This window comes from Rutidosis leptorrhynchoides, chromosome 3 (genome assembly GCF_046630445.1).
Source record: "Rutidosis leptorrhynchoides isolate AG116_Rl617_1_P2 chromosome 3, CSIRO_AGI_Rlap_v1, whole genome shotgun sequence".
NCBI classification, from domain to species: domain Eukaryota; kingdom Viridiplantae; phylum Streptophyta; class Magnoliopsida; order Asterales; family Asteraceae; genus Rutidosis; species Rutidosis leptorrhynchoides.
In genome coordinates, this window is record NC_092335.1 from 377,580,395 (window position 1) to 377,652,483 (window position 72,089).

General features: G+C 34.4%; 4 protein-coding genes across 5 annotated transcripts in view; 2 read left to right on the forward strand and 2 right to left on the reverse strand.

Moving 5' to 3' along the window:
* The window catches only part of LOC139897647 (E3 ubiquitin-protein ligase BOI-like), a 3,831-nt gene extending 788 nt beyond the window's left edge, over positions 1 to 3,043 (forward strand). Inside the window, exons 2-4 of the mRNA XM_071880342.1 lie at positions 178 to 304; positions 1,154 to 1,515; positions 2,410 to 3,043. Coding sequence (XP_071736443.1) covers positions 208 to 304; positions 1,154 to 1,515; positions 2,410 to 2,937 — 987 coding nt within the window. The 5' untranslated portion in view covers positions 178 to 207 and the 3' untranslated portion in view covers positions 2,938 to 3,043. The remainder of the gene's footprint in view (positions 1 to 177; positions 305 to 1,153; positions 1,516 to 2,409) is intronic.
* A 1,141-nt stretch (positions 3,044 to 4,184) lies between these two features.
* On the forward strand, positions 4,185 to 8,933 carry LOC139897649 (type 2 DNA topoisomerase 6 subunit B-like). The gene is made up of 12 exons (XM_071880343.1): positions 4,185 to 4,333; positions 4,433 to 4,541; positions 5,013 to 5,096; positions 5,558 to 5,584; positions 5,947 to 6,055; positions 6,138 to 6,213; positions 6,348 to 6,368; positions 6,542 to 6,735; positions 6,939 to 7,080; positions 7,186 to 7,377; positions 7,640 to 7,768; positions 8,456 to 8,933. Exons 1-12 carry the CDS (start codon positions 4,298 to 4,300, stop codon positions 8,756 to 8,758), a joined length of 1,422 nt encoding a protein of 473 aa, XP_071736444.1. The 5' UTR covers positions 4,185 to 4,297; the 3' UTR covers positions 8,759 to 8,933.
* A 1,279-nt stretch (positions 8,934 to 10,212) lies between these two features.
* On the reverse strand, positions 10,213 to 14,111 carry LOC139897650 (ADP-ribosylation factor 2). 2 transcript variants are annotated; one of them, XM_071880345.1, is made up of 7 exons: positions 13,983 to 14,111; positions 12,720 to 12,887; positions 12,369 to 12,439; positions 11,861 to 11,980; positions 11,510 to 11,628; positions 11,054 to 11,135; positions 10,213 to 10,507 (listed from the first exon to the last, which is right to left on the reverse strand). In XM_071880345.1, exons 2-7 carry the CDS (start codon positions 12,865 to 12,867, stop codon positions 10,502 to 10,504), a joined length of 546 nt encoding a protein of 181 aa, XP_071736446.1. In that variant the 5' UTR covers positions 12,868 to 12,887; positions 13,983 to 14,111; the 3' UTR covers positions 10,213 to 10,501. The 2 variants fall into 2 exon arrangements, with proteins under 2 accessions (XP_071736446.1, XP_071736445.1); XM_071880344.1 differs by lacking the exon at positions 10,213 to 10,507 and having other exon boundaries at positions 11,042 to 11,135.
* Positions 14,112 to 16,761: 2,650 nt separating this feature from the next.
* LOC139901295 (uncharacterized) lies at positions 16,762 to 17,362 on the reverse strand. Its single transcript, XM_071884024.1, has 2 exons — positions 17,182 to 17,362; positions 16,762 to 17,132 (listed from the first exon to the last, which is right to left on the reverse strand). Exons 1-2 carry the CDS (start codon positions 17,360 to 17,362, stop codon positions 16,762 to 16,764), a joined length of 552 nt encoding a protein of 183 aa, XP_071740125.1.
* Between the last annotated feature and the right edge of the window lie 54,727 nt (positions 17,363 to 72,089).

Here is a 72,089-nt window from a genome sequence, read left to right on the forward strand (position 1 = left end):
TCTTCAATTTTTAGACTGAAATCTATTTTCAAATTCTTGGAGTCTATGTATGCGTCTTTGATATATTATTGCTGCTCTCCTCGGTACATAAACTGTTTAATGGATAAAGGCATCAGTTTTAGCTTTAGCAGTTAGTGGCTAGTGAAATTTTATTCGATTCTCGTTATTCTATTGTAGGTACATTGTCGGTGTACTCTTCAGTAGAAGATGTTGGGAGGAAATAACACCAATTCCTTAGTCCCTGTCTATCTTGACGAGAACCTGTTCCAGTATCCTTCAAATCAATTGCAGCTATTTGGTAATGGTGAGTTATTTATTTATTTATTTATGTTTTTAAAAATCCAGATTCACCCAAATGAATGTACATATGTTGTACCATTGTTTGTGGTATTGTGAAGATGCATCACATATGTTGTACATATCTTTTTCTTTTAACAATCCCATATATGTGTTAACCTTTTTACATATGAGGTTTCCATAGCTATCTTCTGAGTATTTTATCTGATGATTTGATTTGTTTTTACAGTGCCTAATACTTTATTTGCTCCATTTAGTGATCAGAACACGAGCCTCAAATTTAAACTTTATATTGCAAGCATTAGATTCTTGTACATGGATTTGGATTCAGAACAACATGAGCATTGTTGTCATATTCTTAATCCTAACTTGATTATATTTGATCACTACTATGTTGATCATATAAATTAGCACATGGATCATATAAATTACTATGCCCTATTAAATTAGCTCATTGCAACTCTTACTGTCTCATGTTTATTAGCACATGGATCATATTAATTGCTTATTACAATCTGAATGCACATGCTCTATCCTATTTAACTACAGACATGATGGGTGTTAGATCTGATGAGACTTGAACTAGGGTTTGTCTAGTTAGGTTGTATCTTAAAATCATAAAGTTGTAAATATTAAATAAAAAAACATTTATTTATCCTTCCTGTCACATCATGATCACATATCATTGTCAGGATCAGCCATTTAAAATCATAAAGCTATGATGCTGTTTGTTTTAAAAAAAAAAATTGCATTGCTACTGTGTGTTTCTAACATAGCCATTAATAGATGAGATTCTTTATTTGTTTGAAATACTGTTTCTGATTGTTGATTTTTCGTGTTGACATTTATATAACAGTACCCGTCACCCATAATGTTGATCCAGTAAATTGTTCTGGTAGAGAGCAAAATAACCCTGCCATTCAGTTAAATAAACGATCAAGGGAATCCGAGGCTAATGTAATGCAAAAGAAGCTTCAGATATCATTCAACCACAACTTTTATAACGAAGAGTCTGATCGACCATCAAACATTCCAAACCCACACCATGTATCTACTGGTTTGAAATTGTCCTATGATGATGAGGAACGCAATTCTTCAATTACTTCAGCAAGTGGAAGCATGTCAGCTGCACCGTCGCTGATGTCATCTTTTGGTGATAGTGTTGCAACTGAACTTGATAGACAGAATGAAGAACTTGAAAGATACATTATGCTTCAGGTACTATTTGCACTTTCTGTTGCTCATATAAAAATCTAGTTTTTTTTTTTGTTGCAGTAACAGTCTTTCATCGTATCCATCTTTCAGGATTATGCTGCAAGTATTTACACTGTGCTACACTCTTTACTGATATTAAATCTTCACTTGTGTACCATTTTGTGCAATATACTTATTGTTCCTGCCACGATATGTTTTTTGTAATCACTAATCAGTTGATGTAACTTAAGTACCATTATTTTGGAACCCAAAAGTCTAGTTGGTGGGATAATTTGGGCATTTTTTACCACTGTTGTAAAAGTCATCGGCAGACGTGTGGAACTAGCCCGTCTCGAGTCGCCCAAAAATGCCTTAAAGGTTGTAACGTTAAAAAGTCGGGTTAAAGTCAGCTAGTCAGTCAAAGTCAGCCAGTCGGTCAAAGTCAAAGTTAGGTTAAAAAAAATAGTTCTAAGATATAAATTTGGTGTCATATTTACGTTTGAAATATTTTGTTATTTATGTTATATATATTTATGTGCAAGATATATTTGATTAATTTTTTGTAATACTAAAAATCATCGTTGGTCAACGACTAACTCGTCCCCGACTCTTCCCCTCTAACGTCCCGACCGACGCGCGACTTTTTCAACCTTGTTTTATTTTATACCCATTTAATGCCCGCAGGTTTGTTGCTTTTGGTAAAAAATGGCAACTTTTCAAAGAAAAGTTAGTTGCATATGTCGGTAAACACAGTGAATGGTATTTTGCATTTTGTGCAGTCTCCTCTAAACATAGATTTAGTTCGATTCAAGATCTTTTAGTTATGACACTATGGTGTTATATTTTTATGTATGTTACATTCTTTAGGTAAAGTTGAAACGGTATGATAACTTATATTATGTATACTGATAATAACAGGGAGAAAATATGTTTAAAGGGGTGAAGGATATAAGACAGAGATACATGGCTTCATTTCTGGCATCTATTGGAAAAGGTATAGACAACAAGATACGTGAAAAAGATCTCGAGATAGAAACAATAAACCGTAAAAACCAGGAACTAGTGGAAAGAATAAAGCAGGTGGCAAACGAAGCCCAAAATTGGCACTACAGAGCAAAATACAGCGAGTCAGTTGTCAATATGCTAAAAGCAAACCTACAGCAGGCACTCGCACAGGGAAACGAGCAAATTAAAGAAGGGTTTGGTGATACAGATCTTGAACGTGATGTCGTATCATCTATAAACCCTAACAATTACCTTGGCTTGGGTAACGAAATGAATATTGATAGAATGATATGCAGAGTGTGCAATGTGAAGGAGGTCTCGATTCTTGTGATGGCGTGTAGACACTTGAGTCTGTGTAAAGATTGTGATAATAGAGGTGTGAATGTTTGTCCGGTTTGTCACGGTGTGAAAACTGTTGGCGTTGAAGTGTACATGTCGTAAATTATCAGCGTCAAGGGTTTTAGTGTGGCGTTCAAAGTTCAACTTGTGAAATCAAGAAATCATGATATTTTGCTTGCAGATACATATAAATTTCTAATCGTTGTGGCGATTGTGCAACATGACTTGCTTGTCTTTTACCTTTTTCGTTACATTGCATCTAACCAATGAGCTAATAGCTCGGTGGTATCCGTTGCGGCCCTCCATATAGAACCCTCTGTCAAAATGAGTGCGTGTTCGAGTCCCACTTTTGGCAATGATTTACAACTCATGACAAAGTGGGATGATGTCTGCCACACGTGAGGGGTATTTTACATGACTCTTACGGTGAGTTTCGAAAGAAAACACGGAATTTTTTGTGTTCGTTTCGATCTACACCTTTTATCAAAATACATTGCATGTTTGCGTTAGAGAGGCGTGAAACGGTTCAGAACTGGAACGAATTGGAGCGTTAACTGGGACTCTACTTTAGAGTTAGTGATATAAGCCTTTTTCTAACATTAGGATTAACTGCTCTATGCCCCACTTAAAAAACGTAAAGAAGGTTTAGTTTATAGCAATAAGATCTAATAATGGACGTGGTCGGGTACTCAACTGCACCTAGCAATTGTGGTGTTATTAATAGAAGTGACTACTTTTTTTTTCTGCAAAAAACTGTAAAATATTCTAAAACTCCGAGGACATTCATCGAAAAGATGAAGTCTCGAATTATTTACACGGCATCAAAGGCCAAACACAAGAAAACAACACCGAGAGGCACTAACTAGAAACAAAGAACCGAAAAAAGGGGAAACAAAAGAGACCATCTACATAACAAAAGCTAAAAAGTTAGCCCGTGCCACCAAAAAACGCTCACACCAATTTCATATCTCCTCGACATTAAAATTTCTCAATTGCTCCCCCATTAACCTTGTGGACCTTAGTTTTCTTGTTCTTTTGCTTGTGTTGAACCCGCTCCCGAGCCAATCTTCTTCCCTTCAATCCGACAAATGTTGAGATCTTTGCTAGCTTCCTCAAAAAAATTTATTCAAGGACGACATGAGTAATTTTTTTTTTTTTTTTTAAAAAAAATCGGTACATTATTAGATATTCATTTTTGAATAAAAAAATATTACAGTATCAACTGGTTTTGTACGATTCAATACCGGTATAGTAACCCTCCCTAAATGAAATAGTAAAGATATATTCATAGTAAAATTACAAAATGCTACGAGTATATATATAGTGTGTATACTCTTTTGGGCGGCAACTTATTCATCCCATTTATATTTTCACTTAGTTTCTTCACCATTTCCGTACACAATTCGTCAATTGAATTGTGCATCTGCAAAGTGAAACCAATATCCAGCTTTGTTAGGGTTCTATGGACGTTTCGTCTGTTAGAAATCTCTGTCGACATGTAAGTTATTTAATCGCTCGGAATTTCAATCTCATTCTCCTATATTAACGATATATGTAGTTATAATTTATAGTTTTATGTATTCACGAATTGTCTCAGTTGATTTCGTCTGCGATTCAGCGGTGCCGAAACTCCGGCGAACTTTGCCGATTAACCGTCAGTCTGAAATCGTCTCCGATGATTAATCCTCATGTTCTTCGTGTATCAAGTAATTTGCAATCTCTATTTGCATATCAGTATTTATATTTAGGTTTAATGCATTGATATGATTGATGCCAGTAACATAATCGAAACTTCCAATAGCTAGATACTTAGATCTGTAACTAATTGATCATGTTTAATTATCGTATTTTCAAGTGTAATTCATATGATGATATAAGGAATATTTATTCTTTTATAGTATTATATTTTTGTGTGGAGATTGTTATATTGTGTGTGAAGGAGCATTTGAAATGTATATTAATCTAAAATCATTGTGTAACTTAGTAAAATGATTCAAATCCTCTAGGCTGGGCTATAAATCGGTTTAACTTCGTCTACCATTGACGTTTAGTTTAATTGCAAAAGAATGAGAATGGATCAGCTGTTTTTGTAATTGTTTACATTTTATATTTCTGTTTATAACAATGAGCTATATAATATAATTTTAGCAGTTTGTTTGACTTCGTGATATGACCAGTTTCTGACACTGGAGTTGGAAGCTGCTTGGATGAGTTTCAGGAAGTGAAGTATTTAAATGATTCGACTGTAAATGAGATACAAGGTAAGATCTCGTAGTACAAGTATATTTGCTCTCTAAACTTGCTCTGTGTGTATGAACAGGATGGATAGTTTGTATGAACAGGATGGATAGTTAACTGATCGATACTTAAATGGTCACTTAATACTATTAATCAGACCTTGTTATAAACTCTATTGCGGTTATGATGTTTGTTCATAAGCATAACATGCATTTTAATATAAATGAGGCGGATGTTAGGTCCTTCTATTCGACTTTTATTGTCATCAGGTTTATGACAACTTCAGAGTACACTTATATTAGAAATAATCAGGGAAGTATCAAAGTTTTTGTCTAAGTAATATAACTAATTACTTCCATGTCGTTTCAAATGCACAAGTATCTCCGAGCTCCCAATTACATGCTACATTTTTTGAAAATATAACTGTATGTTTTAATTATATATACACTAACCAACTGATGAGATGCTTTACTATGCTATGCAGATGGAATTATATCAATTGCAACAACTAGTAAGCATCGATCTTATTCACTTAACTCTATTGACTTTAGAAGGCTTGGATTTTTTCATTTCTTGTTAGGCTTAGTTGTTCTTTACATCAACATATGATCTGCATTTGAAGCTTAAGAAATATCAATGCAATATGGCTTCTTGACATATTTCATGTTATGAAAATTTTTTGGTTACTATATCAACATAAATTAAGTGATTTACCTTAAATGAAGTATTTTGTAGCATCTTTATTATATATAATGATGATTAGGGGTGATGATTGATACTTTTTTCAGTATCAAGTTACGAATTAACCAACTGAAACATGTACTATCACTAATTTATTTACTTAATCAATGTCTTGTTTTTCTAACTTTGCAGGCATTGGTGATCACGATATATATCACTACAATATAGATCTTAAACAGAAAGTTCGCCTGAATAGACTAGCAAATTTACCCTTAATCTCCAAGAATGGTGCAGCATTCAGGCATGCTATTAACTAGACGTCTTATATAACTGATTTCAATAACTTTATGGAAAACATTAATTTGTTAATTGCTTTTTTCCAGTGGGACTGAAGTATCATTCTCAACAAGTCACCGTGTTGATGATTTACTGGCAGATATTACATGCTTTTTCCGAAAGGTTAGATGTTGTATATAAACAATGTTATGTCCTAAAACCTTCTATTGTTTTTCAAGCAGTCTCTAGTATGTTGTATTCATGTTTGCATTATCTGATATTATCCTTTATTTTGTCTTTATGATTCAACTCTGCAGATACTCATTATGAAGGTTCCTGTAAGCATCAATTTTAACTCACAACCATTGCTTGTTCATATTTCCATTACGAATGCTATATTTGATTTATGGACCCATTTTATTCTTAACATCTTAATATTATAATTATGTTGTTCCTAGTCGATCATTTGTGTCATTATTACTTGCATAATTCAATTTTTTTGTCTTATCAGAAGGTTGGAATTGAGCTTATTATTGATAAGGGCGAAAATCCCGAGCAAAATCATGTAAATTCTATAGTAGTAAATGAGTGCATTAATCTATCACCAGAAGAAAACGTTGAATGTCTCAAATCAGGCCTTGTGGATTATGTCTTTAAACATGGGAATCAAAAAGAGACTACATGCCACTCTTGTTTTCCAATTGGGTAAGTTCGCTTTGTTTTAAGACCAAACAATCATAGAATTTGATGAAAATGTTTTTGTATGCATACATACGTTTTTATCTTCTTTTTTAACTCTTAAGCAAATGAACTTTATCTAGCAGAAAGTTATTATTATTTGTATATATTCAGTGAAGATAAGGAAAATAACAATATGATTCTGAAAAATGTATTATTAATTTTGTAAGGGAACGCCTAAAAACTGGAAGTGGGACCGTTTGCAAAGCTAGCAGGAATATTGAAAGAACGATAGAAGCTGTGGTTATAGTTAGTGAATTATCAGAGATATTGAATCCATCCTGTTTCAGGGTGTGTGGTAACAAAACAGAGGTCAATTTTCTTTTCTAATTCTATTTAATTATTATTATTATTATTTTATTTAGTGTTAGATATAAAAGTTTTTGTAGTATTAAGTGACTACTACATGTGTTTCAGGTTTTATACTTCAATGACTTCTTACCTGGCTTAATTTCTGAATCATCACTACTTGCACTGAAAAAAACTGATTGGAAAAGCTATGGATTAAGCATAAAATGCATCTCAAATGTTGATGGTTGTGCATTTATTGAATGGGAGGATTTGCCACCTGGTTCTCATATTGACATTGCCATTCACTGTCACCACAAGAAATATCCATTATTTACTTTTCATCCATCTATATCCGGTATAAGTTTATATCAAAATAGGTTGCTTTGCATCGCTCGGGTTAGGTCGCAAAAATGTGCTTTCAAAAATGTTACTGCTTGCTAATTTTCATATTGTTAGCTTGTTAATTTTGGTTAAGAATATTGCATAACTTTAGTAATAATTTCGTTACTTTACTACTTGATGACAGAATGTATATCCCCTTTTGTATGTTATTTTTCTGCATTTACTTAACGTATATACCAAGCTCGATATGCTTCCAGCAAAGGCAAGTACTGGTGATCGAAATCTTATTAAGAAAGCTGTGAAGGTTGCTCTGAATGACTTAAAGGAGAAAAATGATGGAGTTCTTCTTAGTGCACATGCCGCTAAGGTACATCCAAACCCTTATACATACAGCCTTTTTTGTGTTTTAATTAATAATTAATAATATAATTATTAAGTACATCGATTAATTAATAGTCAACAAATTTAAGAAAATGCAACTTGTGAAATTTAAATGTAAACTTAAGAAAACATTCTCTTTAAAGCTGTATAGCAGAACTCGGAGAGTACTCGGTTTTGGCAGCTCGGGAGTACTTGGTCAAACTTTGTCAAAGTCAGTCAAAGTTGGACAAAACTCGGTCATACTCGGCCAAAGCTTGGGATTACTCGGAAAATCGGTCAAAACTCGGCTAAAATCGGTCAAAGTCAAACTTAATTAACATCCGAGTACTCCTCAAGTTGCCAAGGACTCCCTAAAAAGTCCCGACTGAGTACTCCTTGCTCAAGTAGTTCGGGGAGTACTCGGTCAAACTCAATCAAACTTGGTCAAACTCTGCCAAAACTCGGCATCTCTTGGAAAATCGGTCAAAACTCAGACAATCGGTCAAAATTGGTTAAAACTCGACCAAAATTGGTCAAAGTCAAAGTTAGCCAACATCCAAGTACTTTTCAAGTTTCCAAGTACTCCCTAAAAAGTCCCGAACGAGTACTCCTCGAGTAGTGATTTTTGCAACTTTGTTTAAAAGGTATTGACACACAAATGTTTATTTAAACTGACGAGATATTATTAATTTAGATTCGCAGTTATGCACCAGACCTCGCGAAAACAATTGCAGGCCTGATTTCAACTTCTAACGACTTGAAATTTAGAGATGAATGTGCTTCACTTCTTGGTCTACGCTCCTACGATGCAGAATCTGTTGAAGATAACATTAAACAGAGGCTTATTTCAGTTATAGACCACAATGATAGAGAGCCTCAGACGAAGAGAGTCAGAGAAGGTGCACTTCTTTTCAGTGATGAATGCTTCGAAGAACCAGACTATGTGGACGACGAATATGATGATGTTGAGGTTAACTTTTCTCCTTTTGATTTATAAATAAATTTAAGTTGTGAATTTGAGATGTGAAGCATAGCATAGCATTGTTACGGATCTGTAACAGATAACGTCATAAGCATTAGATAAGTTATCATATTCATAGGCTGTTCTTAGCTGCTCCAGACTGATGTGCATTTTGAAACGGTTATTACTATAAACAATTAAGTCTTCATTGTTTGGGTAATTTGCTTGAGAGTCCAAAAATCAGTTTGCTAAATTAGATTGATACTGGCTACAACAAAAATGATCATCAAATGAGAAAGTGAAACTAGTTATTTCGTCTATTAGCATTTATGATTTGTCAAATACTCAACACAATCGAAAGTGATTAATCTAACTTCAAGTAGCTCAATTGCAGCCATATATTATCTCCTGTTTCATTTTGCATGGTTAATGACAAATGACAATTTGAATATTTGAATCTGATTATTTCATATGAATCGGTCGCTTTCAAATTGCATGCAAAACTGCATGATTGTAGTTAGCTTGATCCTTGGTAGTTGGTACAATAGATGTATTGTAGGCCTGGGTTGCCATCTGCAACTAGATCTTGAACGTGACCTCTCAGAATGCCTGTGGAAGACATCTAAGGCGTACTACTAAAATAGTCATAAAGCTCATATGTTTTTATCAAAATAACTTAACTATATAATTAAGGGTTAAAAGATCATATACTTTCATTTTTGTTTTGTTGTAGACTATACTCAAAAAAATATTAGTGTAGGCTATGAACTTGTTATTTATGTGTCATCAACATATACAAAGTTTTGACATGATAAATAAGATATTTATTAAAGAAAAAATTAAGTGATTGGTCCCTAACATTTGTCTCATATTTCACAATTACCACTTATGTTTATTTCGACTCGGTGGGTCGCACAAGTATCACAAAATTACTCGGTTGGTCGCGCAAGTATCACAAAATAAGTCCTAGATTTGTGTTTGTAGAAGTTTCATGACGAAGACTAGTCAGTTGAAACCTTAAAGGGACTAGTCATTCGAGTTAGAAACTAGTTGGGCATTGACCAACGTTTGACTCTTAAACATAAATGTAAACATATAATTATTTAAGAAAACAAAGCAGTAATTATTTGAGAAAACAGAGCAGCCACAACTCAAACGCACAAAACCCATATTTCAAAACAAATTAAAATCTTGACCCAACTTTGACAAGCTTTGATCATTTTACTTGACAAAATTTGACGATTTTACTAGCTTTGACCAGACTTTTGACTGATTTACCAACATTTTACCATTGGCTGATTTAAACGTTTTATGTGAATCGGGTGAGACTAGTCACCAGGTCGGCTGTCTTAGCCGTTTTTTACAGCACCATCTGTGACCACAGCAGCAATGAAATATGACCATTGATACAGTCAACAATTTAATAAGGTGCAGGAGCAAAGAGATGCCAAAAACTTGTAAGAAAAAAGTGTGCATCAGTTAAGTAAGAAAATAATATAAACAACGGACATTAAGCTCTCTCAAAACTTTAGTCTCTCTCTATATATATATATCAAAAACCTACAAACAGTATAAGCATATACCTTTAAAACACTTGCAATCCAACCAAGCATTGTATCATACATGTTCTATGTTATCACATGCAAAAAAGCTTTTTTAACGAACATAGTTTCCATATAACGCACTCGCACTACTTCTAGAGAAGAAAGTGAGCTCACCATATGAAAAGCAAAACTTTTCTCTAGCATTTAGCTCTTGCAATACAAATCTATAATTGCCTCAAGCCTGATACAAATATAACAAACAACATAATTAGACCAATATAATACAATTATATATTATATAAGAAAAAGTGAACATCATTTAGCAGAGGTGGCAATTTTAATCATTTAAATATGGATAGGTCAATTTGGATTAGATTTAAACCACCAGATCAAACGAATACGTTTACAAAATAACTTGTAAATAATGATGTGGCATAATAGGTGAGTTCGGGCTCACCAGTTCCGATTTGACTAAATGATTACCTGTTTTTGAATTATTTACCAAACCGGTCCACTTTGCCATTTGACATCTAAACCGACACAAACTTATAACAAGCTAACAGTAGTTCTAGATAAGCAAAAAACCACCATGGTTTACAAACCATCAACACATTTCAATAATCTGTGGCAATATAAATGCAGAATATTCACTACTGCAATTCAAAATCCAGACCATAACCCTTCATTTTGGTAAATCTGAGTTTTTTTTCTTTTTCCAGTAAAAATTGGTTGAACTTTTGATAATTCCTTTAAAGAGTGATATCAAAAGATGATGTTAAGTACTTGCCTTGTTAGCAATGTTGTTGGAGAGCCAGTCCAACCCCTCATATAGTCCTTCCCCAGAGGTAGCACACGTGCTCTGGATGTACCTGAAAAGTAAATTGAATGCGATTCTAATTTTATAATAATGTACTCTAAATGCAGTCGTTAATTATTATTTTATTATAATATTTATAATATAACATATAATACATCAATTTCAATATATTAAAATATAGAATATGGTGTTATGATACACTATTTACAGATGAAAAATGTACGAAATGAGTACTTGATCCTATAATCTCAAGAAAAAAATATAATTTTAAAAGAATAACGAAACCTCCCAACATATAGACATAGACATAGACATCCTATATTATAACAGAATCTTGAAGGCTTAAATGTTGAGATGTGAATGGTTGCACATCTTTCATTACAAGAAAACACTAAAACGTATTAAAAAAAAAAAAAAAAACATTACCAGTGGCGTTGTCGAAGGGAATGAAGACCAAGCTTATCAGTAATTTCAGCAGCATTCATTGCATTAGGCAGATCTTGTTTGTTGGCAAATACTAGAAGAACAGCATCTCTTAGCTCATCCTACAGTAAAAGTAGCATATACACTACTCATTATACAAACATCTTACAGGTGCTAAATGCTAAAATCTATTATGTTTTGTTTGGATTTTGGAATAACTTGTTACATAATTTCCTAGATCAGAAACTATATGCAAAACTTCATTGAGATCAGTTGACAATACATACGACACGAACTAGAAAATAGCATGGTTGCTATATGACTTTACAGAACATATTCGATATCCAAATTTACCTCATTCAACATTCTGTGCAACTCATCTCTCGCCTCAACAACTCTGTCCCTGTCATTGCTATCAACCACAAAGATTAGACCTTGTGTGTTCTGAAAATAGTGCCTCCATAATGGCCGAATCTGCACAAAAAAAAAATAAAAATAAAAAAAAAAAATAAAAAAGAATTATTGATGAACGCATGCTTAAATCAAAGGTTAATTGGGCACTGGTGTAAAAACTTGGTTGATTGGAATATTAGTATCCTTTAAAATAATGTTTGAATTATTTATTTATTACTAAAAGTCAAACGTTGGTCAACGGCAGACGCGTCCATGACTCAACCAACTCGTCCCTCCGAGATCCCAACCATTTCATCCCAACTCGCGACTTTTACATCCTTGTACTTGTTTTAACAATAAAGAGTGGGTGTATGACTTTTTGCACACGTTCTCATTACATTCAGCACTAAAAAATTATCTCGCCTTTGGATAGACTAGATTGTACTAAAAACACTAGAAAGTGACATACCTTGTCCTGACCCCCAACATCCCACACAGTGAAGCTAATGTTCTTGTACTCAACAGTCTCCACGTTGAAACCTGCATAACAATACCAGAAAAAAAAAATACATTATAATACTAAACTATATAAGTGTAGATCGGTGATTACTGTCAGATTTTGTGTGTTGTTAGTAAACTTAACATACATTTTTATATAATGGCACAGCAAAAAGAAAGTCTCAAACAAAAATTTCAGACTGGATTACACATGATAATGATAATGATATGATAATAGTAATTAAAACAAAAATTTAGTCTTATATTCATTACCACGGATAGGCATATTACTAACTAATTAAAAATAACTAAGAAGACATACCAATGGTAGGGATGGTAGTTACAATCTCGCCGAGTTTGAGCTTGTACAAAATAGTAGTCTTACCAGCTGCATCGAGACCCACCATCAATATACGCATCTCTTTTTTAGCAAAAAGCCGGCTGAAAAGTTTGGTGAATGTAAGCCCCATCCTTTATCTGATAAGTATCCCTACACACGAGATTAACTCGTATTCACTAATAGTTTAACATAAACACACATAAATGGTCACAAAATTGACATCCAGTACAACAGTCTCAAATTGTAATTAAACCTACTGTATATCCATCTAAAAATGGCAATGAGGAAATGTATCATCATGACAAAAAACAAATAATAATAATAAAACTAAAGTGTTTCTTTGTGACATAAAACTTTTATAGGTTACTTTTGCAGCAATTTAAAAGATTAACTGATCATGAAAATACAAATCATATTAACAACACAATCAACCATGTTTTAAATCAGAAAAATATCTGGATCTACAGTTGAAAAAAGGAACCTATATAGTAATGACAACTAACGAGGCAACCCAAACCAAAACCATATATAAAATTTATGAAATCGTCATCAAAAGCTGAAAAAAGATTCATGTTAGGGGTGTCATTAAGGGCTTGAAACTTCACATCAAAGTAATATACTTTCTAAATCACCAAAGGAACTTTGCCTAGCAGTATCGAGGTATCTCATCAACATTGAGGTTGTGAGTTCGAGTCCGTGGTGGACTATTTGTAATTTGGTGTGTATTACTTTTTAGATAAATCAACATGAAAAGTAATTAAAAAAACACCTTTAAACTATAGTTGTACAAGTACATTTATTAGAATAACAAAGGTTAAAATCCACAAAATAGCAGATCAAATTGTAGAGACCTATACTCATACATATGAAATATAAAAATAAAAAAATAAAAAAAATAAAATAAAAAACTCAAATAAGAAATATAACAAAACAGAGCTGAATTCTAGGATCAAATACCAAATTCTCAGATAAACAAATTCTTCAACCTATGATTGGAATTCAAAATGCAAATAACAAACCCCAATTCGCAACCTAAATAGTAAATTGACAAGAAAATTGTCCAAAAAACTAAAAATTGCAAATAATTATTATAGATTCTCTTCATATCGATAATTAAAAACAGAAAATGAATCACTTAGCACATGACATGATCACCTGAAATTATGTAAACTACAAATTAAGCGTATAAAAAAAAGATCTGAGAAGGATATGAAGATTCAGAATTCGGTGTATAATAATTAATACCTGAGAGATAAAAAGATATAGTGTAATCGATGAAAGTTGTTTATAGGAGATGGATGAATGAATTGTGAGAAGAGAAAAGAGGGAGAGATAAAAAGGTTCGTAGTAAGGGCCAAAAGGTGTCCTAATGTGTGCGACTCATCGATTCGATGTGAGTTAGAATAGAGTAGAATGAAGGGTGGATTGCGGTGTTGATAATGTATTTGGTACCTTATGATCGTCTTTCACTTAGATTCAAGTGATCAATCACCATGTCCCGGTCTTGATTTCATTACCTTAGCTCGATTATGATTGATACTTGGGCGTGTTCACAAGTAAGTCACAAAGGGCCGGAGCAATTATACAGAATCAACAACCTATAATGAGAGGTCAAGCTCCCTATTTATAGGTTTGTAATCTTCGCGGATTAAATGTTTGCGCATACTTTATAGATCCGCAATGTTTATGCGGGACATCTTCGCAATCTCAATTTATGCGGACTTCCGCAATGTCAGAGCGCAATACGCAGTTGTCATTTATTTCTGCGGCTCTGTTTGCACATGCATTTGTATTGCCTTGGCACTTAAAATATGCATATACATGTCTATGTATATAATCAAGTCCCCACATTTATTGTGTTATATTTACGCAGAAAATATAACATAAAAAACTCTAAAAAAATGTAGTTCAAAATGCTTTTAATTTCTATCCGAAATCTTGGGGATTATCGCAATAGTAATGTCACCGTTAAACTCTTAGCAGAATAACGGCTATATCTATTCCGGAAGTATGTTTATGCCTTTTGTGATCGTTAAATTGAGCCGTTGCATTCTCAATTCACCTATAAATATCAGTGAATTCCATTTAGCAAAATTCACATTGTCATCAACGCTCTTTGCAATCTTGTCAATTTGTATCATGAAGATTCAAGAGATTAGCCAGAAAGATAATCCCAAAAATTTCATTGCTTCGCGGCTTAGAAGTCCGGAAGCAAAAACCCCTTCCTCTTCCTCTAAAAAAGATGTAGCGGCATACTCTGCCGCAGAAGCTGAGAAGAACAAACGTAAATACGTTTCTCCTGTTGCAACTCAACGGAAACGGACTGATCAAGTACTAAAGACTTGGTCGAGAATCCAATTGTTTCAGACTATACTTCTGAGGCAAAAACTTGTAAGTTTATTTTTGCATCATCATTCTCTAGCAATTTTACAATTTATTATTGTGTGCTTTCGATGCTAATCAATTAATTTGCTTTTGCATGCATTTTTTGCAGCTGATCAAGCGAGTACTCCTTCCGAGTCCGGCCATCTATCCCTCACTAAATACGACGAGGTGTTTCGCACTCCTCCCAACCAGTCATCTCAGTGAGGATTGATGGCCTTCTTGGGTATCTCTGCGCTTCTTCATCCGCTGCAGCGGAGCAATGCCAGAAGATGAAGCTGGCAGTCCCGGATGATTTGCGCCATGAGTTTGCAAAGCTCAATTCTTCTGATGCGCATAACTACTTTGTGCAGAATTTTTATAAGGCCTTTAACTCGGCCTTTGACATGATTGCTCGCCAAGAGCAATTTTATGGTGTTTTGAAGAGCGAGAAACTCAAAGTTGAAGAAGAATGCATCAAGGCAACCCAAGCCCAAAAGCAATGTTCCATCCTTTCCGCAAACCTCAAAACTGCTAACGAGGCTACATAAAAGTTAAAGAATCAAGTGTCTGAAAAGGCCATTGATGAAAAGAAATTGTTAGCGGCCCTTGAGGCCGTGAAAAAAGATCTTGAAGAGCGCACTTCTGAGTGCGATGAAGCAACATTTGCTAAAGTTGCTGCAGAGTTAGAATTTTCAAGGTTGCGCCAACATTTGCCCGTCTTTGGGCAAAAAGTTATGGACTCGCGTCTTGTTTGTGATCGTTTCGATGTTTACGTTGTTGCACTTCAGCAACGTGAACGTGTTAAGTTTTTCACTCGCCTCTCCGAAGTCTGCGAGGTACCAGATCCGTTGCCAGATGATATAACGGATATGATTTGTAGCTCTCAAGAGGCAGAAGAACTCTTTGAAGAGGCTAAAGTGGGTATAAATGAGATTCCCATTCCCCAGGTTCTTGCAATTAGCAAAAACAAGAATGCAACGGTCGAGGACATCATCAAACTCGACCTTAACAAAATAGAGTAGGATTTGGCACATTAATTTTGCGTCCTTTTTGTAACAGTTACGCAGCTGTCTCTGCGTTTTATTAATAAAATAAAGTTCTATTTATCATACCCAATTGCAATTGTTTATTTTTATAGCGCTTTGTTTCAATATATATTCGTAATCGCTAGACTCGTCTTTTGCAATTTCAATATTCATTATTGTGCAAATAACAAATATTTACTTTCGCGAAACAATCTTTTTATTGTATAATCAATATATATTACGAATCTTCTAAGTCCGCCAAAACGATCCTTAGGCAAAAAAATTGCGTTTAAAATACGCCAAGTGTGTTATCGCGAAGCATCCAAGTTGGCAAATTCACAATCTTAGGAAATTAATATGTATAAGTCCCATCATTTCGCTAACACTTCAACTATATTATATGTTCTATTATAGCGGGTTTTCCTTCGCTATTACAAATATTGTGTGTTTAATCTTTTGTATGGACTTTAACCATTTTTCAAATAAAAGAGTTAAACCGCGAACATAATATTTTGCCATTCTTATTGTAGTAAACAGTCACCATTTATTCGCATAAAATTGCATATACATTTCTGATTACAGAGTTACAATATTTCTGATTTTTTCTGCATGCAAATCATTGCGCAATTAACAACTTATGCGTAATATCTTTTTAACAGCGTAGTGTGCCATGCATTAGGGATGATTCTTCCTTGAATGTCTGCGATCTTGTAAGAACCAACCGCTTTTATTGCTATTATTTGGTAGGGACCTTCCCAGTTGGGTCCCAATTTACCAACATTTTCTGCGCGACTTGCTTCATTATTATGCAAAACCCACTCGCCAACATCGAAAGTTAAAGCACGCACCTTTTTGTTATAATATATTGCAATCATTTGCTTGTTATTCGCTTCTTTTATCGTAGCCATCAATCTGCGTTCCTCCACAAAATTTAAATTTTCGCACAAAGCATCATTATTCGCAGTTTCATCAAAATTGGCAACCCTGTTTGTTGGCACAAAAATTTCTGCGAATCATTGCCTCTGAACCATACACAAGAGTAAAGTGTGTTTCACCAGTACTTTTCTTAAATGGTGTGTGATGTTCCCATAGTACATTGGATAGTTCATCAACCCATCCAGTGTGTTTTTCATTTAATCGCTTTTTAATGCCGCTAACAATGTCCTGATTAGTAACTTCGCATAACCCATTGGCTTGCGGGTGCGCAACTGATGTAAATTTTTTCACAATATTCATTTCCTCGCACCAACGTTTAAAGGGATCTTTTGCTCTTCGCGCCCCATTATCACTTACAATTTCGCGGGGAATACCAAATCGACAAATGATATGTTCTCATACGAAATTTCGCACTTGCACACCTGTAATTGTGTGTAATGCTTTTGCTTCCACCCACTTGGTGAAATAATCAATTGCTACAATCAAGAACTTCACATTACCTGCTCCCGCGGGAAATGGCCCCACAATATCAATCGCCCATTTATAAAATGGTCATGGCGAATTTACCGGGATCATGTCATGCCTTGATTTTCTGTTCTGCGGTGCATGCCTTTGGCAACTTTTACATATTTTAACTATTTTTGCAACATCACGATACAAGGTTGGCCAAAAGTAACCCAGCCGCATAATTTTTGACGCAATAGTTTTTTAACCAGAATGCAGTGCACAAGAACCGTTATACACTTCTTCGATGCTCATCTCTGCTTCCACTGGCCCAACACAGCGCATTAGTAGCCCATAACAAGATTTGCGATACAGGACATCATTTTCATTGAGATACATAGGTGATCGTATGCGCACTAATCTTGCTTCATCTTTATTTTCTGGCAGCGTGTTATTGCGCAGATTTTCAATAATAGGATTCATCCAATTTGGTTGCGCTTCCTCAATAACCGCGACAATTAATCCACCATCAATCGCTTTGTTGGGCAACTCTTCCTCCCTGACATGGCCAAAACGGACGGTTTTATTTGTGCGGTGTCATTAGGCCGCAACACGTCAGAGTTAGCTATCACAGGGCGTAATGGTTTTATCATTTATATTTAGCTGGGGTTCCTAGATATAACTCACCTACTTGTCTTCCTTTTAACGTGTAAGTGGTAAATATAACTCGGGTTCGTATTTTTGTATGTTTGCTCAGTAATGTAGGACAAAAGTACCTATATAGTTAACCCTAGTGACAAGAGGTGATAGATTAAGATTAACTCAATAAAACAGTAATTTGACTATAAAGGTAAAGATAGATAGGTATGGAGAATAGGATTCTGAAGGGGAATTATCGCACGAGTTTAACTTCCTAGGATAAACACTAAACCTCAATCAACTGGGCAATGAACCCAACTGATATGTCACTAAGAGTTTAGGCCTTGAAGATTCTGGCTAAGACGGATATCCCTACTCCTAACGTTAACCTAAAAGGTTTAAACGACCTTATGGATAGAATCCTAGGTACATGAACAAAGTGGTATACTCAATAATAAAGGAAAGTCTCAGCTTTTCTTAATCCTAGTTGGTCTAACTAAAGCAATATCCTACCACTTAATCACTATGTTATGCCTTAACATTAACAGACGTGCAATCTTAGATATTCTAAGGTACTGCTAATTGGAATAGAGGTCTCTCCTTTGCGATCACTTATTCAACCCCGGATCATCTTACAACATCTCAAGAACATTGCTTCTGACGCGAATCATGCTTTTGAGTAAGCTAGTGTTCACTGAACTCTCTGTTGCTAACTCTAATCACAACATAAATGGGCAGCTCTTCTATGACGAATAAGTGGTTATTCGTACGTAGGTTCTATATCCCTATTGTGACGTTAAGCACACATAACTACTTACCTTGTATCCTAGGTTCGATCAGGTCCTAATACTAGGTTATAGCCACGTGAATAAGCGGAAAGAGTGATCCGTAAATTAAACTTCTAAACCGTCAAGGTTTTAGCATAACAGTATGATAAGTTTCAGAAAAAATATTCAACATGTAATAAACATTTGTAACAGATAGATAATCATGCAAGATGAAAGCAACTTAAGATAACAAGATAACTTCATTAAATTAAGGAAAGCATTCACCGTTTACAGACGAGATCTGGACCATTACAAGTGTTGACATCCTCTAGACCGCTCCTATTACAATCTTCGGCATTCGCCTCCGGGTACTTAATTTCCCGCTTGGACGTGAGAAGGTCTTAAAAAGCTCTAGTGAGAGAAAATGTATTGTAGTGAGAGAGTGAAGAGAGGTGTGTGGAAATTGAGTGACAACAAGCCCTTAAATAGACTTGAAAAATGCCTGCAAACGGCTGGCAGGCCGTATTTGGCAAGCCGTTTGCTAGGCAAGCCGTTTATCGAGCCCGTTTGCCTGACCGTTTGACATGCCATTTGCCATACTGGCAAGCCATTTGGCAAGCCGTATGGCAGGCCGTTTTTGTTCCTGGTAAGCCTTGATTCACTGGATCGTAACTTGATTTCTTGTCTTTCACCGTTTTCGCTCTAGAATCTTCGTTTTAGCTCAGTTTCTCTTGATTCTTTTTGCATCGTCTTCGTAATTACTTTACCTACAAATTTAACCGAAAAAACGATTATTTTGCCCACAAATCTCTGAACTTTATGCTTTTTGGGACTCAATATCGGGGGTAAAAACGTGACTTTTTAGCCGATATCACACCCACACTTGCTTTTGGAAATGCGAAAAAGTTAAAACTACCAGTTTGCTTAGTGCATCTGCTTTTTTGTTTTGGCTTCATGAAACTTGCGCGAGCTCAAAATGCTTAAACTTTTCTGCAATCTCCCTTAACAATTTCAAATACTTCTACATAAAAAGTTCATGCACGTCAAATGAGCCATTAAATTGATTTAAAACCAACTGCGAATCAACGTATGCTCGTAATTTAGTGATATTCATTTTATGCGCAATGTTCAATCTAGCAAGCAGCGCCTCATACTCAGATTCATTATTTGTAACATCAAAATTGAAACGCAATGCGTATGTATGCTCCTCGCCACTTGGGCTTGTTAACACTAATCCTACGCCTGCACCTTCTGTGCATCGTGCACCATCTGTAAATGAATCCCATGTTTCACCTTGCGCAGGCTTCAACTCTATTCTTTCATGAATTACTTCCAATTCGCCCGTCATTTCTACGAGATAATCCGCGAGAACTTGCCCCTTCACAGATCTTCGCAGAAGGTAAGTTATTTCATAAGATCCCAACTCAATTGCCCACTTAGCAAGCCCTCCAGATATTTCGGGCTTATTTAGGATTTGTTTAACCGGCAAATCAGTTAAAACATGAATAGGATGCCCCTGAAAATACCTGTGCAATCTTCTTGAAGTTAGAAGCAATGCGTATTCAAAATTTTCCATTGGCGCATAGTTAATCTCACTTCCCGCGAGTGCCTTACTTACAAAATAAATTAGCTTTTGTGTTTTCTCACGTTCTGCAATCAACACTGATCCAAAAGCTTCATTTGCAATCGAGACATAAAGATACAAAATTTTGCCATTTATAGGTGCAGTTCGCGTAGGCAGCGTTGCAAGCAATTGCTTCATTTCCTGAAATGCGCTGTCTGCTTCCGCAGTCCACACAAAATTTTTCTAATTCAAACATTCTTTTAGCATTTTAAAGAAAGGCAATTGTCGTTCCGTAGCCTTTGACAAGAATCTGGTCAAAGCCGCTAACTTTCCTGTTAAACTTTGCACTTCCTTTATTGTTTTTGGTGCAGTCATGTTTTCAATTGCGGCTATATTCTTGGGATTTGCCTTAATGCCTTGCTCAGTAATGTAATATCCCAAAAAATTTCCTTCTTTTTCGCCAAAACTGCATTTTGATGGATTTAACTTCATATTAATTCTGCGCAGATTTTCAGATGTTTCCGCAATATCTTGTAACATTTGATCTCGTGCTTTGCTCTTGATTACCAAATCATCCACATACGCTTCAAGATTGCACACAATTTGACATTTGAATGCACTATCTATCAAACGTTGATATGTAGCGCCATCATTTTTAAGTCCAAATGGCATCTTGATATAGCAATATATACCTTTGCCCTTATGAAATGCGGTTTTATCTTCATCTTCTTCCGCCATCGGGATTTCATGGTACCCTTTGTAAGCATCCAGAAAGCACTTAAAAGGATATTCATTTAGCGATTCAACTTTCCAATCGATTTCTGGCAGCGAATAGTTGTCTTTAGGGCAAGCTTAATTGATATCTTTGAAATCAATGCACATCCGCCACGATCCATCAGGATTTTTAACAAGCACTGGGTTCGCAACCCATGTTTGGTACTTTACGTCACGTAGAATTCCTGTGTCAACTAGCTTAGTTACTTCTCCACATAATCATTTCATGCGATCTGGAGCCATGCCTCTGCGTTTCTGAATGAATTGCTTTAACGCATGATTTGCATTAAGTTTATGTTCCGTAATTTTGCGCGGAACACCAGTCATGTCTTGCTCACACCACGCAAAGACATCCATATTTGATATAACCAATTGCACTAATTGCTTTTTAACATCCGCGTCCAAATTGTTTACAATTTTGATTGTTTGTTCTGGATATGCGCAGTTTATTACAACCATATTATCATCTGTGCCCGCGTTTTCTATCACTGCGCCTTGCGTATTGACAGTTGCACAAATAGGTTGTATTGCTACAGAGTTCATTGTTGCCACACCTCTGCATGTTGCAAACTTTATCATTCCGTGAGTTGTTCAGGGAATGATACAAAATTTTGATAGCGCAGAATGTCCTAACATGTTATAGCGCGAAGCAGATCGCATAACGTATAAATATAGCCATGCTTAGCGCATTAGCTTTGCATCTGTTTCATCAACAAGCTCTATTTTCAGCGGTAATTGCCCAACCGGCCATGCGGATTCTCCCACAAAGCTAGATAGCGAAACTGCAGTAGGTATTAGCTCTGCCTTGATACTTTCTGGTAGCTTGCGAAAGCATTGTTCATATATGATATCCACATTACTTCCCGTGTCCACATGCACTTTCATAATTGTAATTCTAGTGTTTGCGATTTTACAAGATACAATTACTGGCGCATCAATCATGCCATAACTTTGCGTTGGCAGAAACGTTATTGGCGCAAGTTGTCACTTTTCAAGCGTTTCCACGACTTTTCTATTGTGAGCCTTTTTTCGCTTATGAACCATGCCTATCATTTTTGCTTCTTGCGTATGTTGCGTCATTACATTTGCATTTTGCATTTGTTGCATATTTGCACAATTTAACTCGCTTTTGCGAGAACTTGGGTCTGCTGACCATTTTCGCTTTAATTTTGTGAGATCTTTAGTCTTTGAATCATTTTTAAATTTGTTATTCTGTCGGCATTGAAGTTTTGCCAATTTCGCAGTTTTCTTAGCAACCGCGTTGTCACTCAACCTTTTCTTTTTCTGTTTTAACCAGAAAACAAATATTGTAGATGTGTAGACCTGCAATTCATTAGACAAGAACACGATTATAATTGAATTCCGGATTAAAGTATTCGATTACTCGAAATAAATTTATCGAATTCAATTCTAATTCGTGTCCCACGGATGGCGCCAATTGATCAATCCTAAATTAGATGTTTAGATCTAATTTAGGAATTGAGTGCAATGAAGGGTGGATTGTGGTGTTGATAATGTTTTTGGGATGTTATGATAGTCTTTCACTTAGATTCAAGTGATCAATCACCATGTCCCGGTTTTGATTGCATTACCTTAGCTCCATTATGATTGATACTTGGGCGTGTTCACAAGTAAGTAACAAATGGTCGGAGCAATTGCACAGAATCAACAACCTAAAATGAGAGGCCAAGCTCCCTATCTATAGGTTTGGAATCTTCGCGGATTAAATGTTTACGCATACTTTATAGATCCGCAATGTTTATGCGGGACATCTTCACAATCTCAATTTATGCGGACTTCCGCAATGTCATAGCGCAATACACAGTTGTCATTTATTTCTGCGGCTCTGTTTGCATATGCATTTGTATTGCCTTGCAATTAAAATTGCATATATATGCCTATGTATATGATCAGTGACCATCATCTAAGACCACGGATAATGGTGATTGTGATGTGGAGTAGATGAGGTGCACTTTTTGGGGCAAGTGAGTGATTGAACCAATGCAGAGAAATAGGGGAGTTGTTATGGGGGCTTTTGTCAAAGGATGACAATGATGCGACATTTTTTTTTGTTTTAATTAGATTTCATTTATTAAATAAGATAAAATAAAACACTACATAAATAAAAAAAGTTACATTAATAAAAAAAAGCGTTACATTAAAAAAAAGCGTTACATTAAAAAAAAGACTAGATTAAAAACACAAATACTTAAAAATTAAACACACAAAAAAAAGTGCATAAACTTATATAATGACATAAAATTAAATAAAACATAAACTTAATTGTCATTGTTGTCGTCATTTTCATCTTCGTCTTCATCTTCGGGCGGCGAAATTTTGGATGATATCATTAAATTGCTTACGAACCCATTCTTGTAGCTTTTGAACCGTTTTTTTGTCTTTCTTTTTTAACCCCTCGGTGCCCGTTTTAAGAATCTCGATCCCATGCGCAGCTTGTTGTAGGTAAGCTGCCTTTTTAAACGTCGCAAGAGAACTCTTTTTTTCTTTAACCATATGTTCTGAATATTTACTCTCAAGAGTTTGTTGAACGAGATGTCATTCCCGCGTCGGACGAAATCGATCTTCGTGCGGCCTTTTTCGCTTTGTCTCTACCTTTTGGTCTTTTCAAAGGGTCGAGTCCAAACAACTCTTTTTCGATCGGACATGCGTTAGAAGAAATATCAACACCAAAACTATCATCAAAACCTTCGTCGTCGTCATCATCATCGTCATCATTCTCATCAACATCTTCTCCCCCGACCGGTGGTGGTGCATACCATTTTGGATGTTTTTTCAAAACATCCCAAGCTTCAACCATCTTAAATATTTCAAAGTTTTTCTTTTATAATTAAGCAACGCACTTTTCATCAAATCTCGATCATTCCTTCCACTACCCCAATTGCATTGCGTTTCATCGAGCACACCATTAAACTCCTTACAATTATTTGAGGTTAGTTGATCATCACCCCTAAGCCACCCACGGTTATTGCTATTAAACTTTTCATAAATCGAATCCCACAAATTCGAAAGCTTTTGAGAGTTCCTTTTCTCGAATCTTCGGACGCGTCAATCCAACATGTTGCTAGCCACGCTTCCTCTTCGGCATCCCACATATTTTTCTTGTATATTTCTTTTTTCGATGCACCTACATAAATACATATACAAAAATAAATAAACATTAATATTACATATGTACATATACACGAAATACATATATAAAAAGTAAATACAATATACATACTACATATACATATACACGAAATATACATACTACATATAAAAAATAAATAAAATATACATACTACTAAAATAAAATATACATATACGAAATACATATATAACATTGCATATATACAAACTAAATAAAATATACATACTACATATAAAAATTAAATAAAATAGATATATAAAATATATAACATAAATAATAAAAATATCATACCACCAATTTTTTTTTCTTATGGCTTCGTTTATTTCAAGTAGGCGTGTCAGGTGCTTGAGATGTAGGTTGCGATTGTGATTGCGTTTGTTGTAGGGATTTCCTTTGCGGTTGGGATGTCGGTTGCGTTTGTTGGTGAATCGAAGTGAACATATTTGGTTGACGTGCTTGTTGATGCAACATTTGTTGTAAGTTATATTGATGAATTTGTAATTGTTGTTGTTGCATAAGTTGTTATTGTTGTTGTTCAAGAGTCAATCGTTGATTCGAATAGAAACTTTGAAAGTTAGGATATGGTGAAGCGCTCAGGTTGGATGAAGATGCCCCAAAGGTGTTCGGGTAAGATGAACCGCCATATGTGAATGAGATGGAAGAAGATCCTCCGTAGAGTAAATTGGTAAATGAATTCGGTAAACCGGAGAAATCGTTTTCATTTTCGTTAAAATTTGAGTTTGAGTTATTGTAGGGGTTTTTCATATGGTTTAAAAAAATGAAGATTGATGGAGAGGATTTTAATAGATGAATATATGAGAGTGTTGTGTTGATATATGATAAAAATGTGATATATATAGAGTAATAATAAATAAAATAATTTTTTTTATTTACATTAAACATCCCGCTCCTCCCCCCGGACGGATACCCTAACGTCTCAATTTTCTGGTCCAATCATGCATTGCCACGTACCCTTGCCGCCCCTCTCTCCTCTGCGTGATTCCAAGACAAACACGCCGAGACTTACGCCTGAAATGTCCCGTTCATAATAATTATAAACGTTTCATATTAATTTATTTCGTTGCGATGTTTTGACCTCTATATGAGACGTTTTTCAAAGACTGCATTCGTTTTTTTTGAAACAAACCATAACCTTTACATTTGCGATAAAGGTTTAAAATATTACGAAGATTATCAAATAATGATAAATCTAAAATGTAGCGTTTTCACACGACCATTACATAATAGTTTACAATAATATTACACAACAACTTAAGTCTTCGAATGCAGTTTTTAAACAATATTGTATAAGCATGCAGACTCCAATCCTGTCTTTATTTAGCATGCAACAGCGGAAGCTCTTAATAATCACCTGAGAATAAACATGCTTTAAATGTCAACAAAAATGTTGTTGACCTATCGGTTTAACCTATATATCAAATTATATTAATAGACCACAAGATTTCATTTTTTATAATTAACTGCACGAACACTCATCTGCAAAAAAATATAATACAGGAACACTCATCTGTATAAAAATCATTCATATGAAGAACACCTGACAACTGACATTAACTAATGCATATAGAATATCCCCAAATATACAGGTACACTCCTCTGTATATAAAAATCGAAGTACTAAAGCATCTATAACCTGGATGGGGTTCGTTAGGCCCATAGATCTATCTTCAGGATTCGCGTCAATTAGTGGCGTTCACTAATTCTTAGGTTACCAAGCAAAAGGGTGATATTCAATAAGATAATTCAATCATAGAATGTAACTTTTAAGTACTTGTGTCTATTTTGTAAATCATTTATAAAACTGCATGTATTCTCATCCCAAAAATATTCGATAGTAAAAATGGGACTATTACTCACTTTCACAGATTATCCCTTCGTCGAAAAATAATACTTGGCAACTGGTTGATTCACGAACCTATAACAAATATATACATATATATCAAAGTATGATCGAAATATATTCACAATATGTTTTATTATGTTTTAACGATTTAAGTTTGTTAAGTTAAAAATCCAACGTTCGTAGTCCACAATTAGTTGTCCACAGTTAGTAGTACATAAATAAATCAATATATATTATCTCGAATCAATCCACGACCCAGTATATACAAGTCTCAGACTCGATCACAACTCAAAGTATATATATTATTTTGGAATCAACCTCAACCCTGTATAGCTAACTCGAACATTACCACATATAGAGTGTCTATGGTTGTTCCAAATAATATGTATAGATGACGTCGATATGATATGTCAAAACATTGTATACGTGTCTATGGTCTATCAAGGTTACATAATATATGTTAGACTATATGTATAATACAATATAAGTTAGTTAAGTTATGGTTAGTATAGATTTTTGTAAATTCATCCCGTAGTCAAATTAACCATTTTTAACTAATTTTGTTTTACCCATCATTTCTTCGTTTTAAATCCGTTTTGAGTGAATCAAATTGCTATGGTTTCATATTGAACTGAAATTTATGAATCTAAACATAAAATGTATAAGTTTATAGTCGAAAATATAAGTTACAAGTTATTTTTTTAAAAGATAGTCATTTCAGTCGAAAGAACGACGTCTTGATGACCATTTTGAAAAACATACTTCCACTTTGACTTTAACCATGATTTTTGGATATAGTTTCATGTTCGAAAAATCATTTTCCCAGAAGAACAACTTTTAAATCAAAGTTTATCATAGTTTTTAATTATCTAACCCAAAACAGCCCCCGGTTTCACTACGACGGCGTATGTCCGGTTTTACGGTGTTCTTCGTGTTTCCAGGTTTTAAATCATTAAGTTAGCATATCATATAGATATAGAACATATGTTTAGTTGATTTTAAAAGTCAAGTTAGAAGGATTAACTTTGATTGCGAACAAGTTTAGAATTAACTAAACTATGTTCTAGTGATTACAAGTTTAAATCTTCGAATAAGATAGTTATATATATATGAATCGAATGATGCTATGAACATCATTACTACCTCAAGTTTAGTAGGTAAACCTATTGGAAATGACAAGAAATGATCTAGCTTCAAAGGGTCTTGGATGGCTTGAAAGTTCTTGAAGTAGAACCATGACACAAAAACAAGTTCAAGTAAGATTTTTACTCGAATTAAGATAGTTTATAGTTATAGAAATCGAATAAAAGTTTGAATATGAATTATACCTTGAATTAGAATGATAACTTACTGTAAATAACAGAGGTTTCTTGATCTGAGATGATTACTTGGAATGGATTAGAAAGCTTGGAAGTAGACTTGTAAACTTGAAAGTGTTCTTGAAGTTTACTTGAGTAGTTGTTTTGAAAGTTGATCTAGGTTAGGATTTATGAGCTAGATTGAGCTAGATTTTGTTGAATATGATGAAGAACACTTAGAACACCAAGAGAGAACTTGAGAGAGAGTAGTTTGATGCATGAAAGTTGGAATCAAAATGTGTTTATGGTTGGTGACAATTCACGTGAAAGATGGCCATGGATATAGGCTCCATTAGTTTGTAATTTTGTGAGATATTTCATACTAGTTGCCAAATGATGGTTCCCAAATATTTAGGTGACTCACAAGGGCTGCTAAAAGCTGATCATTGGAGTGTATATACCAATAGTAAAACATTTAGAAGCTGGGTATTGTACGAGTACGAATACGGGTGCATACGAGTAGAATTGTTGATGAAAATGAATGAGAATGTAATTGTAAGCATTTTTGCTAAATAGAAGTACTTTGATATGTGTCTTAAAGTCTTTCAAAAGTGTACTAATACATCTTAATACACTACATGTATATACATTTTAACTGAGTCGACAAGTCATCATTAGTCGTTACATGTAAGTGTTGTTTTGAAACATTTAAGTTAACGATCCTGTTAAATGTAATTAATCCCTTGTTTATTATAAGAAATGAGATGTTAAATTATTACATTATCATGATATTATGATGTATGAATATATCCTAATATGATATATATACATTACAATGTCGTTACAACGATAATCGTTACATATATGCCTCGTTTCAAAATTCTTAAGTTAGTAGTCTTGTTTTACATATGTAGTTCATTGTTAACATACTTAATGATATATATAATTATCATTTTATCATGTTAAATATAGTGTAACAATATCTTAATATAATTCATATGTATTTAGTAAGACGTTGTTATAACGATAATCATTATGTATATCGTTTCGAGCTTCTTAATTCAATAATCTCATTTTTTATGTATATCACTCATTGTTAATATACTTAGTGAGATACTTACTTATCATAATCTCATGTTAACCATATATATGTCCATATATATATATCATCATGTAGTTTTTACAAGTTTTTAACGTTCGTGAATCGCCGGTCAACTTGGGTGGTCAATTGTCTATATGAAACTCATTTCAAATAACAAGTCTTAACAAGTTTGATTGCTTAACATGTTGGAAATATTTAATCATGCAATAAAAATAGTTTTCATTTAATATATATAATCATGGAAAAGTTCGGGTCACTACAGTACCTACCCGTTAAATAAATTTCGTCCCGAAATTTCAAGCTGTTGGAGGTGTTGACGCATTTTCTGGAAATAGGTGCGGGTATTTTTTTTTTTCATCTGATCTTCACATTCCCAGGTGAACTCGGGTCCTCTACGAGCATTCCATCGAACCTTAATAATTGGTATTTTATTTTGCTTAAGTCTTTTAACCTCACGATCCATTATTTCGACAGGTTCTTCGATGAATTGAAGTTTTTCATTGATTTGAATTTCGTCTAACGGAATAGTGAGATCTTCTTTAGCAAAATATTTCTTCCGATTCGAGACATGAAAATTATTATGTACCCCGACGAGTTGTTGAGGTAAGTCAAGTCGGTAAGCTACTGGTCCGACACGATCTATAATCTTGAATGGCCCAATGTACCTTGGATCTAGTTTCCCCCGTTTACCAAATCGAACAACGCCCTTCCAAGGTGAAACCTTAAGCATGAACATTTCTCCAATCTCAAATTCTATATCTTTTCTCTTAATTTCCGCGTAGCTCTTTTGTCGACTTTGGGCGATTTTCAACCGTTGTTGAATTTGAATGATTTTCTCTGTAGTTTCTTGGAGAATTTCTGGACCCGTAATCTGTCTATCCCCAACTTCACTCCAACAAATTGGAGACCTGCACTTTCTACCATAAAGTGCCTCAAACGGTGCCATCTCAATACTCGAGTGGTAACTGTTGTTGTAGGAAAATTCTGCTAACGGTAGATGTCGATCCCAACTGTTTCCAAAATCAATAACACATGCTTGTAGCATGTCTTCAAGCGTTTGTATCATCCTTTCGCTCTGCCCATCAGTTTGTGGGTGATAGGCAGTACTCATGTCTAGTCGATTTCCCAATGCTTGTTGTAATGTTTGCCAAAACCTTGAAACAAATCTTCCATCCCTATCAGAGATAATAGAGATTGGTATTCCATGTCTGGAGACAACTTCCTTCAAGTATAATCGGGCCAACTTCTCCATTTTATCATCTTTTTTCATTGGCAGAAAGTGTGCTGACTTGGTGAGACGATCGACTATTACTCAAATTATATCATAACCACTTGCAGTCCTTAAAAATTTAGTAATGAAATCCATGGTAATGTTTTTCCATTTCCATTCCGGGATTTCAGGTTGTTGAAGTAGTCCTGATGGTTTCTGATGTTCAGCTTTGACCTTAGAACACGTCAAACATTCTCCTACGTATTTAGCAATATCGGTTTTCATACCCGGCCACCAAAAGTGTTTCTTGAGATCTTTATACATCTTTCCCACTCCAGGATGTATTGAGTATCTGGTTTTATGTGCTTCTTTAAGTACCATTTCTCTCACATCTCCAAAATTTGGTACCCAAATTCTTTCAGCCCTATACCGGGTTCTGTCTTCCCTAATATTAAGATGTTTTTCCGAACCTTTGGGTATTTCATCCTTCAAATTTCCCTCTTTTAAAACTCCCTGTTGTGCCTCCTTTATTTGAGTAGTAAGGTTAGTACGAATAATTATATTCATAGCTTTTACCGGCATATGTTCTCTGTCCTTTCTACTCAAAGCGTCGGCTACCACATTCGCCTTCCCCGGGTGGTAACGAATCTCATATTCGTAATCATTCAACAACTCAATCCACCTACGCTGCCTCATGTTCAGTTGTTTCTGATTAAATATATGTTGGAGACTTTTGTGATCGGTATATATAATACTTTTGATCCCATATAAATAGTGCCTCCAAGTCTTTAATGCAAAAACAACAGCGCCCAATTCCAAATCGTGAGTCATATAATTTTGTTCGTGAATCTTCAATTGTCTAGACGCATAAGCAATTACCTTCGTTCGTTGCATTAATACACAACCGATACCTTGCTTTGAAGCATCACAATAAATCACAAAATCATCATTCCCTTCAGGCAATGATAATATAGGTGCCGTAGTTAACTTTTTCTTCAACAATTGAAATGCTTTCTCTTGCTCATCCTTCCATTCAAATTTCTTCCCTTTATGCGTTAATGCAGTCAAGGGTTTTGCTATTTTGGAAAAATCTTGGATGAATCTTCTGTAGTAACCAGCCAATCCTAAAAATTGGCGTATATGCTTCGGAGTTTTCGGGGTTTCTCAGTTTTCAGCGGTTTCAATCTTTGACGGATCCACCTGAATACCTTCCTTGTTTACTACGTGACCGAGGAATTGAACTTCTTTCAACCAAAATGCACACTTTGAAAACTTACCGTACAATTTTTCTTTCCTCAACAATTCTAACACTTTTCTCAAATGTTCTCCGTGCTCTTGATCATTCTTTGAGTAAATAAGGATGTCATCGATGAAAACAATGACAAACTTGTCAAGATATGGTCCATACACTCGGTTCATGAGGTCCATGAATATATCTGGTGCATTAGTCTATCCAAACGGCATAACCATAAACTCATAATGATCGTAACGCGTTCTAAAAGTAGTCTTTGGAATATCATCCTCCTTCACCCGTATTTGATGATACCCGGAACATAAATCGATCTTCGAATAAACCGACGAGCCTTATAGTTGATCAAATAAGTCGTCAATTCGTGGTAGTGGGTAACGATTCTTGATAGTAAGTTTGTTCAACTCTCGGTAGTCGATACACAACCTGAATGTACCATCCTTCTTTTTGACAAACAAGACAGGAGCTCCCCATGGTGATGTGCTTGGTCGAATGAAACCTCGTTCTAAAATTTCTTATAGTTGACTTTGTAATTCCTTCATTTCACTGGGTGCGAGTCTGTATGGAGCACGAGCTATTGGTGTAGCTCCTGGTACAAGATCTATTAGAAATTCCATAGATCGGTGTGGAGGTAGTCCCGGTAATTCTTTCGGAAATACATCGGGAAATTCTTTTGTGGCGGGAACATCATTGATGTTCTTATCTTCGGTTTGTATTTTCTCGACGTGTGCTAGAACGGCATAGCAACCTTTTCTTATTAGCTTTTGTGCCTTCAAGTTACTAATAAGGTCAGCTTCGCGTTGCTCTTTTCTCCGTACACCATTAAGGGTTTTCTCTTTTCGCGCATAATGCGAATCGCATTTTTGTAACAAACGATTTCTGCTTTCACCTCTTTCAACCAGTCCATGCCAATTATCACATCAAAACTCCCTAACTCTACTGGTATCAAATCAATCTTAAACGTTTCGCTAATCATTTTAATTTCTCTATTCTGACATATTTTATCTGCTGTAATTAATTTACCGTTTGCTAATTCGAGTAAAAATTTATTATCCAAAGGCGTCAATGGACAACTTAATTTAGCACAAAAATCTCTACTCATATAGCTTCTATCCGCACCCGAATCAAATAAAACATAAGCAGGTTTTTCATCAATAAGGAACGTACCCGTAACAAGCTCCGGGTCTTCCTGTGCTTCAACCGCATTTATGTTGAAGACTCTTCCTCAGCCTTGACCATTATTATTCCCCGAGTTTGGACACGTATTTCTGTAATGACCCTTCTTCCTGCATCCGAAACATGTAACGTCGGCATTACTTGTTCCGACGTTATACGTTCCTTTATTTCTGTTAACCGCTGGTCTGTAGACTTCGCACTTTGTAGCACCGTGACCCGTTCTGTTGCATTTGGTGCATAACTCCCTACAAAAGTCATCTAACAGATATTTCTCACACCTTAGGCATTGATTTTTCTGCCTCTTGTTGTTGTTATTGTTGGGGTTGTTGTTCCGGTTGAAATTGTTGTTGGGACGGTTTTTGTAGTGGTTATTGTTGTTGTTGGGGCGTTTGTTGTTGCGATAAATGGTGCGATTGAATTTGTGATTATTGTTGTGATGATTGTTGAGGTGATTGTTACTGTTGTTGTGTTGGTGACTTTTGTCACTGTTTTCTTCCCACTTTCTCTTAACTTGTTTCGTGTTGGCTTCTTCGACCTCCTGTTCTTTAATCCTTCTCTCAATCTGATTTATGAGTTTATGAGCCATTCGACTTGCCTTTTGTATGGAGGTGGGCTCGTGTGAACTCACATCTTCTTGAATCCTTTCTGGTAACCCTTTTATAAATGCATCGATCTTCTCTTCTTCATCTTCGAACGCTCTTGGATACAATAGGCACAACTCTGTGAATTATCGTTCGTACGTGGTAATGTCGAAACCTTGCGTTCGTAATCCTCTAAGCTATACTTTGAGCTTATTAACCTCGTTTCTGGGATGGTACTGCTCGTTCATCAAGTGCTTGAATGCTGACCACGGTAGTGTGTAAGCAGCATCTTGACCCACCTGCTCAAGATAGGTGTTCCACCATGTTAACGCAGTACCCGTGAAGGTATGCATAGCGTACTTTACTTTGTCTTCTTCAGTGCACTTACTTATGGCAAACACCGATTCGACCTTCTCGGTCCACCGTTTTAATCCGATTGGACCCTCGGTTCCATCGAATTCCAGAGGTTTACAAGCAGTGAATTCTTTGTAGGAGCATCCCACATGATTTCTTGTGGAATTAGTTCCACTGCTAGATCCAGAGTTATTGTTGTTATTTTGCATTGTGACCTACACTGCGGCTATGTTTGCTGCAAGAAAAACACGGAAGTCTTCCTCGCTCATGTTCAAGTTCTGACGAGTAGTCGGTGCCATTTCCTTCAAAAATAGCCAAAAGAATTAAGTTAATCATATAGAATATTAAAAGTAGTCAATAGTATTTCGTAGCATAATATGAACTTATTTATAAAAGCTTTTTCTTCATATTAGCGTTTTATAATTTTCCATTCGGGTAGTACCTACCCGTTAAGTTCATACTTAGTAGCTAATATACAATTCAACTACTACAATTCTATATGAAAAACTGATTACAATAATATTTCGCGTTCAAACTATTATAAAAATATTACAACTTAGAATACCGCTATTTTACATATAGCATGAAATATATTACACAATAACTTTGATACAAGGCAGTTGTGAAGACAATTCTAGTTAATACGCAAGTCGTTCAGCAAAAGCAATAAAGACACGTAATTCATAAGTCCATAAACAAGTCATGCATTCGGGTTTTACTAGTATTATTTCCCATCCTTGGTCTTGTGAAAAATAACCGTTGTGGTCGTTGGTAAAACAACATGTTGTAACGTCGTCAAAAGGACGAGGGTTACGTAATGCCCAACAGCCCCGTAACAATCTAAAAACCTTATTTCTCACCCCAACTACTGAATCCGTCACTTGTGGGAATGTTTTATTTAACAGTTGCAATCCGATGTTCTTTTTCTCAATTTGGTGAGAAGCGAACATCACTAAACCGTAAACATAACATGCTTCTTTATATTGCATGTTTGAAGCTCTTTCTAAAGAATGAAGTCCTATGTTGGGATATGTGGAGTCAAAATAGGTTCTCAGCCCGTAGCGTAAAATTGCATCTGAATTTCCCGCATTTAATGCCTTAAAGAAAACACTGCGTAACTTAAAGTCTCCCCAATGTGATATACCCCATCTTTCAAAGGAAAACCTTTTATAAACTAAGGCATGCTTGGAACGTCTTTCAAATGTTTGACAAACTAATTTCACCGTAAATAATTGTGCCGATGAATTCTGACCGACTCTAGACAGGATTTCATCAATCATATCCCCTGGCAGGTCTTCTAAAATTTTTGGTTGTCTATCCTTAACGTCCATTGTGTGTTTTATACTGTAAAATAGACAAGGATTAGATTTGTAAAAGATAATTTACAAACAATACAAGCAATTTTTACATATATCATTGAAGTACAAGCACACTACAATACATATATTACACAACATGATTACTACTCTTCATTCCGACTCACTTGTTTCTTCCTCTTCGGACTTGGTTCGTTTAGCTAATTTCCTAGGGATATATGGTGTTCCTCTAATACGAGCAGTTGTTTTCACAAATGGTTTAGAAAAACCTGGGGGCTTAGATGTCCTCGGGTTATAGTTAAAACTTAAGAAATACGGGGGTTGACGGTATTTCCCATCGGGATATTTCATGTTAACATAAAGTTCATCGGGGTTGGAATTAGATTTTTTCTATATTGATGCCTTTTCCCTTATTGTTTTCTTTTGCTTTTTCAAATTGGGTTGGGGTAATTTCTATAACATTATCGAAATCCTCATCGGGATCCGATTCATCAGAAAATTGGTAATTTTCCCAATATTTTGCTTCCTCGGCGGAAACACCATTGACCATTTTTAACTTTGGTCCATTGGTTGAGAATTTTCTTTTATTTATCTGTTTTTCTGTGATTCCTAATATTTTCTCTTCCAGAACCTCTTCTTCTTCCGGTTTCTCTTCTTCCGGTTCCTCTTCTTCCGGATCCTCTTCGGGAATTTGTGAATCTTCCCAATATATATTCGACTCTTCGTTATTATTCGGTGAGTCGATGGAATTTGTACTAGAGGTAGACATTTATCACACAATATCAAACACGTTAAGAGATTAATATATCACATAATATTTACATGTTAACAATTTGTAGTTTCCAACAAAAAGTGTTAAACAATCATTTTTAAAGAAAACACGGTCGAAGTCCAGACTCACTAATGCATCCTAACAAACTCGATAAGACACACTAATGTAATTTCTAGTTCTCTAAGACCAACGATCGGATACCAACTGAAATGTCCCGTTCATAATAATTATAAACGTTTCATATTAATTGATTTCGTTGTGAGGTTTTGACCTCTATATGAGACGTTTTTCAAAGACTGCATTCGTTTTTTTGAAACAAACCATAACCTTTATATTTGCGATAAAGGTTTAAAATATTACGAAGATTATCAAATAATGATAATCTAAAATGTAGCGTTTTCACACGACCATTACATAATAGTTTACAATAATATTACACAACAACTTAAGTCTTCGAATGCAGTTTTTAAACAATATTGTACAAGCATGCAGACTCCAATCCTGTCTTTATTTAGCATGCAACAGCGGAAGCTCTTAATAATCACCTGAGAATAAACATGCTTTAAATGTCAACAAAAATATTGGTGAGCTATAGGTTTAACCTATATATCAAATTATATTAATGGACCACAAGATTTCATTTTTCATAATTAACTGCAGGAACACTCATCTGCAAAAAAAAATATAATACAAGAACACTCATCTGTATAAAAATCATTCATATGAAGAACACCTGGTAACCGACATTATCAAATGCATATAGAATATCCCCAAATATACAGGTACACTCATCTGTATATAAAAATCGAAGTACTAAAGCATCCATAACCTGGATGGGGTTCGTTAGGCCCATAGATCTATCTTCAGGATTCGCGTCAATTAGTGGCGTTCACTAATTCTTAGGTTACCAAGCAAAAGGGTGATATTCAATAAGATAATTCAATCATAGAATGTAATTTTCAAGTACTTGTGTCTATTTTGTAAATCATTTATAAAACTGCATGTATTCTCATCCCAAAAATATTCGATAGTAAAAATGGGACTATAACTCACTTTCACAGATTATCCCTTCGTCGGAAAATAACACTTGGCCACTGGTCGATTCACGAACCTATAACAAATATATACATATATATCAAAGTATGATCGAAATCTATACACAATATGTTTTATTATGTTTTAATGATTTAAGTTTGTTAATGTAACGACCCTGGATTTTCTAACTTATATTATTAATATTTATTATTAATACTTGCGTTGTACTAAATGTATTCTTATACATTTTACTTGTTACCGTAATTGACTTTCCATGTCCCGACTCGTCTTTTCGACACGTGCTTTTCATGAATAATATTTCGAATATTATTTACGTTCATAATTAATTATTATTAATTATTTCTAATTAACTAATGTAAGTAGTTAATTACTTGGGCTTGTTACTAATTGGTTACATACTTATACATGGGCCTTTATTATTGGACTTGGACTATCAAGGCCCACCCTACATTACTTAATGAACTAGTTAGTGAGCCCATCATTATGCTTGTGATTTATTAAGGATAAACAAGGATTAATTAGTTTAGTGAGGAGACAAAGATGTTGCAAGCATGCATGACCACCTTTCCCATGTATTTGGCTTTATACTCTTCCTAGCATACACCATCCTCCCACACTTGAAAGGTGAAAGTTGACTACCCCTTTGAGCCTCCAAAATCGTCAGCCTAATTGGGTGGGGAGGGAGTTCATTTTTTTGTTGTTACTTATATACTAGTATTACTTCATTTCACACACTCCATTCTTACACTACTTTCTTTTCTCCAAACTTTCTCTCTAAATTGTAAGTAATATATCTTTTTCTTTCTTCTTTTTTTCCTTTGAAAACCGCCTCTAAGCATCATCATTCTTCTTGTTTGTTGTTTGTTGTTTGTTGTTTGTTGTTAAAGATCAAGCTTCCTAGTTTGTATCTTCATGAATCTTGCTTCTTCCATCCTTTGTTTGATGAAAAGTCAAGAACAAGGATCTAAGCTTGTTAGCTTATGGTTCTACACTTGAAATATTATAAAGATCTAAAGTTCATAAGCTTTAAGATCTTACTTGTGTTCATGTTTTGTAAACTTAAGGTTTATTTTCTTAAGATCCAAGTTTTGGCTTGAATCTTCTTAAGTATGAAACAAACATGAACTTGTTACTTGTAACTTTAGTTGACTACTTTATTTTTTTGTTTTAAATTCATGATTGTATAATATTGGTCAAGTATTACTAGTTAAACTTGATCTCATTATTCTTGAAACTAAAGTCTAAACTTTGTAAGTTCAAGAACATGGAAGTTTAACTTTCTAGTTATAACTTCATAGACTTATGTTGGATCTAAGTTTCTATAGCTTATGGTCTTCCAATTTTGTCCAAAACAAAAGCTTATAAGCTTATATATATTTTACAAAATAAAAATCACAAAATAAAAATCTAAAATTCATAACTTATGGTTTTATTAAAGTAAAGATCCAAGTTCCATAACTTAGGGTTTAACTTAAGAACACTAGATCTAGACTTTCTAGTCTAGGATCTTCAAGATCTAACTAAGATCTAAGTTCTACAACTTAAGATCTTGTTTATTTAGTTTACATTCAAGTTTATAGCTTAATATTACTATTAGAACTCATGTATGTGTCAGATCTAAGATCTTGATGTAACTTTGGTTCATCAAACTTCTTACAACCCTTAAATGAGTTGTGCTATTTATCTTAGACATACACTAGTGTCATGATGGTCAAAATTGGTAAAGATGATGTAAACACATCAACGAGTTGTACACTTGAAGCTATAAGCATCAAGGATGAGAACCGTGATGAGCATCAAGCACCAAGAATCCATCGGAGCACATTGCTTACTGTTTTCTGGATCTGATCAGGCTACTGGGCTACTGAAAATGTTGATTTACAGATTTTTTGGTTCGAGTAGATGACTTTTCGTTTAAGACTCTTCTTAATCCGACTTACGGTTTAGGATTTATAGCCTTCCGAAAGTCACTACGCCCTTTTAACGTTGTGCTAAAATTTCTGACCTACTCGCACTTAAACCATCGCCACGGTTAAAGGAAGACGAGTTTCATTCTGAAAATTGGTCAGTGGTTAAAGGACTCACATACGGATCCATAGCCACTGACTACGTATCTTTTTGATTTATATAGAGGTCGTAGCAGCTGAACGAAGTCAGCCTTTGTTTCAATCTCTATTCTTGATTGAAAACTTACTTTACTTTTTACTTATGTTGTTGAATGATGATGATACTTAAGACCTAATTTACATACCTTTAAACCTTTGGAAATGATTTACTGACTTAGTAACTTTTGTCTTAGGTTGAGGACCTTTCGGACCAACTACTTGCTTACTTATCTAGTACTGACTTTACTACTTTTCACTGTGAGTTATAGCATCCCTTTTTACTTTAACTATTTTGGAAACTGATAATACATGCGCTTTTTACGTTTTACATACTAGGCACGAGTACTTAAACTTTATATATGTGTGGGTTATACAACGGCATAAACTTTCCACTTAGCTCGGTAACGTTTAGTCATTGGTTTTTGAACCAGTGAACGCGAATCTTAGATATGGATCCATAGGGTTTGACATCCCCACTCGGGCTAGTAGCGCTAGCATTTAACGGGTGTTTAATACTTCGTAAACTTACGCACTCGCCAAGTGTACTCTTAGGGGGTGATATTTACGTTAAGTTAGTTACCAAGTGCCCACGGTTGAGCATATACTTTTCATACTGTTTTGAAACACTGAAATCTCGTGGCCTACCTTACATTAATGTTACATTTAAACTATAGCTCACCAACATTCGTGTTGATGTTTTTAAGCATGTTTTCTCAGGTGCTTAGAGGTTTGATGCTTCCGCTGTAGTAGTCTTGTTGTGTAGACTCCCGCTGCTCTTGTTAGAGATGTCTTTGCATGAAACATTTACCTTGCATTAACAACCTATGTTACTTTTGAACAATGATTTGTAATAACCTTCGGGTCTCGTACTTATGTTAATTGCTTCTATTCATAGAAGCATACTTTCGTTTGTAAAACTTTTGATGTTGGTTATGATGTCACCCTTTCTTATGAATGCAAACTTATAATAAAACAGCATATAGTGTTTGACCTTGTAATGATCCTGTTGTTGATGATCCGTACACGTTAATTTTGTACGGTGCATCACAGTTAAGTTAACAGTCCAACGTTTGTAGTCCACAATTAGTTGTCCACAGTTAGTAGTACAGAAATAAATCAATATATATTATCTCGAATCAATCCACAACCCAGTGTATACAAGTCTCAGACTCGATCACAACTCAAAGTATATATATTATTTTGGAATCAACCTCAACCCTGTATAGCTAACTCGAACATTACCGCATATAGAGTGTCTATGGTTGTTCCAAATAATATATATAGATGACGTCGATATGATATGTCAAAACATTGTATACGTGTCTATGGTCTATCAAGGTTACATAATATATGTTAGACTACATGTATAATACAATATAAGTTAGTTAAGTTATGGTTAGTATAAATTTTTGTAAATTCATCCCATAGTCAAATTAACCATTTTTAACCAATTTTGTTTTACCCATTATTTCTTGGTTTTAAATCCGTTTTGAGTGAATCAAATTGATATGGTTTCATATTGAACTAAAATTTATGAATCTAAACAGAAAAAGTATAAGTTTATAGTCATAAATTGTGATGACCCGGAAATTTCTGACCAAATTTAAACTTAATCTTTAACGTTTCTGACACGATAAGCAAAGTCTATGAAGTTGAATCTCAAAATTTTGAACTATTCAATTACCCTTCGATTGTTTTCAATGATTCGCAAACCATTATATGTAAATAGATACATATATATACTATAACTTGAAAACGTAACAATATTTTAATTGTTTAATACCGTACATTAAACTTATTGGTTTAAATATTTATTTGAATATATATGATAAGTTGGAATATTAATTATATGAATAAATTGCGACGTATATTTAAAACGTGTTTATGAATGTTGAAAATATATATTAACTTGGTCATAAAACGATTTGTTATTATATATCAACAAATAGCGAGACAATGATTTATAGAAGTAAATGACCAAAACACTCGAAAGTTTAAGATACACTTTAAATGATATAGTTTATTGATAATTTAAGACTATATTTTGACAAAGGTACGAGTCACAAAACGTAAATTGCGAGTTTTATAAGCGTACGAAAATGCGTTCGAGAAACCGAAACCGGGACATAAGTCGAGTGACAATGTACGAGTCATCGAAACGAAAATTACAAGTCAACTATGCATGTGAATTTAATATAATATATAATTAATTATAAAAATTAAATATATTATATATATTATATAAAATTATGTCGACAAACAAAAAGTTAAAAGTTTGTGAGCTGGATCAGAGGGCCATGCGATCGCATGGCCTTGAAGCACAAATCCCATGAGATCGCATGGGGTACTTTTTCAGAAAAGGTTCTATAAATTGCTCAGTTTTCACACTTCTTTCTCTAAATTATATATTACTCCGTATTTATTTTATTTATTATTATTATTATTATTATTATTATTATTATTAAGATTAATATTCTTATTAATCTTATTATTATTAATATTATTAATTAGTATTATACATAAAATACTACGACGAGGTTATGAGCGTGTCACTTTCAAAAATGGGTTTTTGAGCGGGATAAAGTTAAGGAAATTATGGGTTATAGCTATGGAGGTTATGGGTAATGTTCATGGGTATTATTTACAAGTCAAACCTACTATTATCATCTATGTTGCGTCTACGTACTTTTCTGCAATATTGAATAACAATATTGATACGTAAGCATTTATATTTTATCTTTTATACATTAATTGTGTATCCATGTCTAGTGCTCGAGTATATATATTTATACATGTTTGTATGCTAAATTTCATCGTTAAACAGTTTATAATGAATCACGAATTAAATACATATATTACTGGTAAAAGGTATATGATATACATGTTTTCGGAAAGCTGGCGAAAAATCAATAACTTTTCATTTAGACACCGAATAGTTTCGATGAACGGAATAAAAGATATGATCAACTGAATTATGATTGACGTTAATTGAAATTGCTTTTGAATCTGCAATTAAGATTTAAACAACTTGTTTACAAGATTGATAAAGTGAACTTTTAAATATTACCAACCGAGTAAATGACTCCTTATATAAGGTATGTCTCGTTTTGTTGAACTATTGTCAAAATTGACTTTTTGAAATGACTTAAGATAACTTTTGTATGTCAATCTCGAGCATTAGGATTATGATACACTATGACCTGACCTAGCTTGATAGACATTTATTGACCAACATATGTTCTCTAGGTTGAGATCTACGGTTATTTGGTAATCCGAGTTTCAGTCACATTTTGGTGAACGACTTTATATGCTGCTAAGGTGAGTTTCATTTGCTCCCTTTTTAATTGCTTTTGCAATCTATATTTTTGGGCTGAGAATACATGCACTTTATTTTAAATGCAATGGATACAAGTACATACTAAATTCTACATCGAGTTTGAACCGAAAATCCCTTAACTTTGGTAACTAGTAACTGCTGGTTATAAGAACTGGTGGGCGCGAGTAGTAGTATATGGATCCATAGGGCTTGATATCCCCGTCCGAGCTAGAGCACTAGCCTTTTAACGGACATATGCTATTTGAGAAGCGTACACGTTGGTTTGCGTGTATTATTAAGATGATTATACAAAGGGTACAAATTATATATACGTTAAGTTTAGTTACCAGGGTGCTCAATTTCGTAGAATATTTTGATAAACGTTTCTGGATGAAACAACTGAAATCTTGTGATCCACTTTTATATACAAATTATGCGAAACACTAAAACTATGAACTCACCAACCTTTGTGTTGACACTTGTTAGCATGTTTATTCTCAGGTTCCTAGAAGTCTTCCGCTGTTTGCTTATATGTTAGACAAGTTATGTGCCTGGAGTCTTACATGACATATTTTTCAAGGAAACGTTGCATTCACCAAATCATCACCAAGTATCTTATTTTGACTGCATTGTCAACGGAAGTACTATTGTAAACTATTATATTACGGTGATTGTCTATATGTAGAAATCATCAGATGTCGAAAATCTTTGATTTAAATATTCATTTATGGTGTGCCTTTTCAAAAGAATGCAATGTTTACAAAATGTATCATATAGAGGTCAAATACCTCGCAATGAAATCGATGAATGACGTGTTCGTCCATATGGATTTGGAGCGATCGTCACAGTTGGTATCAGAGCGTTGGTCCTAGCGAACCAGGTCTTGCATGAGTGTGTCTAACTAATAGTTGTTAGGATGCATTAGTAAGTCTGGATTTCGACCGTGTGTGCATGTCAAAAGTTTTGCTTATCATTTCTTGTCGGAAATTACATGCTTATCATTCCTAGTCTATACACATTTTACTGCATTGATTGCATGAATAGTGTATAGAAAAAATTCATATCTTAGCGTACCTGTTACTGTAAACTTTTTCCTGACATCTTCCGAAAATTTCTCCGTGGTTTATGGAATTTGGTATTATATATACATATGTAAATTATGTATTGAAGAATACCAAACTAAATTCTATAATCTAATTCATATCAAAAATCATCTCCCTAATTATACAAGATGGATCCCGTATCTAGTTCAAATTCCTTAAACTCTGACAGCTATTCCGATATGGATATTCACCTGAATTCCGAAGACAGTGTAACCAGAATGGATCAACCAATTAGCCATCATCTATTCTGGATGAATTGGGGATGGGTTTATAATCTACTTAATCATTGGAGACAAGAAGAAGGCGATCCCTTCCATCCACTACATTCACCTCTTGGTGAAGAACCTGAAGCACTTACCGGCGAACCCGTTCGTAACACCATTTTCACCCTCATTTCCAGATCAGCTCGCAACGACTACGTAATATCCAATATTCTAAATCTTATTCATCCGCTTGTCCGAACCACCAACCATCCCAGTATAATAGAAGAAGTCAACGAGCTTCACGCTCGGGTAGTGGCTTTGGAGAATATGGTGCAAGGATTTCAAACACCAGCAGCAGCACCAGCAGCATAACCAGTACCACCATCATCAACACCAACAATATTATTACCACCACCAATAACAACATCCCCATCACACACCTCAACATCACAATCTGTACCTCGGATATCAACATCATACTCACCATAGATACCAAGGGGTACCAATAACAATAAATGATGAAGTATTGATTCATAACTTCATCGAAGAAATATTCTACGACGATTAGGTAATCTCTAAAATCTTAGAGATTATTTATCCCAGTTCTAACCGTAAATCTAATGAATAGAAATGATAGAAGGAAGAGTAGAAACCCTGACAAGAATGATACGTAAGGTACAAGATAGACTTGTTTTACAAATAGCATCAATAGTACCCTTAGCCTCACCAGTACAGTCAGTGCTGTCAACATCGCCTCTAACATCACGAGCTCCGTCAGTTCAAGAAAGCACCCTGGACATCATTACGAATCAACAACGAGTATATTGTATCAATGAGTTATGAAGTAATAACTCATTTCCTCTAAAGAATTTATATGTATATCTTATATATATAAATTTTAAAACCATCGTAAATCTTTTCGTACTAAGCAATTCTGTATGAATTGAAAAAGGGTAAATATTACTCGGTTAAATTCATATTATTAATATGCTATGATGTACATCCTTCGTTAACAACTTAACCTTCGTTAACTACAATCTCTGTTTCAACTTAATGAATTTCATTTCATAATAAACCAAGTGTATTATTCAATTACATAATTGATTTTACATTTTCATTTTCTATGTACTCGAAACTTTCCAGAAAACATCATCTGTGCCTTGTAAGGTTCACAAAGATTCCACAAGCATCAACATCCTTCACCGAGAAATAAGAATAAATAATGAAGTATCAATAACATTAGCGAAATACTCCGCAAAGATTATGTAATCTTTAATGTTTTAGAGATTAATCATTTCTAAGTCAAGCCGAAAATCAAATGAGCTTAATATGATATTAACTCATTAACTCTGTATTACATCTGAAGAAAATATACATACACATATTTTCATAAGGACGGTAATAAAAGTTCTTTTGTACAAAGTATTAATTGTGAAATCTTTAACGGGTAGGTAATACTCGGGAAATATATAAGTTCACAATTAATATGTTACACTGTATATTCTTCAACTTTGATTCAAAAATTATTAACAATGCTCATAACGATATACAATCGTTTTCATATAAATTCAATTACATATTCTGATATTGACGGATCAGAATCCAAGTCATAACTCTGAATCGGTGACATCATTCTTAGATCTCTACATCTTTCAAAGCTATACTTTGACTTCAAAACTGTGCAAGATCCTTTAATGTTGTTAATACCGAAAATAATCTTGAAATTCTTTTCAAGATATCAATTTTCATCACACTTCCAACCAGTCAACTTCGACTTTTCAGATTAACTTTATTGTAACCTTGACATATACGTTCTTGTTACAAGGGAACCTTTCATGTCCCACCACATTAGCAGTAAATTTACCAACAACTTCATTGATCCTTGATCTTCTGAAAAATCCTTATACTCATTGAAACCCTATCATGTACTCATCTACATCTTCTAACGATAATTGCCATACCAACTACCGGGAATTAGCAATCAGTATTTCGAATTTCGCAGCAATTCTACTCCAACAGTTATATATAAACATATAATGTCTATCTCCTAGACTTATTTACTCCGAATGTGAAGTTTCTGAAAAACACCTTAAACTACGAACTAGTTCTCGAAATCTTGAAAAATGCTGATGAAGCAGCAAAAACTGTAAACGACCTTAACAGTAAAAAGTTTGATGATAAAGGATAGTGTGCTGGCAAAGCTCAGAAAAAGAGAAAGTTTGGAACTGGAAAACGGATTGAGCAAAGTATGAAAGAGGCTGTGGATAAATCCCAAGGACGAAACCTGTCTTCAAAGAATCTAAATGATTCAGTATCTGCTGAAGCCATTAACGAATACCTTGCTTCCGAATCTAAACCCTTGCGGACAATATTCTTCATCATCCTCCGATATTAGAAATTCTAAGATATCATCGTATCTTTCATTATAAATATCCTCCATATTTCTGGAGATAATTCCATAATCATTCTTATCGAAAATCAATTTTCTCCTTACGATATCTGTGTTACACCATAAAAGAAACTATTTTAGTTTCTAAATTCTGAAACTTTCAAGTTTAAAATATAAATATTTTGAAGTAATGTTAGGAATTGAAGCATGAGTTGGTATAATATAATGACACTTGATCAACGTGATTATATTACAGTAAGTCATGCTGAGTTTCTAATGGAACGTGATAAAGGTTCACAGATCATACCTTCATCATGAACCATGTTACATAACTCTTTCATTCTATATAATCTCTAAAAATATCAAGAAAATATGTTCTTAATGATTTGGTCTTTTTTGAGGTATTTTGGTAATTTGACAAGTCAGATTGTGCTATTACCATTTCTTTCTTAGAACATTAGTTATGTTCATCTGAAACTTCATACCTACGAATTCTGGACCATTATCCGCTTGACTTAAGGTTGGGAAGAGAAAACGAAAGCATGAAGCTCCGAAATATAATGGAGAATATAAAGCCCGATAACAACCCCGAAATTACAAACCGTGTATATCAATGCGTATAGCAATATAAAGACACGGGAGAATGAAAAACACTATAACCCCAAGGTAATAGTAGAAGAAAATAACTTCCTCTGGTGGCAGATGAAAAAGAAGAATGAAGGATACGATAGCCAGAAAAATATCAAGAATCAGAACTGGATTAAGCATTTTCACAATCTATTGGGATGTATGAAATAAGAAAGAAGATTATAAGAGTGTTGAAAATAAATGAAACGGAAGAGGTCAATTTATAGCGAAATATCAGACATAGCAATCGAGGCAGATACGCATTTAATCAAAGAAAATCCTAATTTCCGCAAATTTCGAAGAATCAAATCTTATTTAGATTATGAAGATTTTCTATTCCTTAAATTCCGGAAATCAATCGTAACTACGTCAAAAGTTAAGACGAATCTCTATTCTTTCATTTCACTCTATTACGATAACTTCTCTCATACACTTCGAGTAATTGGTTTATTTTATCCATATTATTCAACGGTGGTAAAAATTCTATTTATCAATACATATTCGTCATGAAAAATTTTTTATTGTTAGCCATGACGACCTCACTCAAATTTCAGGACGAAATTTCTTTAACGGGGAGGTACTGTGATGACCCGGAAATTTCTGACCAAATTTAAACTTAATCTTTAACGTTTCTGACACGATAAGCAAAGTCTATGAAGTTGAATCTCAAAATTTTGAACTATTCAATTACCCTTCGATTGTTTTCAATGATTCGCAAACCATTATATGTAAATAGATACATATATATACTATAACTTGAAAACGTAACAATATTTTAATTGTTTAATACCGTACATTAAACTTATTGGTTTAAATATTTATTTGAATATATATGATAAGTTGGAATATTAATTGTATGAATAAATTGCGACGTATATTTAAAACGTGTTTATGAATGTTGAAAATATATATTAACTTAGTCATAAAACGATTTGTTATTATATATCAACAAATAGCGAGACAATGATTTATAGAAGTAAATGACCAAAACACTCGAAAGTTTAAGATACACTTTAAATGATATAGTTTATTGATAATTTAAGACTATATTTTGACAAAGGTACGAGTCACAAAATGTAAATTGCGAGTTTTCTAAGCGTACGAAAATGCGTTCGAGAAACCGGAACCGGGACATAAGTCGAGTGACAATGTACGAGTCATCGAAACGAAAATTACAAGTCAACTATGCATGTGAATTTAATATAATATATAATTAATTATAAAAATTAAATATATTATATATATTATATAAAATTATGTCGACAAACAAAAAGTTAAAAGTTTGTGAGCTGGATCAGAGGGCCATGCGATCGCATGGCCTTGAAGCACAAATCCCATGAGATCGCATGGGGTACTTTTTCAGAAAAGGTTCTATAAATTGCTCAGTTTTCACACTTCTTTCTCTAAATTATATATTACTCCGTATTTATTTTATTTATTATTATTATTATTATTATTATTATTATTATTAAGATTAATATTCTTATTAATCTTATTATTATTAATATTATTAATTAGTATTATACATAAAATACTACGACGAGGTTATGAGCGTGTCACTTTCAAAAATGGGTTTTTGAGCGGGATAAAGTTAAGGAAATTATGGGTTATAGCTATGGAGGTTATGGGTAATGTTCATGGGTATTATTTACAAGTCAAACCTACTGTTATCATCTATGTTGCGTCTACGTACTTTTCTGCAATATTGAATCACAATATTGATACGTAAGCATTTATATTTTATCTTTTATACATTAATTGTGTATCCATGTCTAGTGCTCGAGTATATATATTTATACATGTTTGTATGCTAAATTTCATCGTTAAACAGTTTATAATGAATCACGAATTAAATACATATATTACTGGTAAAAGGTATATGATATACATGTTTTCGGAAAGCTGGCGAAAAATCAATAACTTTTCATTTAGACACCGAATAGTTTCGATGAACGGATTAAAAGATATGATCAACTGAATTATGATTGACGTTAATTAAAATTGCTTTTGAATCTGCAATTAAGATTTAAACAACTTGTTTACGAGATTGATAAAGTGAACTTTTAAATATTACCAACCGAGTAAATGACTCCTTATATAAGGTATGTCTCGTTTTGTTGAACTATTGTCAAAATTGACTTTTTGAAATGACTTAAGATAACTTTTGTATGTCAATCTCGAGCATTAGGATTATGATACACTATGACCTGACCTAGCTTGATAGACATTTATTGACCAACATATGTTCTCTAGGTTGAGATCTACGGTTATTTGGTAATCCGAGTTTCAGTCACATTTTGGTGAACGACTTTATATGCTGCTAAGGTGAGTTTCATTTGCTCCCTTTTTAATTGCTTTTGCAATCTATATTTTTGGGCTGAGAATACATGCACTTTATTTTAAATGCAATGGATACAAGTACATACTAAATTCTACATCGAGTTTGAACCGAAAATCCCTTAACTTTGGTAACTAGTAACTACTGGTTATAAGAACTGGTGGGCGCGAGTAGTAGTATATGGATCCATAGGGCTTGATATCCCCGTCCGAGCTAGAGCACTAGCCTTTTAACGGACGTATGCTATTTGAGAAGCGTACACGTTGGTTTGCGTGTATTATTAAGATGATTATACAAAGGGTACAAATTATATATACGTTAAGTTTAGTTACCAGGGTGCTCAATTTCGTAGAATATTTTGATAAACGTTTCTGGATGAAACAACTGAAATCTTGTGATCCACTTTTATATACAAATTATGCGAAACACTAAAACTATGAACTCACCAACCTTTGTGTTGACACTTGTTAGCATGTTTATTCTCAGGTTCCTAGAAGTCTTCCGCTGTTTGCTTATATGTTAGACAAGCTATGTGCCTGGAGTCTTACATGACATATTTTTCAAGGAAACGTTGCATTCACCAAATCATCACCAAGTATCTTATTTTGACTGCATTGTCAACGGAAGTACTATTGTAAACTATTATATTACGGTGATTGTCTATATGTAGAAATCATCAGATGTCGAAAATCTTTGATTTAAATATTCATTTATGGTGTGCCTTTTCAAAAGAATGCAATGTTTACAAAATGTATCATATAGAGGTCAAATACCTCGCAATGAAATCGATGAATGACGTGTTCGTCCATATGGATTTGGAGCGATCGTCACATAAATATAAGTTACAAGTCATTTTTGTAAAAGATAGTCATTTTAGTCGAAAGAACGGCGTCTTGATGACCATTTTGAAAAACATACTTCCACTTTGAGTTTAACCATGATTTTTGGATATAGTTTCATGTTCATAATAAAAATAATTTTTCCAGAAGAACAACTTTTAAATCAAAGTTTATCATAGTTTTTAATTATCTAACCCAAAACAGCCCCCGGTTTCACTACGACGACGTATGTCCGGTTTTACGGTGTTCTTCGTGTTTCCAGGTTTTAAATCATTAAGTTAGCATATTATATAGATATATAAAATGTGTTTAGTTGATTTTAAAAGTCAAGTTAGAAGGATTAACTTTGTTTGCGAATAAGTTTAGAATTAACTAAACTATGTTCTAGTGATTACAAGTTTAAATCTTCGAATAAGATAGTTATATATATATGAATCGAATGATGTTATGAACATTATTACTACCTCAATTTTAGTAGGTAAACCTACTGAAAATGACAAGAAATGATCTAGCTTCAAAGGATCTTGGATGGCTTGAAAGTTCTTGAAGTAGAATCATGACACGAAAACAAGTTCAAGTAAGATTTTTACTCGAATTAAGATAGTTTATAGTTATAGAAATCGAATAAAAGTTTGAATATGAATTATACCTTGAATTAGAATGATAAATTACTGTAAATAACAGAGGTTTCTTGATCTTAGATGATTACTTGGAATGGATTAGAAAGCTTGGAAGTAGACTTGTAAACTTGAAAGTGGTCTTGAAGTTTACTTGAGTAGTTGTTTTGAAAGTTGATCTAGGTTAGGATTTATGAGCTAGATTGAGCTAGATTTTGTTGAATATGATGAAGAACACTTAGAACACCAAGGTAGAACTTGAGAGAGAGTAGTTTGATGCATGAAAGTTGGAATCAAAATGTGTTTATGGTTGGTGACAATTCACGTGAAAGATGGCCATGGATATAGGCTCCATTAGTTTGTAATTTTGTGAGATATTTCATGCTAGTTACCAAATGATGGTTCTGACATATTTAGGTGACTCACAAGGGCTGTTAAGAGCTGATCATTAGAGTGTATATACCAATAGTAAATACATTTAGAAGCTGGGTATTGTACGAGTACGAATACGGGTGCATACGAGTAGAATTGTTGATGAAAATGAATGAGAATGTAATTGTAAGCATTTTTTCTAAATAGAAGTACCTTGATATGTGTCTTGAAGTCTTTCAAAAGTGTACTAATACATCTTAATATACTACATGTATATACATTTTAACTGAGTCGTTAAGTCATCGTTAGTCGTTACATGTAAGTGTTGTTTTAAAACCTTTAAGTTAACGATCCTGTTAATTGTAATTAATCCCTTGTTTATCATAAGAAATGAGATGTTAAATTATTACATTATCATGATATTATGATGTATGATGTATGAATATATCCTAATATGATATATATACATTACAATGTCGTTACAACGATAATAGTTACATATATGTCTCGTTTCAAAATTCTTAAGTTAGTAGTCTTGTTTTACATATGTAGTTCATTGTTAACATACTTAATGATATATATAATTATCATTTTATCATGTTAAATATCGTGTAACTATAACTTAATATAATTCATATGTATTTAGTAAGACGTTGTTATAACGATAATCGTTATGCATATCGTTTCGAGCTTCTTAATTCAATAATCTCATTTTTTATGTATATCACTCATTGTTAATATACTTACTTATCATAATCTCATGTTAACCATGTATATGTCCATATATATATATATCATCATGTAGTTTTTACAAATTTTTAACGTTCGTGAATCGCCGGTCAACTTGGGTGATCAATTGTCTATATGAAACTCATTTCAAATAATTAAGTCTTAACAAGTTTGATTGCTTAACATGTTGGAAATATTTAATCATGTAAAAAAAATAGTTTTCATTTAATATATATAATCATGGAAAAGTTCAGGTCACTACAACGCCCACAAACGCCCATTCCCAGCGTTTGTGGTGGCATTTGTGGTGCCACATGGAAGGCGGTGGGGAAGAAGCCGCTGCGTTATCTGTGGTCTAACATCCATTCCATTACCAGCTCAAATACCCAAATTACCCTTTATTACGTACCTCAACTACAACTAAAATAAATAAATATATAATATATAAATTATACTTATAATTATAAAATATATTATATATATATATATACACACACACACACACAAAGTTCAAACGAGAACAAGAAAAAATGTGAGAACTGCGTGAACTTTTAATTTACATAGATTTCACATGCGAGTAGATTAAATCACCTGTAAATGTTGATGGGAAGTAAAAGTGAACATAAAATAGTTTGAAAAAACTTATATTTTACCTATATAATCAAATATATAGGATCTCTGATATGGCCGAAATGGACGGTTTTATTTATGCGGTGTCGTTAGGCCGTAAGGCGTCAGAATCAACCACTAACAAGGTGGTAATGGTTTTAAATTTATATTTAGCGGGGCCTAAATCTTACTACTCCTTATTATGAGTAAGGGAAGTATGACCTAGAGTCGTATTTTTGAGATATCAGTAGAATCGAACCTATATTTAAAGCTTAAGATAATTTTAAGGTGTAGGAGTAGTGGTTTGTTACCTAATTTTGGGGTTTTCTAGTTTATAAGATAAATTAAAGTAAATGCGATAAAATTTGTAATTCAGATAAGGTTAAAATAAAGCGCATGCTATGATTTCGTTAGTTACTTTGCCAAGATTATGGAATACTGGCTCATGAATAGGCAGTGACATTGTATTCATTACAGTAGTCCTAAACGCCCCTTTCAGAAGACATATCACTGGGTGATGCGATAGGCTTGAAGATTCTGAATAGACAGCAACGTCTCTTACCCCCGACGCCCGTGCAGTCTGACTATAGGCATACACTTTCAGATGGCTTATCCAATTGAGCGACTCGGTTGGGTGACGTATTAACATTCCACAAAGGTCTAAACTTTCTTAAGCATAATGGAATACAGGGTTTACCATATCCGAGAGACGTGATGTGTTTTGATGCTTTCGTTAATGATTGGATTTAAAAGATAGTTAGGCCCTTAAAAAGTGTTCAACCATGAAGAACATCATGGCCAAGTCAAGTTTGACTTCCATGAACACATTCAGTTATCCTAATGGTCCAATCCTTTATGTGTTCAAACAAATAATTCCTTAATTAACCAAGAATCCCTCAAGCGGTGTGCAATGCTTGAGACCGCGTTATTGTGAAGTGTACTAATCAGCACTGACCGGGTTCCATGGCCTTACTTAGCAGAGGTACATCTTACAACAACCGCTGTGCTTCAGTGTGCACGTACGAAGTTTATATGCTTGGTGACTACACTGGCATGGTCTAGGACCGACAATGTACCAGGGGTCTAGTTAGATGTTTCACTATGAAAGAGTCCTCAGTCGGAATCCAAGGCTCGGTGGACTTACTACAACCGGTGTGCCTCAGTCAAACTTACATTGTATCCGATAGACTTCTCTTACTAAGGGGTGACACATATACTGTACTCTGAATCGGGGTTCGCGACTTCCCAATAATAGAGCCAATAACTATGTTCTATTAGTTGGAAAAGTGATTGAGTTTAAAGCATAATCGGAAAGCATCTCGACAACATACACAAGCCATAATATTATTTCGGCATTATAACTTACTACGTCATAACATACACTAAAGATAACTACTCACTAATCATGGCAATAATATCATAAGGCATAATAATGGAAAACATTATATAGAGACAAAGGATAGAAGTACCAGTAGATTAAACGAGATTTGAATACAAAAGTGACAAATTCAAACTCCAGACCGCTCCTAATACAATCTTCGGCATTCTTCTTCGGGTACTAGATTTCCTGCACGGAATTGAAGACCTTGAAAGTATGACTAATATTGTACAAAAGAGAGAAAGAAGTGAATTGAAGTGTGTGTTGAAATGGATGACAAAGACCCTTTAAATAAGCTTGAATTTTGCTTGCAAACGGCTGGCAGGCCATTTGGCAAGCCGTTTGCAGGGGCCATTTGCCAGCCTTAGCCGTTTGATCTGGCCATGTGGTAGGCTGTTTGCCATACTGGCAGGCCATTTGGTAGTCCGTTTGGCAAGCCGTTTGGCTTGCTGATTCGTTGGATCGTAACTTGATTTCTTGTCTTTCACCATTTTCGCTCTAGAATCTTCGTTTTAGCTCCGATTTTCTTAATTCTTCTTGCACCATCTTCGTAATTACTTGTTCTTCAATTTTAACTGACGAAGTGGGTATTTTGGCGATAAAGTTTGGAATTTTATTATTTTTGGGCCTTAATACCGAGGTGAAAACGTGACTTTTTAGCCGTTATCAAATATCCCACACTTAGACTTTGCTTGTCCTCAAGCAAACTTCTCAATTTTACTTTAAGAAATCTTTTCAGAGTTTCTTTTCTAATAGCCTAAGCGGTTTGCTTTTTATTATAAGAGCGGAAGATAAGGTGAGTCATTTATGTTAGGGTTGAAACTATCTCTGCAAGCATGCGAGGAGGTTACATGACTTAGGCTAGCTTTCACGGGTCACTCAAATCGCACAAGTGTTTAGGGTTCCCTATAGATCTAAGAAATGAATTCACTCATAGCCAGTCATGTTGCACCCATCGTCATAGGCTTGATAAAGACTCAAATCCTTGCTACTAATGTGAAAACGGTAGTAACCATAGCTTCTAGGTCATTTGTCAATCGATGGAAAGGAATTTTGGAGTGGTGGTGAAGTTGTTTTAAGGGGGTGAGAAAAAAGTAATATAGTCTCAACAGACTTTATTCGGAATTTCGGAAAATTTAAGATAGATAGGAGTGCTGATATTTTTGAGAAGCACTTTTGAACTATTCTTCCTTTTTGGAGTGATAAGCATTTGTGGTCAACTTTTTGGAGATTTTATCTCGAGAAACTTTTTACCGGTAAACTTTTTCAAGACCTTTGCCATGATACTTGAAAGGTTTATAACATCGGGTTTTCGGAAGGAATCTCATTTTCTGGAATTTTTGAATGATAATAAAGATGATGTAGATAAGGTGGTGTGGTAGAAGTAGTGGAGGTGTGAAAGGCTTATTTTGACAAATGGCTAGCTCTTCTGATTATAACCGAATCACATTTCGCTACTTGGAAATGTAGATATATAGCAAGTTCTGATTCTGACTACAGACATCGGCACTCTCAATGGAAAACAGCGAAGCATTAAAGATGAATGCTGGTCTTATTTGGGTGCCTCACCATAATCAATTTAGGTCGATAATGCCTAGTCATGCAATGCTCTATTAAACATTTGGTTCGTCCTAACAAGATTTCCACCTTACTTAAGCCTTAATTTTATTTACAAACATTTCAGGTTTTCAAAAATACTTTTTCGGAAAGGCTTTCTCTTGTTAATTTTTTTTTTGAAATTTGGCTTAAGAACTTGGAATCTTCATAATGGGTTATTTTAATATAGCATAAAAAGTTTATACCAAAATCCCACACTTAGACGAACATTGTCCTCAATGTTCCTAGTGTATCCCACACTTAGGAGTTTTAGTTAAAGATTTGAGAATATTTATCTAGTGTTTATTTGGGTTGGAATCCCATACTTAGTGTTAAGCTAGGATGTGGCATAAATAAAAATTTGAGCTAGTAACCGGAAGAATGGAGTACCCCCAGCAGATGTGGTTGTTTGTGAAGAAAATCGCTGGCTTGCAATCTTGGAAGTTACGTCCTTTATTTATCGGCTCATTTGTCATCCTTTATTCTTCTAGTCTACTTTATTGCACGGGTTACCTCCTAGAAGCGCTTTTGTTTAAGGTTGTTGGCTCGAACGTAATGATGCCTAAAAAGCAGACATTCTCCTCTGGTAGTTGTGATCTTGGTCTTCTCGAGGGAATGTGAGTCTTGGAGGATAAATCCTGAGAAAGTGTTGGACCAAAAGTGGTAGTAGATCCAGTACTTCTCTTGAAGATCTTCTGAAAAATAGATAATGCGCGGTATCGGCTCGTGACAGATCTTGAAGTCCGATGAGAATATGATTCACTGCTCTTATGATTGATCCATGAATGTCAATCATTGAGGCGGTGCTGGTGGTGATTACTTCTCTGATCGGATACTCATTCATGAGATCTTCAAATACTGTCAGAAATTGTATCTTCAGTATCTCAAAATCTTCTGATCAGTGGTCCCCAAAGTAGGAGTCTGTAGCCTTGCACAAATTAGTCAAGAGGCAAAGTTGAAAAGAAGTGAAGAGCAGCCCTGACCCAAGCATTAATGTCACTGTCTTTGAGTATATCTCCCGACATCCAGCTTTGAATGTGAAACTAGGATCCGTGAATTCGTGGAAGATACATGCTATCTGCTTTGTAACGTAGGTGGCAATGTTGACTAGGTCTGGTTCAAGATGAGAAAACGGATTGTTACGTCTTGCTTCTTCTGTGACTGCGTCTCGTAACACTTTGATAATCAGATCAGCGTGGTAATCAATTATTACGTAAATCACCAGCCTCTCTGGTGTGCTTTCGAAATTATCTCTTTCCAAGAGAGCGAAAAAGCTGTGAATATCCTTGATTATTTTCAAATCAGAGTGATAAGTCAGGCGTCCGGTGGAACGATCTATATGCTTCTGGATGAGAGTCAGTAGTGCTCGTTGATTTGCTGAGAACGGAAGTACAGATATGGCTAAGGCGTTGTAAACCTTAGAGTAAATGATCTTCTAATCTCGACAGAATCTTGTCTCCAGAATAGTGTGAACTACTGAATTGTGCTCTCGTTACCTTTCTTCGCAGTAGATATGATCGTGAAGGGTATTGAGAAAAGTCTTGAATGCGCTCTTCTAGGATTTCAACATTATTATCTTCTCTCTGTAGATAGAGGTTGTATTCATCCCTGATAGCCATGATTTGTTCTGTTAAGCGTAGCGTGAAATCAATTGTTGATTTACGAATGGCTTCGAGAATATCTTCAAATTCATCAGTGTCATTGATGAAAGTTATCATGTTGGCGTGAGTGGATATGATCGGAATTCAATCTGAAGAAGAGTCCGGCTCCTCCTGATTTGGTTCGGATGGAGAATATGAGTTATCCAGAATGTCTTCATGTTGCTCTTCCTCATCATCGTCGGTATAATAGTCGTCTGAAGATTCGTCTGATGAACGGGATTCTTCAGTATTCTGGTTCTTCACTTCGACACTTGCAGGGTCAATTTCTATATCCTTAACCTCAACCTTATCAGTCTTCTTCTTGAAACGAATGATTAAACTGTGATCTTCTGTCTCAAGCCTCATTAATTCTTCGTGACGTTCCAGGCTTGGAGAGGGAATTATCGCAGTTTCTTTTACGTCTTCTGTTTCCTCTTCCTTATCAGGTTCTTCCTCTACTTCTTCACTGGGATCCTCTTCTTCCATTTCTGGGTCATCAGCAGACTGTGATACGACACCCATCTCGATATCATCGGCTGGTGGTGGAGACTCATCATCGAAAGTGATCCGTCTGGTGGAAATAGCAAACATCTCTGCATGTCCAGAAAGATCGGTAGGTCGGTCAATTTTTAAGGTAACGCTCTCCCCATGTGATCGTAAGATCAAGCTTTGATTGTACACATCAATGACAGTCCTAGCCGTATTCATGAAAGGTCTTCCCAACACTATTAGTGTGTGTAGGTCTTCCTTAATGTCCATCACTACGAAATCCATAGGGTACAAGAATTTGCTGACTTTCACCAAGACTTTCTCAACTATGCCCTTAGGAAATCAAATTGTGTGATCGGCAAGTTGAATTGTCATTTTAGTTGGTGACAAGTCTCCTAACTCTAATCTCTTGTAGAGAGAGTAGGGGATTAGGTTGATACTTGCTCCTAAATCTGCTAGCGCATGAATGGTTCCAGATTGGTAGATTGAACACGGGAAAATTAATCAGCCCGTATCTCCTAGCTTTTGTGGTAGAGAGTTTCTGAGTAATGCTTAGCATTCTTCACTTAGTGAAATTTTGTTAGAATCTGGTATCCTTTCCTTCGTAGAGAGAAGCCTTCAGATGTATCTCTTCTGGTTAGGAACTTTGGACACGGTGTCCAGGAATCTTCCATCAAGTTTGAAGGAATCAAGCTTGGATGGTTCCTCCTGTAGCCTTCCAGGGTAAGGTACACGAACTGAAGTTGCAGTGGACAGTCTCTGAGTATATGTCAATTCGTTCTTGAGTCTAGCTGACCTTCTTCATGGTCCTTCCTCTGGGATTACGGAATCTATTTGCTTAGCTTCCTCTATGTGGGGATTTTGGATAGTATTACTAGGTAACCTCCCTTGTGGTCGGGTTTCAAGGCATTGTGATAACTGTCCGAGCTGCGTTTCTAGACTTTTGAGCAGAGCCAATTGGTTTCTCATTAGAATCTCTGTCTGGTCTTGTCTAGATGTAGTTCTTTGATTTAGCTATTGTTTTTCTTGGATGAACTGAGTCAACTGATCATCAGCTCCGAGAGTAGGGTTGGTTACTTTCGTAATTTGGGTGGTTGGGGAATTTTCCTCAGCTGGTGGACCAGTGAGTTGAAGTGGTTGATCATAGGTCAATTGAGATTGTTGGGGTGGATAAGGTGGGTACCGATAGCGAAAAGGCTGGTTGTTTCTTTGGAATTGGTTAACTCTAGGTTGTTGATTGAATCTAGTATTTGATTGGCGAGCTGGGTATTGCACGCAACAGACTAAACCATCAGGGTTCTCGTACTCAACTTGATATTCTTCAGTGGGTTACGGGTTGGTATAATTAAAACAGGCCTAGACCTGGTTAACCTGCTGCGGCTGCGTCTTCAATTCTCCGAGTTGTTTGGCAAGAGATTCCATCTTGTCCGTGAGAGATTTGATGGCCTCCGTTTGATTATTAAATGCAGAGAGTGGTGCAGATGATGAAGTTGCTTCACCACTTTTCCAGTCATGATGATGCATTGTCATGTTCTCGAGCAACTCCCATGCTTCGTCTACGGTTTGGTTCATCAGATTTCCTTGAGCTGCGGCATCGATCGTCATCCTATGATTTACCGTAAGACCATTGTAGAAGGTACAGATTTGGTCTGACCATGACGTGATGGTTCCAATCCTTCAAACCATGTCTATGCATGATGAGTGAGAGAATAGGGGAACAAGTATAGCCGAACTATGTCTTGTCCTATCCCTGGCTGTTTGTAGGAGTTCGAAAGAGATATGAATTTATCGAGGTGAGAATTCGGATCATCATTCGGTAGACCATGAAATTGATAGCCATTTTGGATGAGCTGTATGATGTGATGCTTTAACTTGAACGAGTGTCCTTGGATCTCTGGGAATCTGATCGGTCCTCCTCGACCTTCAATTGAGGGTTTTATGTTTTCTGCTAAAGTAACGCGTAACGCCATTCGAGTTCTGATTCGTTCTTCCTTGCGTGCTTTAGAGATTATGTTAGTCCCTAATGATGCCTAGATCGACCAGTTTAAAAGTGATTAAGTGGGTTAGAGGTATTAGTTATGCAAGAACACAAGAGAGAAACAAGATAGAGTAGTAGGTGTAAATGTGATAACTAATTACAAAAGATGTGGGGAGGTTGTTTATATATGACTACTGATAATGCTAAAAACGAACATATATTTCATAGCATTATTCCTCAAGAAAGACAAGCTTTTAGTTGCAATTGTTCTATTTACAAGTAATATTCGTTTAAATAATAAAAGGTGAAGACAAAAGACAGATTCGACGAATTGAAGACGCAAACGACCAAAAAGCTCAAAAGTACAAAAGACAACCAAAAAGGTTCAAAATATTGATGAGGAACGTCTCAAAATGACAAGAGTACAAGTTACAAGACGCAAAGTACGCGATTTAAAATAATACGCGAAGACGTCCGAAAATCCGGAACCGGGACCTGAGCCTAGAAGAAACGCCCGACGTAACGGACCAAAAATATCTACTCAACTATGCATATAAATATAATATAATATATAAATAATTATTAAAATTATTTATATATTTATATTATTTATTTATTATGTCGGCAAGCTAGAAAACAAATGATCCTGAGCTGGAAATCACGGCCATGCGAGTCGCATGGCCTAATGCCCAAACTCATGCGACTCGCATGAGTACCTTTTCCAGGCCACCTTCTATTTAAAGCGACTTCGTGATCCGTTTTTACTGACACAAAAATATAATCTATTTCTCTCTTCTCTCATATATACGTAAAATATATATATATAATTTATATTTTAATTTTAATTTTAATTTTAATTCTAATAATAAGGGTATGTTAGCGAATATTGTAAGGGTGTAAGTCAAAATTCTGTCCGTGTAACGCTACGCTATTTTTAATCATTGTAAGTTATGTTCAACCTTTTTATATTAATGTCTCGTAGCTAAGTTATTATTATGCTTATTTAAAACGAAGTAATCATGATGTTGGGCTAATTACTAAAATTGGGTAATTGGGCTTTGTACCATAATTGGGGTTTGGACAAAAGAACGACACTTGTGGAAATTAGACTATGGGCTATTAATGGGCTTTATATTTGTTTAACTAAATGATAGTTTGTTAATGTTAATATAAAGATTTACAATTGGGCGTCCCTATAAATTACCATATACACTCAATCGGACACGATGGGCGGGGTATTTATATGTACGAATAATCGTTCATTTAACCGGACACGGGAATGGATTAATAGCCACTAGAATAATTAAAACAGGCGTGAAATTACATTCAAGGGTAATTGGTGTAATTGTTAACAAAGTAGTAAAACCTTGGTTTACACGCAGTCGATAACCTGGTGTATTCATTAAACAAAGTATTAAAACCTTGTTACAATTCGAATCCCCAATTAGTTGGAATATTTAACTTCGGGTATAATAATAATTTGACGAGGACACTCGCACTTTATATTTATGACTGATGGACTGTTATGGACAAAAACCAGACGGACAGATTAAATAATCAAGGACAAAGGACAATTAACCCATGGGCATAAAACTAAAATCAACACGTCAAACATCATGATTACGGAAGTTTAAATAAGCATAATTCTTTTATTTCATATTTAATTTCCTTTATTTTATATTTAATTGCACTTCTAATTATCGCACTTTTATTTATTGTTATTTAATCGCACTTTTAATTATCGTACTTTTTAATTATCGCAATTTTATTTTATCGCACTTTTATTATTCGCAATTTCATTATCGTTATTTACTTTACGCTTTAATTTAAGTCTTGTATTTATTTTATATTTTACATTAGGTTTTAACTGCGACTAAAGTCTTAAAATCGACAAACCGGTCATTAAACGGTAAAAAACCCCCCTTTATAATAATAATATTACTTATATATATATTTGTATTTTTATAAAAGTAAACTAATATAGCGTTGAGCTTTGTTTAAAGATTTCCCTGTGGAACGAACCGGACTTACTAAAAACTACACTACTGTACGATTAGGTACACTGCCTATAAGTGTTGTAGCAAGGTTTAAGTATATCCATTCTATAAATAAATAAATATCTTGTGTAAAATTGTATCGTATTTAATAGTGTTTTCTGCTAAAATTAATAACTATTTTATATACACCTCGCATAACATCAAGTATTTTTGGCGCCGCTGCCGAGGATCACCGAAGCGAAACGTCAATATAAAAAAAATATTTTTAAGTTTTAATTAGTTTTTGTTATATATATATTTTTGTTTAAAAATTATAAAAATTTAAAAAGATATAAAAAATTAAAAAATCTTTTAAAACCGAAAAAAAAAGTATTTTAAATATATTTTTAAGTTTTTCTTTTATTTTTACAAAATTATAAAGTATTTTAAGTTTATTTTTAGTTTTTAAAATTAAGTTTTATTTTAATTATATATATATTTATCTTTTAAATATAAAACAGAAAAATATAAATAAATAATAAATATTACGTTTGAACCTGTCATTGAACCCCCTGGTTTGAACCTGCAAGGCAGGTCATGCGAGTCGCATGACCCGTACCTTTGAACCATGCGAGTCGCATGGTGAGGTTTGACCAGGCCACATCCAAACCCTAATCACGCATTAATTACGGATTTTATTTTATTATTATTATCTAACCCTAATCTATTATCTATTATTATTATTATATTTAAGTTTTTAGTTTATTTTAATTAACTTAAAAACTAGTTTTATTATATATAATATTTAATACAAAAATATATAAAATATAAAAATAATATTTTTATAAAATCTAATATTTTTATAACTTTTTATTTACTTTTATATTTTGTATCTTTTTGTTGTTTTAGCGTAATTTTTTTTTTTTTTGTATTTTCTTCGTTCGTACTTAGTTTTTAGTCTAGTTTCTTGCCGTAGTTTTTATTTTTACTTCTAGAATTTTTAGGATTGCCGTAAAATCCCTTAAGTACTTATTCCTTAGACTAAGTTTTAGGTGCTTTAGAATTTTGCGACGCCATTTTTCGTGCTATTTTCTTATTTTTCGACGCCGTTTACCTATGTACCAATTATCATTCCAATTAGTAATTTCAATTTGCGATTATAATTTTAAGTTAGTTGTAGTAATAAGGTTAGGTTAGTCAAGTATTTTTAAGTTTTTATAAGTTTCTTTTATTTTTCCGTCACCTTTTATTTTTCAACCATTTTTTCTTTTTCGACCTTTTTCGACGAACTCTTTTTCTCTCTCATTTCTCGCCATTCTAGTTTTTAGGACTTAGAATTTTTTTTTCTACTTCTTATCTAAATTTCTTAAAATTACGAAAATTTATTTTAAGTGGTTAAATTAATAGACATCAAAATTTTCTGGTTCGTAGTAATAGTTGGATTTGTACGTGGACCGGGTTATTGGAGCCAAACAGTCCTCAATTATATTGAGACCAAACGAATCCTGCCCCTCTGCTGCATCTTTTGGCTATTCGAAACGTGGGCAAAATCAGAAAAGTCTATTGATTGGATAACTTATTATAATTTTTCTTTCCTTTTAAAAACTAATAGGATATTCAGTGAATGCACCGAGCAAGACGTTCATCACCTTTTGTACGTTCACCACCTGTAACTAGATCAAGACATTTAGCAAATATAACCGCCGTTGATTTTTCTTTAGAATCGTCATCCAGTAGACCAAGTACTTCAGTTCAAATTTCCGATAATCCATTTTTTGAACCCGACCTCACAATTGAGAATCCGGAGAATATTCAGGAACGGTTCGTAGATCCTGAACCACTAAACTTTCCTCCGGAACCACCAATCATTCAAACAGAGATTGTTGAGGAACGAACCATTAAATCAGAATCATCTAGTGATACCGATTCAACAAATTCAATTATGGAAAATCTGGAACCTTTAAGTATGGAAGACCGAATGAGAGCTAAACGCACTGGTCAAGGTCACGCAATTACTCATCCAGACATTAATGCGCCAGATTATGAAATCAAAGGACAAATTCTACACATGGTGACTAATCAATGCCAATTTAGTGGTGCGCCGAAGGAAGATCCAAATGAACATCTACGTACCTTTAATAGGATCTGCACACTATTTAAAATACGAGAAGTGGAGGATGAACAGATATATCTCATGTTATTTCCCTGGACTTTAAAGGGAGAAGCCAAAGATTGGTTGGAATCGTTACCTGAAGGGGCGATTGATACATGGGACGTTTTAGTTGACAAATTTCTTAAACAATTCTTTCCTGCATCTAAAGCCGTAAGACTTCAAGCAGAAATTGTTACGTTCACACAGAAACCAAATGAAACTCTATATGAGGCGTGGACAAGATATGGAAAGTTGTTAAGAGGATGTCCGCAACATGGTTTAGACACCTGTCAAATAGTACAAATATTCTACCAAGGATGCGACATCACTACAAGAAAAGACATAGATATAGCAGCTGGTGGTTCTATTATGAAGAAAACCGAAACTGATGCTTACAAAATTATTGATAACACTGCTTCCCACTCGCATGAGTGGCACCAAGAAAAAGATATCGTTAGATCATCTAAAGCAGCTAGAGCCGATTCTAGCCATGACTTAGATTCCATTTCCGCAAAGATAGATGCTGTGGAAAGACGAATGGAAAAGATGACTAAAGATATTCACTCAATACGAATTAGTTGTGAGCAGTGTGAAGGACCACATTTGACAAAAGATTGTCTCAGTATTGAATTAACAATGGAACAAAGAGAGAATATTTCATACATAAACCAAAGGCCTGGAAATAATTATCAGAATAATTATCAACTGCCAAGACCGATTTACAATCAAAACCAGAATTATAACCGAAATATTCCATACAACAACCAACAAGGTCCTAGCAATCAACAAGTATCCAATAATACTTACAATCAGCAAAGACCTAATTTTCAAAACAAACCACGACAACAAACCGATGATAAAAAGCCGAATTTAGAAGATATGATGACGAAGCTAGTTGAAACTCAAACACAGTTTTTCACATCTCAAAAACAAACTAATGAACAAAATGCTCAAGCATTTAGAAATCAACAAGCTTCTATTCAAAATCTGGAACAAGAAGTAAGTAACCTAGCAAGGTTAATAGGTGAAAGAAAACCGGGAAGTCTACCTAGTGATACAAATGCTAACCCCCGGAATGAAACAGCTAAAGCCATTACCACAAGAAGTGGTACAACACTTAAACCACCTGAAATACCTGTAACTTCTGATGAAACTATTCCTACTCCACAAGAACCACAACCTGATCAAGATAAGGAAAAAGAACCGGTAGTTGAAAAGGTTAATGAAAATAACACAGTTAAGGATAAACCTTATGTTAAACCATACCAACCACCACTTCCTTACCCGAGTAAAATGAAGAAAGAAAAACTTGAAGCCGAGCAATCCAAATTCTTGGATATGTTTAAACAGATAAATGTAAATCTTCCTTTCATTGATGTGATTTCAGGAATGCCAAGATATGCTAAATTCTTGAAAGATCTAATCTCAAATAGAAAGAAAATGGAAGAACTCTCGGCTGTTACTATGAATGCTAATTGTTCAGCAGTGCTGTTGAATAAGATACCAGAAAAACTATCTGATCCAGGAAGTTTCACAATTCCATGTTTTCTGGGTAGTCTTAGTTCAATAGAAGCATTGGCAGACTTAGGTGCTAGTATAAATCTAATGCCGTATTCACTATACACTAAACTAGACCTTGGAGAATTGAAACCAACCAGAATAAGCATACAACTAGCCGATAGATCAATAAAATATCCTAGAGGGATAATGGAGAACATGCTAGTTAAAGTTGGTACTTTAGTATTTCCAGTAGATTTTGTTGTTTTGGACATGGAAGAAGATTCTCAAGTTCCTCTCATATTAGGAAGACCATTCTTAAACACGGCTAAAGCAATGATAGACGTGTTCGGTAAGAAACTGACCCTAAGTATAGAGGATGAGAGTGTTACCTTTTCAGTTGATAGAGCAATGCAACAACCACAATCTGCAGATGATACATGTTATTATATTCAAACTATAGATGCACATGCAGAATTATTAGAAGAATTTCCAGAATTACAAGGAACAGGAGAATGTTCTTTAGGAGAAGGTAATGAACCAATTGATGAAGCTGAAATGTTAGCTACACTTATAGCTAATGGATATGAACCAACAACAGAAGAAATTCAAATGCTAAAAGAAGAAGACAGATATCGATATAAATCATCGATAGAAGAACCTCCGAAATTAGAGTTAAAGCCACTTCCAAACCATTTAGAATACGCTTATTTACATGGTGAATCTGAATTACCTGTAATAATATCGTCTTCTCTTACTGAAAATGAGAAGTCACAACTCATTTCTGTGTTGAAAGCTCATAAACCAGCCATTGCATGGAAGATTCATGATATTAAAGGAATAAGTCCTTCGTATTGCACACATAAAATCCTTATGGAAGAAGGTCATAAAACGTATGTGCAACGCCAACGAAGACTAAATCCTAATATGCAAGATGTAGTTAAGAAAGAGATTATTAAACTGCTAGATGCAGGTTTGATATATCCAATTTCTGATAGCCCATGGGTAAGCCCAGTTCAATGCGTACCTAAGAAGGGTGGCATGACTGTCATTACAAATGAGAAAAATGAGCTTATTCCTACTAGGACTGTAACAGGATGGCGTGTATGTATTGATTATAGAAAATTAAATGACGCCACCAGAAAATATCACTTTCCCTTACCTTTCATAGATCAAATGTTGGAAAGATTAGCCGGAAATAGTTACTATTGTTTTCTAGATGGATTTTCCGGATATTTTCAAATTCCAATAGCACCCGAAGATCAAGAGAAAACCACTTTCACGTGCCCTTATGGTACTTTTGCTTACAAACGCATGCCATTTGGACTTTGTAACGCCCCTGCAACCTTTCAAAGGTGTATGATGGCAATTTTTCACGACATGATAGAAGAATGCATGGAAGTATTCATGGATGACTTTTCAGTCTTCGGTGATACATTTAAATCATGTATAGTTAATCTAGAACGAATGCTAATTAGATGCGAAAAATCAAATCTAGTACTTAATTGGGAGAAATGCCATTTCATGGTTAAAGAAGGCATCGTTCTTGGACATAAAATTTCAAAAGAAGGAATTGAAGTGGATAGAGCTAAAGTAGATGTAATTGCTAAACTTCCACATCCCACCAATGTTAGAGGAGTTAGGAGTTTTCTAGGGCATGCCGGTTTTTACCGACGTTTCATAAAAGATTTTTCTAAAATTGCCACTCCTATGAATAAACTCCTAGAAAAGGATGCGCCATTCATCTTTTCAGATGAGTGTATCAAATCTTTTAATATTCTTAAAGAAAAACTCACTAATGCACCAATCATGATAACACCAAATTGGAATCTACCATTTGAACTAATGTGCGATGCAAGTGATTTTGCAATGGGAGCCGTTTTAGGACAAAGGATTGAAAAACGATTTCAACCTATATATTATGCTAGTAAGACATTACAAGGAGCACAAACGAACTATACAACTACTGAAAAAGAACTCCTTGCTATTGTCTTTGCTTTTGACAAATTTTGATCATATCTCGTTCTAGCAAAAACGGTGGTCTATACCGACCATTCTGCTCTTAGATACCTATTTTCAAAACAAGATGCTAAACCAAGATTAATCCGTTGGATCTTACTCTTACAAGAGTTTGATATTGAAATCCGAGATAAAAGAGGAGCAGAAAATCTCGCCGCTGATCATCTTTCTCGTCTTGAAAATCCCGAATTAGAAGTTCTAAATGAATCAGCCATACAAGACAACTTTCCTGATGAATATCTATTGAAGATAGATTATAAAGAAATCCCATGGTTTGCAGACTATGCAAACTACTTAGTTTGTGGATTCCTTGAAAAAGGATTATCGTACCAAAGACGAAAGAAATTCTTCAGTGATATAAAACACTATTTCTGGGAAGATCCACATCTGTTTAAAAGTTGTCCCGATGGAATAATACGCCGATGTGTATTTGGAGATGAAGCTAGTAAAATTTTAAACCATTGTCACACAGGACCAACAGGAGGGCATTATGGGCCTCAACTAACAGCAAGAAAAGTTTATGAAGCTGGATTCTATTGGCCTACAATTTACAAAGACGCACACCTTCTTTGCAAATCCTGTGATGCATGTCAAAGGGCCGGAAAAATAAGTCAACTTGATGAAATGCCACAAAATGTCATCCAAGTATGTGAAGTATTTGACATTTGGGGTATTGACTTTATGGGTCCATTTCCAAAATCTCATAATAATCTATATATACTCGTAGCCATTGATTATGTATCTAAATGGGCGGAAGCACAAGCTCTCCCAACTAACGATGCACGAGTTATAGTCAACTTTTTAAAACGTCTTTTTGCAAGGTTTGGAACACCGAAAGCTTTAATAAGTGATCGGGGTACTCATTTCTGTAATAATCAACTTGAGAAAGTTCTTAAAAGATATGGAGTAACTCATAAAATCTCCACCGCATATCATCCACAAACAAGTGGACAAGTTAAAAATACCAACCGAGCTTTAAAACGTATTCTAGAGAAAACTGTAGGATCAAATCCGAAGGAATGGTCCATTAAATTGGAGGATGCACTCTGGGCTTTTAGAACAGCCTGCAAAACTCCAATTGGAACCACACCTTTTAGACTTGTTTATGGAAAAGCATGTCATCTTCCAGTAGAAATTGAACACAAAGCATTTTGGGCTTTGAAAACATGTAATCTTGATTTACATGAAGCTGGACGTCTACGATTAAGTCAACTAAACGAATTAGAAGAATTAAGACATGAAGCATACGAAAATTCGTTAATCTATAAAGAAAGAACGAAGAAATGGCATGATAAAAGAATCAGAAGTTCAAAAGAATTTAAAGAAGGAGACAGAGTTCTTCTTTTCAATTCACGATTCAAGCTATTTCCTGGAAAATTGAAATCAAGATGGTCTGGACCATTCATAGTCAAAAGAGTTTTCCCATACGGAACGATAGAATTAATAAATTCAAATGGGATTGAATTTAAGGTTAATGGTCACAGAGTTAAACATTACATACATGGTCCGATGGAAGTCGACAACGAAGTTAATCACAATTTCGACACCACAGCTAACTAAGTGTGGGGAGAATCAAGTCTTTAAAGGATAATATGTATTTTTGTTAGAGTTAGATTGTCTGTTTTCGTGTAGTTCTCGAAAATGGAACCCGAATGGTCTTTCCCTAGCAGACCCTAAAGAACTAGTCTTCTCCCCCCATTCTGAATTTTTATTTTTTTTAGGTTTTTACAAAATGAAGACTGCCTGTGAACTAAACCATGGTCTAATGCTACACGCTTTGATCACTAAACGTAATAATGACATACTCCCGAGTGAAATAGTATCAGTAATCAGAGAAAGAATGGACGGAGTTAGAAAAGAATCCAGATGCGAAGATAATAAGTTACAATTTGGTAAAGGAAAATCAAAATCCGTAGCGAAAAGAAGAGCACGACACCTAGAACGATGTCACAAATGCGGAAAATGGTCACATGGAGGTAAATGTTCAAATAATCAAACCTATTAAAATACCGAATTTGTTACTTTATGCAGAGACGGACCGTTCATATGTTTAGAAGAAAAGATACTGAATGCTCGAGGTTACGCCTATGTAGCCATGGAAAATCAATTAAACCGACTATCTTATGAATGGGATAGATCATATAACTAAGAAATCTATTTCACAGGTATGTCTGTACAGTTTTTATTTTTTATTTTTAACCTTTTGATAATAAACGCTAATTTGTTCGCTAAAAAGTATTAAATTGGTATTGAATAAAATTAGGTTTGGCGACCGAAATTATTGATATCATTCAAAAATTTATTACATCACTGCGAAATTTAACGTTTATTCTTAAGGTATAAATATCTTTAAACAATCAACACAAAATATTTCAAAAATTCGTCATGAGTTAAATTAGGTCTTGGAACCGAAATTACTTTACCAAAAAGAGGGGCGCATATTTTTGATAATATTTGATTGATTAAAGTGGGATAAAAAGAAAAAAAAATTTTAATTTTATTTTTACCATATTTTTAAAATTAATATTTAAATCTTAAATTAATATTGTAAACTTTGTAAAAACAATATATTTAAAATTGTAAATATTTTAAAAATTAATATAAGTTTGATATGAATTTATAAATTTTTAAATTAAGTTTGGTGTGAATTTTTAATTTTTAAAATATAAATTTTTAATTTTATGCATTTCAAATTTTAAGTTTGTTGTGAATTTTTAATAATAATTTTGAATTTTATATTTAAGTTGTGTGAATTTAAAAACAAAAATTTACTTTATCTCATTAAGTTAAGAATATGATTTTTAAAATTCGTCGTAAGTTGAAGACTAGGTCTTTGAACCGAAATTGCTTTACCCGAGGGAGGGACGAGAACTTTTATCATCATTATTTTTAATCTTATTGATTTAAAGTATGCCAAAAACATTAAAAAACCCAAAAATCTTAGCTTTTAAAACAATCGCTACAAAAAGACAAATTTTTAAATTTTGTCGAAGGACGGACTAAGACATCGATCCGAAACGACCTCGTCCTAAATAACAAGGGAAACAAAATTTTAAAATTAATTACTTAATTGTTTTAATAAGTTAATGATTATAAAAAAAAAAAAAAAATACCAAACTCCGCGAGTCGCGGAGTTTGGAGGGTTAATCCCCGCGACTCGCGGAGAGACCGGATTACAGAAAAAAAAATAAGAGCTGCAACAGCTCAGTTTCACTCCCCCACCCAAAAATATTGCGAACATAACCCCGAAAAACCACCCAAAAACACCCAAAAAATCCCAATTTTTAACCGTTAATCACCAAATTTTTTGCTAAAATCATGTTGAGAAGGATGCTATCTAAGAATTACTCAAGAAAAACGGTAAATTTCTACACCTAAACACCATTTAATTCGAAATTTGGTGTTCTTGAGCAATTTTGTCCCCAAATTGATTTTGATGCTTTTTAGTGTAATTAGACTTAAATTGTTTATGTATTATGCTTGTATAACCTAGATTGATGCTGTTTAACATGATTAGAAGCCTTAAACTTCAAATTTTGAATAATCTAGGGTTTGTGTTCTTGAGCAAATTTGGGGCTTTTTGATATAAACAGGTTATGGCCGATTTTTGTCATGAATTGTTGCTAAATTGAGTAGTGTAACATGTCTAGGTAGTTAAATGATCCAAACTTTGAGCCTAAACATGATTTTGAGAATTAAAGTGGACTTTTTCAAGTCTAAAATTCATGAACTTGATTTTTGAAAGATAATGCCATTTGAGACTTGTTTGATTGTTAGTAATGATTATTTTGACATGTTATTTGAGTTGAATGCTTATGAACTTGGCGAAAATTTTCGTATATGCTTATTTGAAAAAGTGTAGATTTGATAAAAATGTGAAAATGAGCTTAAGTTTGATATAAATTGATAATGTCATTGTAATTATTTTGATTGATGATTTTGCTGACACTAATGCATATTTGGATGCACAAAAATTGTGTTTGATGTGTTTTGCAGAATGAAAGGGGTGAATCATCATCCCAAGCCCGCAATGCTCCTGCTGAGAATTTGGAACAACAGGAGGTGGATAACTACTACAAGCAGGATATTACTCATCCAGCCATGACCTTTTCCGATATGCATTTGGAAGAGTTGCACCCGAACCTGAGATTTGACAGACTTTGGATAGATTATCCAAAATATCAAAGGGGTTTGCATACTCTTCATTCTAAGGTTGTTGAGGTACCGAGGGTCATAGAATGGGGACCCTTAGAAGCTGTAGAATTAGCCGGGCCAATTAGGGAATTACTTGTACAGAGGTATGGTAATTCTTCTTTTAATGACTGGGTATGTTTATTCACCATACGTAGACCTGTATATAAAGTATGGTGTGAAGAATTGTTATGTAGTATAGAGTTGAATGATCGGGTAGCTAGTTTAACCGATCGTTCTTTTATTAGATTTTTATTAGGCGGTTCGATGCGCCACATGTCTTTACCGGACATGGCTCAGGCTTTACGTATATATACGCCTGAGGAGTTAGCGTCTGCCGATTGTAGAGGATTGATACTAAACGGTAGAAAGATAGATGAGAATTTTGATACACACGGTGTGTGGAGTCAAATGACAAGCCATCACCGTTTCAAAGGGGGAAATTACTCTTATTTGGATATAGATAGAGCCGAATTAAGAGTGATACATAGGTTTTTAGCTAATTCGATTACACAAAGGGGTAAGAACAAAGAAAAAGTAAATGAACAGGATTTGTTTTACCATATGTGTATTCGAGACCCACAAAGCGCTATAAGTATACCATATTGTGTGGGTTATTATTTATCAACTATGGTTCGGGGGATTCGACCACATAGCATAATAGGAGGTGGTATTTTTATTACTTTGATTGGTGAATATCTCGGTGTGGATATAAGTCGGGGGGATTATTACTAGAAGAGCCGGAACCCCGCGATACTATAGGTTTAAATGTATACCATGGTGCGAAAGTTTTGAAGAGGCGAAATAACGCCGCAGTACGATACCATGGTAGACATCCACAGGTGGAGAGAAACCAGCAGCAAGGTAATGTAGGAGGGGGGAATGAGATGCAAGAAATGCATAGGTTTATAGCTTCTCAGGAATACGAAAATGCTAGACAGAGAGCATTTGAAGATTGGCAAGTTCATCAGAACCAAATCATAGCTCATTGCTAACATATAGGTAGAAACTATATTCCTACACCGAAACCCATCTTCCCTCCTTGGTCTATAGAGATGCAGCCACCATATCCTACGTATGACCCTGCCGAAGCATTCTATAGCACTTATGGTTATGCCTAGAACCCCTATTGGTACCAATATCATCCTTAGTTTACTTATTATTTTTTTTTATTTTGTAATTTGTAATTATTGATACGTTTAATACTTTTGTTAATATTGTAATCATTTTTATAATTATCTAACTTTTATTCTTAGATTTTAATAATTTTTGAATGTGGGGTAATATACCAAACTTCAAAAATATGTATATATGTTTGCAGTTTATCTTATGTACACAACAGGGTAAAACAACGCATTTTCAAAGACTGGCATTAAGTTCAGCAAAAGCAACTAATTTTGACGACAAGATGCAAAATATATGTGAAATAACAACAAGACGGAATGAACAAATGATGTGCACCATTTATCATTCAGCAAACAAACGACAATATAATTGGAAACTTTGGTAAAATTTAATCATTTTCACACTAATCACCCTCAATAATT

Bases quoted from the DNA above. Each gene is read 5' to 3' on its own strand.
- LOC139897649 (XM_071880343.1), top strand. From the start codon at position 4,298: ATGGACGTTTCGTCTGTTAGAAATCTCTGTCGACAT. The intron at 6,056-6,137 runs GCATGCTATTAA...GCTTTTTTCCAG, and splicing joins AAGAATGGTGCAGCATTCAG to TGGGACTGAAGTATCATTCT. The intron at 6,736-6,938 runs GTAAGTTCGCTT...TAATTTTGTAAG, and splicing joins CACTCTTGTTTTCCAATTGG to GGAACGCCTAAAAACTGGAA.
- LOC139897650 (XM_071880344.1), bottom strand. From the start codon at position 12,867: ATGGGGCTTACATTCACCAAACTTTTCAGCCGGCTTTTTGCTAAAAAA. The intron at 11,981-12,368 runs GTATGTCACTTT...TTTTTTGTGCAG, and splicing joins ATGTTGGGGGTCAGGACAAG to ATTCGGCCATTATGGAGGCA. The intron at 11,629-11,860 runs GTAAATTTGGAT...CTTTTACTGTAG, and splicing joins TGCACAGAATGTTGAATGAG to GATGAGCTAAGAGATGCTGT.
- LOC139901295 (XM_071884024.1), bottom strand. From the start codon at position 17,362: ATGAATATTGTGAAAAAATTTACATCAGTTGCGCACCCGCAAGCCAAT. The intron at 17,133-17,181 runs GTGAAACACACT...AATGATTCGCAG, and splicing joins ACCATTTAAGAAAAGTACTG to AAATTTTTGTGCCAACAAAC.